Below are 72,089 nucleotides of genomic sequence, written 5' to 3' on the forward strand. Positions count from 1 at the left end.
AAGTCTAATTGTTGAAATAAAATCAGAGAGATGTCTGTTTTTTAAAGTATTTTTTGAAATTCAAGCTTTTTTGGTCAAAGACCCAACACACATTATTTAATATAGTCATTTGATTGTCTTGTATTTTGAAAACAGAAATGACCCTTGTAAGATTAAAATGACTTTCTTCATGGTTCTTTATGTCATTTTTAATCTTCGATCTTGGATATATCTTTTGATGGTCTGCAATGAGGTGACCTTCTGTGAATTATAAGAAACAAAAGGCTCAAATCAAAACTTGAGGAGTCATCAAGAAAGATTGTTTTCTTTTTTTAGCACCAATTTTATCAGCATGCATAATAACTAGTAACTTAATTCATAAAGCCACGACTTTTATGGAAAAGCTCTTCAAGTTTTGAGAGCGCTATTTATCGGTTCAAATTGCTTACTTAATCAAAAAGGGCTTTTAAAAGCACGCAATGCAGGCTGTGGTCCATGGCTATGAAAGAAAGGAATTTCAAAAGCTCAAAAGGTGTTTGAGGGTTTTAAAGACCTAGGATCAACATCAACTATTCATCAACTCTCTTTCTCTTGTTGTCATTGTAGAGAAAGTGACATATAACCTTGTTAATCTCAAAGATCAAGATTCTCTTAACATAAGTCATAATACAAATCCAACTTTTTATTTGATGACTAATCAATTTAATCTTTTTGAAGACACTAGAGGATTTATCCTAGACACACCAAAAGACATGAAACTTGATTTTTTTGGTGTTGACTTTTGGCATTTGCTGTGTCTTTCTTCAATTGAAACCTCTTTTGCCCTTTTTAGAATTGATAGGCATTCTCCTTCCATTCCACTTTTTTTCTTCTTTTTTTTTGCTTTTACATAGCCTTCCTCAAAGTTTTCTTGGATGGCCCTCAATCTATGGCTTTTCTTCTTCTAGCCTTTTCTCAATATTAGACTTTTGTTCTAAGCCTTTCTTTTATCCATTAATCCTATCAGTGTCTTTAAAATATCTCTCATTTTCCCCCCAGTGTAGGGTGTGATCCTAGTCAGGGTTTTTTTTGAAAGAAAATATTTTACCAAGCTCAAAATGGGACTGCAAGGGATAATATTTCAAGAAATGTGAAAGGATAACAAAGATGGCCTTTTCTCATTTCAACCAATAAATTTTGACCTCATCCAATGTAATGATTTGGACTTGTAAGAATCATGATTCACGAGTCCATAACTATCGAATCCATTACATGTCATTATGCATATTACTAAAACTTAGCTATATGAAGTGTGGTTCAAGTTCATATGTGAGCTCAAAATTTTCTTGGTCACCTCATCTCATTTCAACAAGCATCGAGTCATTTCTGCAATCAAAATACTTTTAATCTTTAGGATTGATTAATCTTAATTGTATGTTAAAGCTTGATCAAAATATTTTGTCAAAATAACCTTTAAAAGAAACATCTCATGCTTTCAAAACAACAAAAAGACAAAGAAAAGACATGTTTCGTTCAAGGATGAGACGTGATCCCAAATCAAAATGCAAGATGGCAAAATCCATAACAAAAATGATTAATAGTTCAACACCCTTCTTAGATCAACTACTTTGGCCATATCTATGTTTTGCCGAGCAATTTCGATCACTTGCCATTCTGAGGATGTTCCATGACAATATGACCAATGACACCCTCTTTCACAGACTCTACTCGTCTCTTGCTCACTAACTTCCAAACTTGATCTTTAAAATTCTTGGAACTGTTCAATTGAAATGGTCGAAGACCCCACCATGGCATCACATCTCTTGTCTGGATTGTACCACCTAGAAAATAGTGGTTGCATGGGATTTGTTAGAGTCAGGCAAAAAGTCTGGAATCTGACAGGTATTGGTAGGTCAACTTGGGTGGCAGAAGGATGTCAATTTTAGCAAAGACACTTGAGCAGTTGATGCTATAGGGAGACTTGACTTGACTACATAACTATAGTTTCCCATCTTTAGATTCATTTCCTGATTCATCTCTCATCATTGTTATGGAATTCATGGTAGAACCTTCAATCTCTCCCATATCCATTACTTGTTCGGCAATCTTCACAACATCTTATACTGCTGAACTGGAATTGAGCTCACAGTGGGGGTGATTTCAAAAAAGGCATGTGCACTAGGTTGTCATTAGTTGATGACTGAAGGCATTGTTGTCGTTGTTCATGACTGAAAAGGAGAGGTGCAGCTTTAATGGGACGTGGACAAACAGTGTTCCCACAGAAGACTGTGCAGACATTCCCTTTCCATATAATGCTCTACACTTGTTTGGGCAAATCGAAGTCTAGCTACTTCACCTTTGATGCTCTCAACTTCCTTTTGACAATGAGCCTCACTCTGACCTCTTTCTTTATTATCTGTTTTTTTCAGTCCAATATAGTAAACCTTGAATGGGGGAACCTATTTTTTCATCCCAGTACATACATGATAAATGTATGACATGTAATCTATATGATGAACTTGCCCTTCGAGGAGTGACATATGGTCATAACTCTTGCATGATGAAACAAGAATTTTTATTCTTGATCAAACTCTACAATAAAAATTTATTAAGTGATGACTATTATATCTCTCGTAAGTCCTGAATTCAAGATGCTTCAAGAAGAGCTTGCTCAGATGCAAAACAACTATTTACGAAGCATACATCCTAAAGGCAGGTTCTAATCTTTTTGCGTGAGACAAAGGGTAGGATTACTACTTGGTCTCTAAAAAGGGTCTCTCATTGTCCTAGTGATCACCCTCGTAAAAGCAATATGGGGGCTCAGCAGATAGTGGGATGACACATATACCAATCACTAACAGTTTAAGCACTCAATGAAGAGTTGGGGTTTACACAAACTTAAACCTTGACTAAAAGTCGTAAGGTAAGTTGCTAGTCCCCACCTAACCTGAAGCTTGTGTGTGCTTTTGAAAATTAAAACATGTGATGCATGAGATAATTTTATACAATGCATGAATAAAACAAAAATAAAACAAGACAAAAAGCAAAAAATTTAAACACATCAAAAACACAAAACTTAGTATAATAAAGTTGAAAACAATACCTGTCCCTAGTGGAGTCGCCATTCTGTCGCACGTCCCTCGTGCGGCGTCCGATGGCGATTTTTATTTGTTTGCTAATTTGGTTCTTTGGGAATCGCCACCAAGTATTTGATTGAGGGTTACTAGGAAACCGAGATGTACTGATCTTTGTCAGAAATTCGAGGGTAAAGGACTGGTTGTGGTTAGGGAAGGTATTAGCACCCCTAGCACACCCTACTTGAGGTAAGCTATTTCGTGATTTGATATGATTTAAAAATTAAAATATTAGCCAAATTCTTAGGCTTTAATAAATCAGTTATTAAATCCCAGAATATATGTAGAAACATGTTCTTATATTTTCATGGAAAATACAACATGATTTTATTTGTTCTTGAGATATTTAACCATATTCAAATTAAACACTTAATTCTTTTTGTCTTTTTTATTTTTATTTTTATAATTCAATAACATAAATAAAAATACAACCACACACACACACACATCTCTTTTTATTATTATGATTTTCTCATACACCATCTTTTACATTTTTACAAAATAAAATAAAATAAAATAAAAAATTAACCAAACAACACCTTAACATTCCAAAATTATAGCAGGCACTCCTAAAAAATAATAGGAAACTGCAGGGAAGCCTTCTGGAATCTGCAGGAACAGTGGCGGCACGTGGACCTCACGCACCACCACCACTGGCAGCGCGTGGATCCACGTGTCGTCGCCGATGAAGACCAGCAAACTGGTGGATCGGGATCGTCTCCTTCTTCTCTTCTTGTTCGTACCGGTGGTGGATCCCCTAGTCACTTGTAAAGCAACCCAACAACACAAGCAATAGACTTCACTTTCATTTTCCTTTTTTTCTTTTAGATCTGCCATTATCTCCCTACGTTAATGCTTTCTTCTTCTAGGTTCAACACCGTCATTGCTTGTTGTTGTCTGGATTGTTGCAGATTGGAGAAGAAGTTGTCGTGGTTGGTGGCGTGTCGGCACACGTGATGATGAGACTCGAGGGAGATCAACTCAAGGGACTGACCGCTGCTGCTGGCTGAGGGAGCGGTTCAGTGGTTCCTCCTCAGGCCGTCCATGGCCACGGCCATGCATGAGGGAGGAGCTGCTATGGGGCCGGCTCTGTGGTGTGCAGAGGGCAATCTTGACCGGCGGTTTATGTGAGTCTAGGAGGTGGCTGGCTGAGGACAAGGGAAGACTTCGAGCGGTGGCTTGGTTTTCAGAGGGAGGGATCCGGCCGTTGGCTTTGGGTTTTGGATGTTCGAATGGCCGAGGGGAGGGAGGTGGCAGCTCTTCTCTGGTGGTCTTTTGGCCAAGGAAAGGGGAAAACTTGGTTTTCAGAGGGAAGGGTGGTCTGTGGCTGGTTTACAGAGATGGTAGGTCCGGTAGGGGAGTGTTGGCTTTTTAAATAAGGGAGAGGAAGACTTGCTCGGCTGGAGGGAGAAGAAACCAAAAATCAAAACCCCCTTCAGCCTGGTTTTGGTCCCCCAAGAGAAGAAGGGTGGCCCGCTGCTCTCTATTTTGTATGAGATTCTCTCCATTTTCTTTTCCAAGGCACCAAGAGGGGGAAAGGTGGCGGCTTTGGTTTTTGGTTTCAAAGGGAGAGGGGTCGGCCGCTTGTCTATAGGAAATGGGAAGAAAATGGGGCTTTCCTTTTGCAGGGAAGATGGAGAGCCAAGCTTTTTTTTGTCCTCGACCAAACAAAACTCCAAAGCTGAAAGGGGATGGGGCGACGACTTGTCTATAGATAAATTTAGGTTAGGTTTTTTCTTTTGCCCCCAAAATTTTTCTTCCCCCCCCTCTATTCTTTTTTACTGTAGACTAGTATTTATAGGTGAAATATTGCTATATTTTCAAACTAGTCTCTCAACTATTCTTTTTTCTTTTTTCTTTTCTTTATTTTTTTGTAAATTTTGATTTTTCTTATTTTTTTGTATTTTTGAAAACGGGCAATATTAACGTCAACTCAATAATAAAAATCAGTGATTGTAAAATTTACGCGTTAAAAGTTGAACGCTTTCAAAATACCTTTGAAAATTTAAATTCTTCTGAGATGACGTTGAAAATGCTAAAAATAATGTAAATATATCAAAATGCATTTTTTGGGGGTTTTCATTGTTTTTTTTGCTATTTTTGGGTTTTTTAAAAAATTTATCAAAAAAATGAGTAAAAAATTGGGTAGCAACAAACCCTATGACTCTGGAAATTAAAAAAAAACATGTGTGAAAGGACAAAAATATCCCCAGACTCATTATTTGTTTTCATGTTTTTTAAGGGCAAATAACTCTTTTTTTATTGTATTCTAATAAGCGAAAAGACAAAAAAAAATACCCTTATTCAATAGTTTTATTATTTTTTAAAGATGAACATACCCTCTAAGAATCTTTTAATGACCAATAAGTCATTGGAAAAGATAAAATTACCCCCAATATCAAGGCTAGTATTTTTTAAAACCAATGGGCAAAAGGTAATTTCATTGTTGTTATTCACAATAATCTGTGTTTAATACTACAATGAAAAACTCACACCTTATATATTTTTGGTTAATATATATAGGGATGTAGTTAACTAACCCTAACTAATTCTAATGGGTTTTGTTTAATGGACCCTAATATAATAAATATAGTATTAATCATGGGCCTAAAATGTTTTTTGGTCATATTGCTTCAATACTACTACGCAAGTTGAATGAGAAAAGCACCACATTTAACTTAGATCATGAGAACATAAATCAAGATGATGAGAAATGATTAATCACCATACCGACAATCCAATCATCAGAAGTACTAAAATAAACTTGGAGTTCCTTCCAAGCAACCATATCATAAAAATCAATCTCAACATGTTTGATGTGAGTATGGAAAACTGGATTTGCAAACAAATAAATGGTTTTTAAGTTATTACATCTCATATGAGGAGTTGTTTCAAAAATACAAATTTCATGAAGTAGAGATCTAACCCATTTAAGTATAGCAACAATATTAGCAATATCCTTATATTTAGCCTATGTAGAAGAGCAAGCAACTGTATGTTATTTGCCAGATTCTCAAGAAATAAAGTTGCGACTAAGGAAAGTTGCATAACTAATAGTGGTATTTCGATCATCAATATTACCAGACCAATCAAAATCATTAAACCATTAAATGACGAGTCAAAATGCAACCTAGAGGATGAAGTATCACATATATAGCAAATGATGTGTTTAACTACCAACCAATGAACATTAGTAGGAAAATGCATGAATTGACGTACTTTATTAACACAAAAAAATATTAAGTCATGTGAATGTGAGATATGGAAAAAGACCCATTAACTATCTGAATTATGTAGGATCCAGATGCGAAGTACTAATTAATTAGGAAAAAGAAGAACCAATGACAATAAGAGTGACAACTAGTTTACACTTAGACATACTAGCTTTCTTAAAAAGATCATCTATGTACCATTGTTATGAAAGAAGCAAACCATCTACACTAGAAGAAACCTCAATACCAAAAAAGCAATGAAGTGAACCAAGATCACAAATGTCAATTTCAATATCCAAATGTATAATAATATGCTGAAGAAAGACTAGATTATCATTAATCAATAAAACATCATCAACATAAGCCATAAGAAATATTGTAGCTTTAGCAAGATGTAGAATGAACTAGGAAGTATCAGCCTTGGAATTGTGAAATCATAAGAAGACCAAGAATTGACTAAGCCAATCAAACCATGCACAAGGTGTCTGTTTGAGACAATAAAAAAACATTCGAGTTTGAAAATATAGATCAATAAAGCCAAAGAGCTTGTCATGGGTTGTGATGTAGAAGAGATTTATAAAAATTGATTTTCTAAAACAGTTATGAGTGTACTAATACAATAAACTAAGATACTATAGTAGAACAAGGGAAAAAGTTAGCTTGAGGAAAGGGAATGAATTTTTAATGATCTATAATCTTATAGTTATTGTCCTGTATCTTTTAAAAAATAAATATGCACACAAACACATACCTTTAACCCCTTTAAATAGCTTTTTTGAGCTAGCAAGCTTCAAATAAAAAGAGAAGCAATTTTCAATAGAGATTCAATTCCAAAGGATGTAGATTTGTTCAATAATAAAGATAAAGTAAATGAATGGATATCAATGCTATCTTTAAAATAATAATAATAGTAACAAGCAAAACATTTTACAAATAACTTCATGGAGAAATTAGCAAGGAACTAAAAATTTAAACAATAATATAAATGATATAGTTTTTCAAATATATGATAAACATAGCCATATGCTTTAAAATATTTTAATAGGTTTAACGTTTCCTTCCAAGATAATTGTCATAATCCAATTTTTTATCCTTTTATTTTAATTATTTTATTTACTAAAAAATTGATTAAAAATGATGAAAAACAAGTAAAAATAAAATAAATTAAAAATAAATTAAAATTTAGGTTAAGGGCAACATGATTGGAAGTATAAAGATTTAATTAAATTTTTGACTAGTTTAATTAGTCAAATCAAGGGTTTAATTGGAGAATTGATAAGTTTTGAGACTTAATTAAGCTTGAAATTAATTTAATTAATCCAATCAAGGGTTTAATTGGAGAATTGATAAGTTTTGAGACTTAATTAAGCTTGGAATTAATTTAATTAATCCAATCAAGGGTTTAATTGGAGAATTGACAAGTTTTAAACTTAATTGAGCTTGGAATTAACTTATTCAACGACTTAATTGAATAAAGATTGACGTTTGGGGTCAAAAGTGCAAAATTAAAACCCAAGGATTACATTGAAAATGGCGCGCAAATGCAGGGGCCAATTACAGTTTAATCTAGGGGCTTAATTACAAAACTTTTAAAACTTCAAGGGCCAAAATGCAAATAACCGTTAAACACCAAAAACGGTGCCGTTTCTAGACACTGTTCATCTTCTTCAACGCCTCATCCGCGCACCGCCACCATTACACCTGCAATCAATGGTTGAAACGACATTGTTCTCTAGCTATAAAAGCCAGAGAACGAAAGGCCACAAGGGAGAAAAACAAGAGAAAAGGAGGAGCAGAATCGAGGAACACAAAAAAACCAGAGAAGAAAAAAAAAGGTCGGGGAGAGACAGAGGAATCACAGAACTAGGAGAAGGAAAAGGGGGAGCAGAACCGAGGGGAGGGAAGACAGAGAGAAGAACGAAAACACAGAGGAACTGGTGGGTGAAAAAAAGAAGACAACAGAGGGGATGAGCAAAGGAGACATGAAAACAGTGAGAGGCATTGGCCAGCTAACGCATGAGCGCCAACCTCGTCCCCGAGTGTGCCCCCCTTCTCCCTCCAAACAGATTAACACAAAGAAAACAAAAGGTCAACAAACACAGACGAAGAAAAAAAACAGAGGACCAGTAGAGAGAAGAGAACGGATGGAGAGAGACAGTGAGAGAGTCAAGAGAGCAGAGAGAAAAGAACACAGCAAGGGGAAGAGAAACATAACAACAGAAAAAGAAAGAGCAAGGAGCAGGAAGGAAGCTTGAAGAGAGGAGTTTCGCCCATCCATTCTAGCAAAGTCTCTGCAAAACCGGGTAAGTTATTCCTTCTCCCCACTTTGTAAATTAAGCTTCACTTGATGTGCAAAGGTTAAATAATTACCTACCGGTCACTGGTTTGGGCAAGTGACCGGGCCAGGCTTGTTGGGTCCAGCCCAGCCCACATGGACTGCACTGGACCTAGCATAAAAAAATAAAAAATAGAAAAGTAGAAAAAAAAATATGTGCATACATGAAAAATAAAATTTATTTTGTTGGTTTATTCACTGACGTTAGAGTCAGGAATAAAAATACTGATTTAATTGATTTTTTTTTATTTAGCTACATAAAAAATAAATAAATATATATATATATATACACGTAATAAAATAAATTTATTTTATTTGTTTATTCACTAGCGTTAGAGTCGGGAATAAAAAAAATGATCTAAATTTATTTTATAGCTATGTAATATTTACCAACGCTAGAGTTGGAATTATCCGTAGTTGAATATTCACTGGCGCTAGAGTCAGGAACATTATAAGCAAACTATCATAAAATAAACTACTAAACATTTAGCAATTTAAGATAAAAACAGTAATGCAGCCTGCCTTAGACAGGATGTTTAAGGGGTGATAATATCTTTCTTTTTACGTAACCAGTCCCGAAACATAAAATCTCTGTTAACCAGTTAGGGTTCCTAATGACCATAATACTAAGTGGCGACTCCTTAAATAAGATATTTTTCCTTAAATAAGACATTTTTCCTTAAAGAACAAGATGCCAGAAATCTGTTTTTTTTTTCATAATCAAGATTGTTTTTAGAGCCGTCGCAATGTCGGGTGCGACAATAATGATATTTCATAAGCATTACCAATTCTTACTATTATAGATAATCAAACTTCTAAATGGTTGCCTAATATTACAGCTTTTAACATATATGATTACAAACAAAGGTAAACTAAATAACTTTAAAACTTACATTGATAATGACTTTATCATGGTTGGAAATGGTGATATTCTTCCAATAACACTGATGCTAAGATTGAAAATAATCCTAACACTATTTATTTAAAAAATATGCTCTTCGTTCCTGATACTAAAAAGTTGTGAGTTATAGTTTTGGAATTAATTGTCAGTGAGGATGTAGAAATTAGAGTGCTTTGTTTAAACAATTTATGTGATGAAGGATTTGGATCTTAAACTATTAAAGAATTAAAGAAAATAATTGGAAAAAGAAAAAGAAAATGAGAGAAAGACCTTATGGTCGAAAGTATATAGACTAGGAAGGTCATATAATGCAAAAAGGTGCTATTAAATTTGATTTAATTGAGAGCTCATATAGTAAATAAAGCATAAATTGATTAATTGAAATATGCTTAGTAGGACTTAAGTTGTGAAAATAAAGGATACAATTTATAGGTGGATGGTGTGGTAGTATGAAATTCAAAAATGAATAATAATATATTATGAGATAAAAGAGATATTGATAATGGTACCTTCTCTAGATTAAAGAGAGATACCAGGAGTGACATCTTCTGCAGCTGGAGAAGTGCATATAGTTAGAGGTGAAGGTAGGTGCCTTGTACCTTTGACTAATATTATTAAGATTGTCTTAATTCATTTAATTGCAAATTCATTAAATGTGTATTACATTGTTATTATTTTTTTATTGCGCAACGAAAATGATAAGAATTGACTAGTACTCGAAGGTACTAAAGGCATCATATTTATCTGATGAACGAGATATGAAATTTACTAGTATTCATGGGGGTACTTGAGGACCATATTTGATTAATACTTAAAAGTGCATTTTTATTAAGGTTTTATATTATCATTTTGCACTTAAAGTATCAATAACTCCCTAACTAGAGCATGTTTTATAATAACATGTCTAATAATATAAGATACCTTTAATTTATAGTAAATGTTCATCTTAAATGCAGGCCTATCACATAAATCAAAGGGTTGATTGATGAGTTTAACTACTAAAATTGAGAAGACAAAGAGAGGGTAAGCTTAGAAAAGAGATGTTGGTTTAGTCTAAACTGAAACACCATTCAGTTATTGGATCATAACTGGAGCTGTAGAACTTAGATTTAGGTTTGGTTTATATATATGGAAAGCTAAGACATAGGCCTAAAACTTTCATGAAGAGTCTAGGATTTAAAAATGTCATTTTCGAGTTCAAATGGTAGCAACAATGGAGAAGTTGGAATCTATTCTGCAGCCCAGACACTGTTCAGTGTTCGACCTATATCTCGAGTTCTAAAAGTTCAAATGCATAGATTCTTGTTTTGTTAGAAAGCCAAGACAATTTCCTAGAACTTTCATTAAGACTATCTGTTTAAATTCTGATGTTAGTAATGACGTTTTCTACAGACAAGAAGATAAGGTTTGTTACCAAGTCAAGAGGTGACCACCCACTCAATAATTAGTCATCAAATCAATAGTTCTGAATTTTGGCTTATAAAAGGAGGCATTTGCCATGCATTTAGGCATTTGGTTTTCATATCAAGATCATGTTCTTGCTCTCTCTTTTTATATTTTTGTAATGCTTAAGTTTTGTTTATATTAATCTCTTGTTTATGCTTTTCATTTTCTTTCCTTTACTTAGTTAACTTATATCTTATTTATGTTCTTATCTTGTTTATTTATGTTTCTCTCTTTCATTATATTTAGCTAAGTTTATTATGTCAAGGTGAAAAAGTTACACTAATAGTGTAAGGATAAGTATAGTATAAACTCAACATGGACTTTAATGTTTGATACTAACATGTTTTGTATTTGTTATCTTGTTCACTTTTAATACTTTGCTTGTTAAATGGTTGATCTAGATTTATGTTGTATAACCCTTGATACAACAAATACTTGTCACTTTCATAGTCCAACCGTATGGTATAACCAACACCTGTGTTATGAATGAAACTTGATTTGTTGTTAACATAAGTTATAATCATGAAAACCCAACAACATTTAAAAGTATTAGCATTATTCGAATAAAATAACTAATGTAATCATGTTAATAATTTATAATCCGATTGAAATCTCCTTTGTTTGTGGTTTCCAGTTGAGTAATAAAATGAATTTATACTATACTTGTTTGAAATACCATTAGTGGATCCTCTAACCTTGACAATTATTTTATCCTTGTTTAATCCTTATATCAATATCACATCTCAAAAATCTCTTCAACTCCTTTTTTGTTATTATCTATTTCTTTATTTGTAGTTTATACAGTTAACCTCCATGTGGTTCGACCCCGATCTTGCCTAGTTATTTATTACTTCGACACTCCTATACTTGGAAGAAGACATCAACTCTTTGGTCTTGTCAATATTTATTTGATAACCAGGATATGAAATTGATTGGTATTCATTGGATACTAGAGGCATTAGTGTGACTGATGACCAAGAGTCTTCTTACTAGTTGTCTAAAAGAAGCTAGAGGCATCAGATTTACCTGACGATTAAGATTTTTAATTGACTAGTATCCGTGAGATACCAAAAGCGTGAGTGCGACTGATGACCGGGATTAAGAATTGACTAATACCTGAGGGATACTAGTGGCATCAAGCTGCCTGATGACCGAAAGTTTATCAACTAGTTTCCCTGAGGAGTATTGGAAGTGCTAATGTGTCTATCGAATGGATATATTATGTTTGTTCTGAAATTAAGAATGTTATTTTTATAGGAATATAAATATTTGGGTTGAAGAATTAATTTATCATGGAATTAAAGTGCAGTGTGTTATTATATAACTTGCCATATACTTGTCTTAATTGTCTTAAATTAGTGTTAATGTAATTGCTATATTTATTACAGGACCTTTATAAACTCGTGCAGAATAGTTGACCTTCTCATATAACTTTTTTTTTGATAAATTAGTAATGAGAAACAAAAATGTATTTTGGATTTAGATTGTAATATATATTTGAATGTATAGATGTATCTTATTTTGTGTAATCAGAATGTATCTTATATTATGTAATCAAATTTAATGATGTTATTGTAAATTATAGTAGAACATGTATGTCATATTTAGTATAACTAAATGAAGTTAGATCATAAATTTAATCATATCCATGTTTGTTCTCTTGTTTTAAATATGAATATGTTCCATAACTTTTATTAATGTTATTAGTTTATAATTGTCCAAGTACCGATTAAATGCATGCTTTATTTTAGTTGGTTGATATGTATATGTTTAAATTTGTATGCTTTATAATCTATATGAAAGGTCAAAAGATGAACTGAAAGAATAGATGTTGTCTATTCTTGTGTATATTGATGTAGCACTGATCCAGGATGATTGGATCATGTGATGAGATATTGATTTTAGAAGTATACAAGACTATGTCAAGATTTAGGATGCCCCATATATAGAGGAGACTCTGCCGAAACATTAACAAGAATTTTGGTAGAGGATAAATCAATCTTAAAGGATTAATAACAATTAAAACAGGATTTGTTGAGAGGAAAAAATATCTCATCTTCTTTATACATGCATTGAGTGTTTATTATGAAAATGTATTAAAAGTGGAGTCGTTATAGTTGATAACTAAAATGATTTAACAAAGCATAATATTTAAATTGGAACATTCTTGATAATAATTACATTATAAAACTGGTCACTGAAAGGTTATGTCAAACCACTTTTGACTTTCTTAATATTTAGAGGATAATGACAGGTTCGTAGACATTATACTTGTTCTTCAAATATAAGTCAATCAATTGTTAAATTGATAATAAATTAAATTGTTTAATTTATTTAATCTTATTTTATTTAGGATTATAATTTATATTTGGACCAACTTATTAGAAAACCTAATGAGTCACATACATAAAAACCATTAGTTAGAAATCAAAATGAGATAATTAATCAAGTGTGATTTGATTGTAAATAAATTTTAAAAATTGAGAACTAGAATGTAATTAATATAGGGGATTAGAATTATATATTTAAAAAAGTCAAGTAGGGATGTGATTGAATAAATTTCTAAAAATTATCCTGAAATAATATATATGATATTATTTAGAGGGTAAATTAATATTTTATCATTTATAGGGTTTTAAATTTCCTTATAAATAGAATGTTATGCCTCTTATTTTCTAAGGCGAGTGAAGTATAGTACAGAAACACCTAAAACACAAAAGAAAAAAGTTAGCATTCAAAGGTATATCAATTTATTTTTCCTACAAAGGTTTATGAGATTTCTCATTAGCGGCTATATGAATTATCATTAGAGATCGGACATTTGAATGGCTTGTGGTTTATGATAATCCAGCCTTGAAGTAAATATTCAAAGGTGAAAAGAACATCTAATATTTAGGTAATTTTTGCATAAACCTTAAACAACTCTAGATCTATCTAACATGATCTTTGGAACTCTTGAAAAATTTTAAAATTATTTTTTTTCACTGCGTGTATATATTTTGGAAAACCCAACAATTATGTTAAGAAAATCTTGACTACAAGCATGAAAATAAACCACAAAACTAATATGAAACTTATTGCAAAAGGAAAGAACTCCTCTCACAACAAAATCAAGACTTGACAAAAGATCTCTTGCATTAAATTGAGCTAGCTGACTTATTTTATGCAAGACAATCATTTTTTTTCTATTGTGTGGACACGATTTGAACAAAGTTAGATCAATATGGAAGATTTGGCAAAGGCAATATCAAATAAAAGATTTGGACACTTTTGGAAAGTCAAGTTGGAAATTTTATTAAAACATGGTTAATGAACACATTTGGAACCAAATTAAAAGTAACGTTTATTCACTTTTGAGGTTGAAACTTTATTGGAATTTAATCTCCAACATAAGCTTTGTTGCTACCCAATTTTTGACCCATGTTTTAATAAAATTTCAAAATAAAATAAAATAAAGGTTTACATGTGGCGATAACATAAAGCATCAGGGCCAATATTAAAGAAGCAATATGTCAAGGAGATAATTACTGAAAATAATCATTGCAATATAAAATACCATATATATAGGATTTGTTGGTGCTGGTTATAGAAAACAATCTCTACAATAATTATTGTAATATTTCCTTAAAGAGCACGTGTAGAGATTTTGTATATAAGTGAACCCCCAACCATATACACTAGGGGAGAAAAAGATTGACAAGGGGGCAATTTTTTTCAAAAATGAGGAGCCAAAAACAAAAAAAACCCTAAAAGTAAAAAACCCTAAACACATTTCTCTTCCTGAGCCACAACCTTTCCTCTCTTAAAAAAATAAAAAAACAGCAGATGCCCGTTCCCCCACCTTCTTCTCCTCTCACAGCCTCCAACAGCTGTGCCTGTTCCTTTTCCTCTCACTGCCTCCACAGACCACTTCCTGGCCGTTTCTTCCCCTCACCGGACCTGTCCCTCTCTACCACTCCACTCTTTGTCTCAATTATTCTCCCGCTCCAAAGCATCGTCCTTGCTTTGGCCAAAGCAATTGGCCTCTCCCCATTTCCTTGAATTCGACCATTTCTCTTCCTTCTTTAGCCGACTACAACACTACCCTCTCCTGATCACTTTTTTTTTTTTCGCCATGAGGAGCCGCTTCCCTCCTTGAAACAAAATGCAGATATTCCCCCTCACAGATCCAACTGCCCTCACACACGTAAAATAGGAATCGCCAGGTCTTTTCTCCATTTGGCCCCTAGCGGTGGTCGAATAGCCTCCAACGGTAACAACAATCTAACAGCAACGACCCGCTCCCCATATAACAGCGCCTTCCTCCTCCAGCTCTTCCCCCACATAAGCCAGATCCCTTGCCTCCTTCTTACTGACAGCTACCTGCAGTAGAAGAGGATAAGACGAAAACAAAAAAAAGTAGATCAACAGTGAAGCATATCTAAAAAAAGAAGGGAGAGGAGCAACAAATCTGAAAAAATAAGAAAAAATTGAAATCGATTGTGTTGTGCGTGTTCTGTTCTTTTACAGGTGACGACGTTCCTCACAGTTTCCGGGCGTGGATTGCGGCGACGCGTGGAGGAGACGTGCCGCCACTGTATTTATGGTCTAGAAGGCCTTCCCTATAATTCCATATTGTTTTGGGGCTATTTTATAATTTTTTATTTATGTGATATGTTGTTTGTTTTATTTTAAATTTTTGTTATTTATAATTACATATAGGTGTATGAGAAAAACATGAAAAAAAAAATGGGCGTGTTTGTATTTTTTTTATGTTATTGAATTATAAAATCAAAAAGACAAAAAATTTAATGTTTTAATTTGCATATGATTAAGTATTTTAGGGACAAATAAAATCATGTTTTATTTCCTATGAAAATGTAAGAACATGTTTCTATATATTTTTTGGGATTTAATAACTGATTTATTAAAGCCTCAAAAATTTAACTAATATGTAGTTTTTTGTTTACTTTAATTGTGATTAAATGAAATGTTTATGTTTTTGACAAAAGAAATATAAAAAATGTTTTTGTGTGTTGCATACGACCAATACTCTAACATATTTTGAATGTTCTTTTTATATAAAAAATATTGGAAGTTTCAAAAATGTGTTTTTGCATGGATTTCTTAAACACAACAAAATTATTTTCTTGCATTTCTGGATTTTATAACATGTTTGTAAAACTCCAAAGGGTATTGGCCAATATTCCAAAAAAATACAAAAATCTTATTTTGGTGGGAATTCATCTGTTATTCACCGTTAATGTTTGGATAAAAAAATCCCAAAGGGATGAATATCCAAAATATTATTGGGAATAACTTGTTATTATTCGCTGTTAATGTTTGGATAAAGAAACCCCAAGTGGTTAGTATCCAAAATATTTTTCTAGGAATAATAAGTCATCACACATCCTCGAAAGAAGCCTCGATTATAATTGAGGACATTTCAATTTTTGACTTTATGGTTTACGAGCCGTGAAAGTATGAAACACTAAGGCAAAAGAAGGCTTTTAAAGCGCTCTGAATTTCCTTAGATTTCTAAATCTTTGTTCTTTTTCCTTACGATTTACGAGTCGCGAACACTTGAAGTACTAAGGGAAAAATGAGCTCCTAAGCACATTGAATTTTCTTAGATTTCTATTTTACCTATCTCATAAATCATTGGTTATAAATTTAATCTAAATCAAACACAGATTTCAAGAGATCTGCATTGGTTCTCCTTGGTACTTTGTAGACATATCTAAGGGTGTGATCCACATTGACAAAGGGCTCTTGCTTTTAGACTTTGAACCTAAGTCCATTCATCATAGCAAACCTATTTAAAAGAACACCAACACCATAGTAATTATAAGGCAAACCAAACACCAAGCAGCTTACCTTAGATAGGGCGTACTAGGGGTGCTAATACCTTCCATTTACGCAACTAGTCCCTTACCTTAAAATCTTTAAAAGACTAGTTAGGTTTTCTAGTGACCATAATATTAGGTGGCGACTCCAAAGAACCAATCAAGCAAAACAAACGAAAAATCACCATCGGACGCCATGCAGGGGATGTGCGACAAGCTTTTTAACATAGGATATGAACATAATTTAAATAAATTATGAGTGAATGAGAAATTGATCTCAAAGAATTCATGGCTGACATATTTTGGAGAAACCCAAAACTCTTTAAAAACCTCTATCTTAAATAGGAAAGAAACAAGCTTTGCTTGTCATGTAGTGGGACGGTGAAAAGTTAAAATTTGGTCCAAAAGGCACTTAAGCTTTTAGATGAGAGATGACCTAAGTAAAGTAAACTTTGAGCTAAAAATCACACACTCGCATGCATGGTTCGACTTATGCTAGAGCCTTGGGTTTGCTGTGAACTAAAGTTTTGGACTAAAAAAGATTATTTTTTGCAAATATAATATTGGGCTTGGGTCTAGTCTATGAAGGATTACTTTTTTTAGCTCATTATCTTGTCCAACCTAATGGATTAAGTTTGATCAACCTTTTCAATTTCTTTTCTAATATTGATTCTTTATAAACCTAGACATTGTTTTATATAAATTTAAACAAAAAAATATCAGGATTAATTCTAGTATTACAACAGGTGGACAAAGTTGATTATAGTAGGAATTTATTATGGTATTAAATAGAATTAATTCTTATCAATTTTGGTTTGAAAAATTAATATAAAAAGAGGTTGCAGGAAGAGTTTCCTCCCAAATCTAGGATTTAGGTTCGGTTTTGTTGAGAGATACTTAAGTTGTATGTTCTTAGTTTTTAGACCTTGTTTAGAAATGCATCTAAATAAAATAGTTTTGTTGGAATCTTGGAAGGCTCATTACAACATCATTTGCTCTAAAGGATGAACAATAAAGTTTTAAGGACAGATATATCATTACAATAGACTTTATGCAAGGACTTTCATGGTCAGAAGGTAAAGACCATTAATAGTGGTTGTAGACAGATTCACTAAGTACATCTATTTTATTGTCCTTTGATATCCTTTCATTGCTAAGGTGGTAGCTGAGGTATTCTAAATTATTTTTATAAGTTTTATGGATTACCAATGATGTTTACCAGTTTGTTTTAAAAAGAATTATCCAAGTTGTTAGGAGTCAAATTGTTTTTGAGCTCAACCTACCATCCATAATTTGATGGGCAATCAAAAAATATGAATCAATGCCTTAAAACATACTTAAGATGTGTGTCCATGGATAACGCTAAACAATGGTACTCCTTTTTTACTTTAACAAAATGGTGCTACAATTCCAGTTATCATTCCAATATTAACATGAGCCCTTTCTAGGCTATGTATGGCTACTCTCCACAAACAATAAGAGTGGCATTACTAGAAATGGTAATCATGGCTACAATTGGAGAATTATTGCAGAAGAGAAATGGAATGAATCAGGGATTACAGAGACAAATAGATATGGTAAGAAATAGGATGAAGCAAATGGCAAATAAGAGAAGGACAAAAAAAAACATTCATGGTAGGATAATAAATGTATTTATTATTGCAACCTTACAAACAAACAACAATGGTCTTGAGAAAAAAATATAAAGTTGAATCCATGATATTTTGGCCCATATAAAATCATTCAGAAGATTAGGTAAGTACCCTATAAACTTGTTACCTACAACAATCAATATCCACCCAATATTCCATATTTCCTTGCTGAAAAGGAAGATTAGGAATAATACAATAGTATCTTCAACATTTCCAGTAACAGATGAATAAGCCAAAGTGGGGGTAAATCTTATAGAGATTTTGGAATGAAGGATTATGTAGAAAAAAGACAAGTTTATGGCTGTTAGACTAATTAAATGGTCAAATTTGTTTATTGAAGATTCAACTTGGGAGGATCTTGAAGAGCTTCAACTACAATTTTTAGAATTTAACATACATTCTTCAGGTTAAGAATGTTTTCAAGAAAAAGGCATTACTACAACAACAACAATTGTTACAACAGCAATAAGGTGACGTGAGTTGGAAGAAATGAAGAAAAATACCAAAAGGAAAAGATTAGAGGGAAAAGTTGTTACATTTAGTTAATATAGGCAAACATTTAACACATGAATAAAGTTAAGTTGTTGATGTTAGTTAGAATTAGTTAATTAGTTGGAGAATTAATATAAATAGAACAATGTGGTAAATAACAGTTATCTTGGAAATGAATAAACTTTTTGTACTGTAGAATTTCTTTTTTTCTTCTCATTTGTTATAATTCGCAATCCTATTTTCTACACTTAAACTCTTTGTTAAGATTAGTTCTTGATATTCTACTTAATGAAGGATTTCCATTGATAAAAAAATAAAGCCAACAAATATAGCCATTAGTCTTATTTTGGAAGTGAAGCTATCTACGTCTTCTTTTCTTTATATGGAGATCTTTCGATTCTCCATTTCTACTTCTATGTTATGTACCAGTGCATCTACTTTCCTTTTCGGCGAGCCCATGAACAAAATAAATTAAATTAAAATTAATTAGTATATTGTATTTGTGCATATATCTTTAATAAAAATAAAAATAAAAAAATTAATTCATAAAAAATGTAAACAAAGTATATTGATTATATCAAAATTACGAGGCAATAAAAAAAATTTCTGAAAAAAAAATAGAGAACATCATTAAAATCATTAGAACTAAAATCCTTGTTTGATACGTTACTTCCAGGTCCACTTTTAGTGTTGTAACTAGATAGGTGGCCTGAGCAAAGCACTAAGCCAAACAACATTTTTTTAAATGAAAAAAAAAGAATGTACACTCAAGTTTCACGGCCTATCTCATCAAGTTTTTTTTGAAAAAGAAAAGGTTGTCCACCCATAACAAAAATATTTGGAACTAAAAAAAGGAACCAAAATTCCAAGAAGATATTTTCTAAAAAATATTAAAATGACAACATATTAGATCAACTTGTTTTTTGCAGTTAACCTGTTAAAAAATCTTTGAAAAAAAATGAAGGTCCACAAACAACAAAACAATTTTGAAGTAAAAAAAAATCTAAAGATGACACAATTGTTTTTAATATTAAGATGATGACATATTAGAATGACCCAATTTTCATGGCCTAACTCATCAAACCCTCAATCTAGGTTATGAACTCTAATGTTTTTTTTAAGATTATTTTTATTTAATTATAAAATACATGAGTCGAGTAATGGACTCAACTTGGTTTAACAACTCTATTATTTCTGAATCTGTTTCTCATTTAATTGTACCATAAAAAAACACATTCACAAAGTTAAGCATCACCTAAGTATCGAGGTGTTTGTTTGAAACTGTGATAAACCCACAACTATCAAAATGAAACAAATCACGTAAGCCTATTCAAAACAAATAAAATATTAATGAATAAAATTATGAAAAAACAAGAAAAAAATAAAGGTGGAAAAAATAAAATGAGAAAAAAAAAACAAAAACCACAAAAAATAATAAAAAGCTTAGGCATGTAGCCCTGGTTGGCCTAACACACTTGGTTGGCTTAGCACATCTGGGCCTAAAACAAGCCCATGATCACAGGCCTAGGGTAGGGCATGTGTCTAGCCCATTATAATTTTTTTTTGAGGGATGGATGACATATCATCCGACTCACCTAGTAAAAAAAAAGTAAGTGACATGTCACCTACTATCATAGTTCTTGGCCACTATTGGTTTTCGGAAAATCAAGTAGCTATCCTTTATGAATTAAAAACCTATTCTTCAACCCAAAACACATAGCAAACATCCCAAGGGCCTCAAAAAACTTATTTTTTGTATTAAATCACCATTTAATCAATTAAAAAAACAAAAAAAATCAACTTGAGTCCAGATAAAAATTTAAAGTATGATCCACTTTTTTTAGGCAAGATAAATAAATTAAAAAAAAGACCTAAATAAACCGGTAAGTAAATGGAACCCATTAACTCTAAAAAAAAGAGGCAAGTTTCATTGTTGGAAAGTAAATGTCTGTCAATATTTTCTTTCCTTCATTGTAAAACATGATCTCTCTCTCTCCTCTCTCGAGCTTGAGAGTCAAAATAAAAGAAAAATGTAATCATTTAATTTCAAAACTAAAGACAACAAAAAATTTTTTTGACAAAAAAAATGAGCACAGAGGCACTAACAAATAATTTCTTTTAAAGGATCTACAAATATTTCACAAATATAATGTTAGTCCTCTCATTTTCAATCCTAATTAAGAAAAAATAGCAAGACTAGTTTTTGTGATTGATATAACTACATAAAAATAGATTAAAATAAATTATCAACTTCAAATGCTAAACAACCTAAAATTAAAAGATTTAATTGAAAAGAAAAAAAGATTGATGATTGAAGGGAGAAAAAAAAAGAAAAAAGGGTTAGAATTGACATTTTTTTCATAAAAAATAAAATAAAAGCTATTTTTCATTTCCTTCAATTTTGGTCCCTTACTTTTAATTCATTGGAAACAACCAAATCTAATTTTTTTAAATTAAACACTAATCCAATTACAGTTGCTTCTCGAGATCTCAATAACCGTATAAAAAACAAATAAAAATAAAACATCAATTTTAAATTCCAATCAACATTATCAAATAATTAAATTGAAAAGAAAATAATAACAAAGAAAAGAAATTACAATCCACCATGAATTGTATCACAATTCAAAATGGACAAGTACTTAATTTTAATTTAATTTAAATTAATATATAATACGTGGCATATCAGCAGGTCGAATGGGGTGCGTGACGTACAGAACAGAACCAAACAACGTATATGGATTCTTTTATTTATTTATTTATTTTCATTTTTTTACTTAATTTTAATTTAATTTAAATTAATATATAATACATGGCACTTCAGCAGGTCCAATTGGGTGCGTTACGTACAGAGAACCAAACAACGTAAATGGATAACACCAAGCCTTTCCATGTACTGAAGAACACATGATAACTTCTCACCAAATTAACTTGTCGTTTTTTGTATTTAGTTTTTAATTTTATTTATTTACAGTATAAAGCAGCAGCAACAGAAATGATGAAACTTGGCTCCATATCACTTATCACTCCCTCTCGTTTTCTTTGATCTTTCCCCTCTCTCTCTCTCGAGGGTTTTTTCTTTTTCTTTTCTTTTTTTTTCTTTCTTTCTTTTTTCTTTTTTTTTTTAATTTCCTTTTTTTCTTTTAATTTCGAAACCCTAGCTCTTAATTTTATTTTTGATTGGAAGATGATGCAACAGCAGAGGCTAAAACAACAGGCCATGATGCAGTATCTTCATCCTGCTCTCCTAGCTGCTCCCCAGGTTTGTTTTTCTCTGTTTTGTTTTTCTTTTCCTTTGGATTTATTAGGGTTTTTTTAAAGCTACTGATTTTTTATGTGATCGAAGTTAAAGCCTTTTCTTTTAGTTCGTTAATACTGATGTTTGTTTTGCTTTTTTATTTTGACTTTTTAGTGCTTGAGGTATATTATTGTGAAAAGAAAATGGTTTCAGTGTTTGAAAAATATTAATTGAGGTGTGTGTCTTCACAAAAAATTATCATATAAATAATTTTAATTTATTGTTTTATCAAATGCTTAAACGGGTATGTTATGTTATTTGGAAGAGGGCTTTAAAATTTTAATTTCTGTTTTTTTTTTCCTTTGCTTATATTTGAGTGAGCGGAGGGCTGGTGGGCGTTTGGTCATGATAATAGTGTGATTGAATGGAGGAACTGATGAATTTAGCATCTTTTTTTATAGTGCACATAATAAGCATAGGAATTTAGCATTAAGCTTACTTTTTGGTGTTGACAATTTGATTTTTTAGTCACAAGTGGCCTTTTGGTACTGTAAGGAAGACGTGGAACTACTGAATTGAAACTTAATTTGTTAGGTGCTGCATTCAGCTTCGGGGATGGTGTTTTTCGAAACATATTTATTGAAAGTGTTGTGGAGTGTAGGTTTTTAAGTTTTAGGAGTTTTTGTTTTATTTTTTTATTTTATTTTTTGCAGATAGAGCCTATCTTGAGTGGAAATCTGCCTCCTGGCTTTGATTCAAGTACTTGCCGCAGTGTGTGAGTGTTGTAGCCATATATTTTTTTTAGCGTACACTCAATTGCTGATGCTTGGCCTGGATAACTTTTCTACTTGAAAACCTGACAATTAGAACTACTATTTCCTTTCTATATGTTCCCTTTTTATGTGTCAATCTGTGTGTTAGTGTTACTCTGTGGTCTCAACACGCTGGTACTTCATCCTCTGGTCCTGCCTGCACTATGTGACAGGCTTTGTGTTTTTATTTTTTGCCAGATTCTATTTATTCGGTAGTTCAATGGTGTATTGGTTATTAATAGGACTTTTGTTTTTCATGGGAAACTGCAGGTATGTAGGAAACATCCACCCACAAGTTACAGATCCCCTTCTTCAAGAGGTTTTCTCAAACACTGGACCTATTGAAGGATGCAAGCTCATTCGGAAAGATAAGGTTAGGCTTAAGTTTCCAGCATAACTTGTTATCAAGCAATATTTGTCCAAAAATTTTCAAGTCATTGTTGTTTTTTCTTGTCAATTTTGTTTGATAGTGACTTCTTTGTTTCATTTGCCCCTTGATCTTTTTTTTTGGGTACTGATGTGGTGGCATCCTGTTTCTTTGCAGTCATCCTATGCCTTTGTGGATTACTTTGATCGCAGATCTGCCGCTCTTTCCATTGTGACCCTTAATGGAAGGCATCTGTAAGCTGGAAACAAACTAGGTTGTTTTTGGATTTTATCGTTCATATTTCTTTATATGTTCTTTGGCTGTTTGCAGGTTTGGGCAGCCTATTAAAGTTAATTGGGCTTATGCTAGTAGTCAGAGAGAGGATACATCAGGTTTATGCATGCATCAGTTATACTATTGTTTCTTACTGTTTTTGGTTTCATTGGCTAGGATATAACTAATGTTATTTGTTCCATGCGACATGCAGGTCATTATAATATCTTTGTTGGTGATCTTAGCCCTGAAGTTACAGACGCTACATTGTATGCATGTTTCTCTGCCTATCCTAGTTGTTCGTAAGTTCCTTTCTACTCTCAACTTTTTTGATGAACAGTTTCAGATCATCTTGAGTTCTAAGTTGAATCTGAGACTAATTTGACATGCACACTGGTACTCGGTTACAGAGATGCAAGGGTTATGTGGGACCAGAAGACTGGTCGTTCTAGAGGATTTGGATTTGTTTCTTTCAGGAATCAGCAGGTATCAAATTGTTTTAGTTGAATTTTTTGGCTACTCCCTTTCCTGCATAAATAGTGTTCATTCAATTTGTTTATGTCATAACTTTTATTTGTATTTTTATTTTGTTCAGGAGGCTCAAAATGCAATTAATGACTTAAATGGTATGTGTTTCTTTGTCGTGATACAGTTTCCTTTATATTTGTGTTCTTAATCACTTTGTCTTTTGTTGAGATATATTAGCCCTACATTGCTAGATTAAAGAGTTGTTTTGTGTGCCATTTCTTGGCTGTTTTATAAACTATATTAGCAGAATTACTCTATCTCTACTTGCCCATGCATTGGCGTATCTGTTATTGAGCACCTGGTTTGTCTACTCTGCTGTCATGAATTACTTTTGAAAAATTGGAAAGTTAAGTACTCCTTAGATGTAGAAAATCATTGTTTGCGTGTCAAAGTTTTCCTGTCGGATTCATTTCACTACTATGGAGTTGTATAATGATGTTCTGACTCGATGTTGTTGCAGGAAAGTGGCTTGGGAGCAGACAAATTCGGTGTAATTGGGCCACCAAAGGTGCCAATACTAATGACGACAAGCCAAGTACTGATGCCAAAAGTATAGATCTAACAAATGGAACATCAGGTGAGCTATTCTGTGAACATTGAATTGAACCTGTGGTTGAATATCAACTTGTAAATTTACTGTCGTGAAGTTCCTCTCAACTTCAGTGTTTATATAATTATTTTTTGGAAGCCAAAATTTTAAGCAATTGGCATTTAGCTGAATTGTCTTTTTATTTTTTGGGCCAGATGATTTGTATGTTTTTGCTAAAGGATTGCTAATTTGGTCTTCAACTTCTCTTCACAATGATTTCCAGCAAAAAAAGAAAAAATGGTTTTGTGTGGTGTACAGAATCTGTTGTCTTGTATACATAGATGAATGATTCTGATGCATATCAGTATCCAAACCTGCTATAGAATTCTTTCTTTAGGTTCAGTTTATATGTTAATGTTCTTGCTGGAGGTGTTGTATCATATAAGCTTGAAATGCTGAAGTTACATATGCATCTTCTTACCATTTTCTAGCTTAAATGGTTATTTTCTTCTATGCAGAAGATGGTCAGGAAAGGAATAATGATGATGCCCCAGAGAACAATCCTCAGTATACCACAGTTTATGTTGGCAATCTTGCTCCTGAGGCAAGAACTTACCTGTGATTTAATTATTATCCTATTCGATCTTTATGTAGTTGGCATGATGCACTTTTACTATGGATTATCCTTGCTGTCTTTTGAAAAAGGAAGGTTAAATTGTAGTGCGCACACCCTTGCTTGTTTATCAGATTATTATTTTATTTCCTATACTATGTCACATTGCATACCCTTGCTGAGTTTACCATATTATTATTAAACACTGTTATGATACTCACCAACTTGAGACTTAATTAGAACTTTTTACATGGGATCTTCATTTTTGTTGTCATATAAGAGATTCAGATTTGCTTGCTTGGATCAATAGATAGTTAATGCAATGAGATGGAGTTGTGCAAGTCTGGTTGGGATCTTATTGTTCCACTTGTGTTTCTATACATGATGTTCCTCTGGACTGAAGTTGATCAAAATGCTCTAGGACTACCTCCTCTGATTGGTGTCTAACAAATGACTTGCAGGTTACTTCTGTTGATCTACATCGGCATTTCCATTTGCTTGGTGCTGGAACTATTGAAGATGTGCGGGTGCAACGTGACAAAGGTTTTGGGTTTGTGAGATACAGCACCCATGCTGAAGCAGCTCTGGCTATTCAGATGGGAAATGCTCGAATTATGTATGGAAAACCAATTAAGGTATATTCATGTGATGGCTTTTTTTTTATTGATGTGGGATTTTGTTTTCCCTTTTTGTATGTTTGAGATCTTTTTTTATTGATTAGGTTCTGAATAAGTAGTCTTGATTACTACAGAATGCCAATGCTTGTTTTCCGTGACCTGTATCGCATGCAATTTTGTTGTCTTTTTTCTTTATTGTACTTTTCTCAGGAAAGAAAATATCATATGTATCCAAATGTGGCATGCTTAAAGCTGTGTTAGTAGCAGTTATGCAGACTTGTTATGCAAATGTTTTGAGCTTGATGTCAAAATGGTTTAATGGAATGATATCTTGATGTTGCAGTGTTCATGGGGTAGCAAGCCCACTCCACCAGGGACAAGCTCTACCCCTCTTCCCCCGCCAGCTGCTGGACATATGCCAAGCCTTTCAGCTGCCGAACTTGCAGTTGCAGCCTACGAACAGCAGATGGCATTGAGCAAATACGGTGCACCGGCCCTTATGCATCCACAGGGTCATCATGCCCTTAAGCAGGCAGTCATGGGAATGGGTACTGTTGGAAGTAGCCAGGCAATTTATGATGGTGGGTTCCAGAATGCTGCAACAACACAGCAGCTAATGTACTACCACTAATGTTGTATGGAAACTCCCTTATAGCTTGGCAGGGAGAAATAAGTGGTTGAAAATCTTAGAATTGAGTTGCTTAAGATATTTAACTCCTCTGGAATGTTGCTGTATCATGTTAAATATTTGGCATTGTGGTGAGAACCCTGTTTTCAACCTTTTTTTTTTTTTTGTTTTAAATTAATATTTTTAATATATTTAAATTGGTTTGTTGTGTTAATATTAAAAATAATTTTTTTTTAAAAAAATATATTATTTTAATGTATTTTTAAGTAAAAAATATTTTAAAAAATAATTGTTATTTAAACAATTTTTATAATTAAAGATAAATGATAATTTTTCAATTGATAACAAATAGATTGGCTTTTAGCATGGTATAGACATCTACTGGGCATATAATTGATTTTCACTATGGATATGGACTCGCATAGTAAAATTATTTTACTTTTATTTGGCAAACTCAAAGCCTGAGTTTAGGGGAGGAAAATTCTTTTCATAGTAATCATTACTTATTATAGAGAAGGAGTGGGATAACGGGTATTTTTGCATTTTTTATTTGCAGTGTAATTACTCAATCATCTATAAAGGAAAAAAAAAAAAGTGATCCTCAACTTGACTGGCTTTTTGGGTCTGTCATGTCAAGTGAAATTGATGCCTCTGAAATATAAATCTTTTTTACCTCTGAAAACTTTAGTTATTTTGTTATATATTTTTATTTTTATTTTTATTTTTATTTTTATTTTTATATGGGGTTAGGAATAATTAAGTCTTTTAAAATATATAAAATAATATTTAAATTAAAAAATACACGCGTTAGCAAGTGAGTGTTGCTGGCACCTTAAAAATCAAATTATGGTAATATCTATTTCCAAAGTCTCGAATCATTGCAGAGGTGCTGAGCTTGCCACATCACTCTTGGAACCTGTCATCAATCAGTGATCAGTCTTGATATAATGGACACGGAGTGTTACTGCCTTCTCTTGGTTAATTATCTGGCCTCCTTCAAGTTCCAAGAGCCTGTTTGGCTTTGCAGTTTAATTTATATTTAATTAAATTTTATTTTTTTTATTAAAATTAAATACAATTCATTATTAATATTAAAAATAATTTTTTAAAAATAAAAAAATATTATTAATATATATTTCAGTATGAAAAATTATTTAAAAATCAATCATTACTATACTACTAAACATAAAAATTTATTTAAAAAACAATTACTATCACACTCATAAACATGAACACAGTACCAAGCTGTCTGTTGTTGTATTAAAAATCTCCATTCTCGCCCCCAATAAAACTGTTACTCTATCCTACGGGTACAGCCTGCAGTGGAGACTTGGGATTTCGACTGCAGATTATGTTTAAACCCTGGAAAGGATTTGAGATTTCTACTTGAAGTTTAAACCCAGAAAAGAGATGGGATGAAATTTAGTAGGGGGGAGAGAGAGAGAGCGCTACCCTTCAAGAACTCAAAAGTTTTCGCTGATCTAAAAAAGGGATAAAAATAAAATTGTTGCCTGAACATGGCTTGATGATTATTATAATCATTTTGTGATGCAAAATTCGCTTTCTAAAATATTCTCAATACAACATAAACTGCATAGCCTATATCCCACAATTTTCTTTCGCTATGCTTGCTCTATATTATATTCAATATCGAGCTGATCAGATTGTCATATGTATAGCGTATTGCCGTGTAAAATTGGAAGTTCAGGACTGAGATGTTTATCCTAAATTGCAAGAATCCCAGTTGAGAAGATGGGGCTTGTTTTGAAAGGCGAGCTTGAAACATCTGCAGATCTCGCAACTTCTGATCTGCACTGTTCTTTGCGCTCGTCTATCATTATTTGACTCGATCGACACTCCACGCTGCAGAATGCTTTCTCTCCCCTGTAAACAGGTAAGAACACAAACGTTTAATTTCATGCTTCAATTCTAGTCTTGAAACCCATGTAAAGAATACACCTGCAAATAACTTCTAAAGAAAACTTCAAGGAGCGGGAAGAAAAATTGCTGTACCTGTAGATGTAGATGTCTCTGCCGTAGAGTTTTTTCCTGCACAAGTGGCATGAACTCAGAAAATCTGAAGTGGGATATACGGGAACATCCTCGACAAGTCTGGCAGGAAATCCCTTAGAAACAGAAGTACATCCCGTGTTCTCACATCTTCTATCATGCCCTCGTTTTCCATGTTCACCTCCATCATAGTAAACCTTCGTGAAGGATTGATTAGGAGCATGGATTGTGACATATGTATAGTCTTCCAAGCTCTTCATATCCATTTCCTCAAAACCACAGTTAAATATCTCACAATCTTTACCTGAATTAACTGGAATTGGATTTGATCTATTCAAATTTGACCTGCAAACAGCATACTTAGCCAAAACTTCATGCCCCACATCAGTATTAGAAGGCTTGTCAAGGGCTGCAACAATACCCAATCCAACCCCAGCGAGATCATGATAATTCTTTAGACCTTTTGGTGACTTGTTTATGTAGTCCAGTGGACTTCTAGGACTGGTGTTAGCATCCATGAACTTGGCACGGGTGCCTGAGACCAATAATTCCGACAATCTTCCGATCATAGGATTTGTTCTCTTGCCTAACATCGTTAAGATTAATGTAAATCTTTAAGAGAGAAAGATTTAGATGTCGGGGTGGTTTATAAAGGAAAAGGAAAATCACCCCAAATGATTTGATTTGATATCTTAGGCAAGTAGGCCTAGCTATGAGTTCTCTCTTTCCAATTTATTTTATTATTATGGAGCAGGTGGACTTGGGTCATGCTTTTTTGGAATTATATAATAATGATGGTTCAGTTCTGATTGTTTGCCAGGAAAGATCGACCCCACCAGTGAATTATTTCCCACTTTTATTTTTATTTTCTAGTTTAATAATAGAGATATTTTAAAATTATCTTGAATTCAACAATATATCTCTCATATAAAAAGTTTAAATGAGCGGGTTTTTTTAAGCTTTGCCTAGATAGCTATAATTATTTAATGGATACCACAAAAGAAATATATTACTACTCTTTTTTTAATTATTAAAAGCTGTATGATATTTTATTAAATTTTAATTTTTTAAAAATTAATCGTTTTCATATTTTAAAATTATTTTATTATATTAATATAAAAATAATAAAATATATTTTCAAATAAAACCACTTATCAGGTGGGACCCATTACAAAGCATGAACTAATCTAATGATTGAGACTTCATCTAGCCCTCCAAAAAAAGATTCCAAGAAAAGTGAATTCATCACATCACTGTCTAGGTCTCGGTTACGTGTCGAAAATCTGAAGGAAGAAAAGGGATGGGCAATTATTACCAACACCACCAACGGGCCCCCTGATTGGAGGCCAACGTACGAAGTGGTTTTCTTTTCCTTCCTCTATCTTTTCCGCTTGGAATTTACCCTCTCCCGCGTTCTTCTCCATTATTGAAAAATTCTGATATTTTCTTTTCACAATTTCGAGTTATTAATTAAAATTGAAAAAAATATATTTAAATTTATCTGTTGGATATTTTGTTGAATGCTTCGAGGGACGATGGATTTCGCCAAAACCGTGTGCTTGGATATACCGTGTAGTGGTGGCATATTCCAATAGAAAAGAGCAAGCAAGATCACAATTTTTTTGTTCACTAGAGAATAAAGATCTCACACCTTTTTAGTCCACTAATTGGAGAAAAAAGAGCATAATCTCTTGTAGATATTAAGGTACCACCAATTTGTTTTAATTACATATAAAAATAGTAGCAATTTTTTTTAATTATATATAAAAATAGTAGCAATTTGTTTTCTTGAGAAAGTTATTTTAACTTTAACTTGGACATTTAACATAGTTTTCAAAGACACGGAGATAGAACGAAATCTCATTTATTCCCTTAAGACAAGAGGACGAAGGAAATCGAGGAAGATGGAAGAGCTCCGTCCGTTAGATAATATTCGTTTGTAAAAAAAAAAGAAGTGATCAACCACGTGATTTTAAGTGCAAGGGAATAACTAGCAGTTTCAATCTTATTCAGGGAACGTTTGGTATTGCGTTTGTACCTGCGTTTCGTCAAAATTTAATTATTTTTTTTGCTAAAATTTAGTGCGGTTTGTACTTTTTGGATCGTTTTGATGTGCTGATGTCAAAAATAATCATTTCGGCATGAAAAGCTATTTGAAAAGCACCCGCAACCACACTGCCAAACACGCTTTCAAGGTGAGATTCTCTACAAATTAAATTAATCAAAGTTATAAATTAGTTAGGATTATAAAAAAATTTAGATTGTACTATAATGAGCTTATCCAAAATGAATAGCTTTTTATAGGATTAAAGTTAGATGTTTAGATAAAACTTATATATTATACCGATATAAATATAATACAAATAAATGAAAAAGATCGCCAACACGGGAGATATAATTATTTTAAAAAATGTAATTTATCTTATGCAATTTATTCAATTTATCTTTTTTTTTCTTTTAGTTTTGCTTTTTTTTTCCCTTTCTTTTACAAGTATTTAAACTAAAAAAGTTGCTTTTATTAAATCATCTTTTACCCTTTCTATTTTATTTGTTTTCTTATCCATTTTCTCAATTTTTTTATTGGCTTTAACTGCAACAGATTCACTGTTTTTAATTTAGTTATCAAACCCGACCTAGAGTAATATGTTATTATTTTAAGTTGAAGTATTTAAACCAAAAAAGTTTTTTTTATTCCACATTAAAAAAACATAACTTTTTTCTTGTGAATTTAAATCTCACATTGAAAAAGATAAAACATTCTTCTAGTATTTTTATAGTGAACTTTGAAAATGGTTAATAACCAACTTAAAAATATAAAAAAAGAGGGGTTTATGGCTAGGAAAAAAAACATTTGAAAAAAAAGGGATCTCTATCGGGTTTTGTCGGGTCGTCTGGGTCACGGGTCGACTCGGCGGATTGATCAGGTTTGACCTTTTTTGCTCTTGCCGGTCTTTCACATTACCTGGATTGGTCCAGCCACCGGGTCGACCCGTCGGGCCGGTCTGAGTTTAATAACTATGATTTTTAAGATTTAAAATCTTGAGACACCTATACTCTGTTTGATTTTACAAGACTACTTAATGTCTTCGCTAAGGATTAAGTTCCTAATTGTAGATACTCAGTTGGAAGGAAGAAATGAATGATAGATAACATATTGGTAAGGGAATAAATGATTGGTTAATCGACTTGTTAACAATCGATCACACAATTATATCTTAGATTAACAGATTGACACATTGATGGGATAAAATTTAATGTTTGTATCATTAATCAACAATCATTCCACCAAAAAAGAATATAGTTAAAATCATTGTTATAGCATCTGATGACCAATTCATTCAAGAAATGAACAAAGACCATGTGTTTGGCTATGATGAAACTAATAATCCTTCATCACCACATGTTATTGAAAAACGACCTATCTTAGATGAGCTATAAGATGACACTTCATCTCTAATTCTCTTAAACAACTTAGAACTATACTTAAGCAAAACTCCAATGTCTTTTTGTAGCCTTTCATGTTCTTACCTCTCTCAACATTTTTACCAATACAAGTGTCTTATGTAAGAATGGTTATACCTCCATCACAACCCTATGCCTACCCTTTTTATAGGTTAGAAAGGATGGTTACGTAGACACAACCATGTGTACCAACTAGTAGTGTTTTTTTTTAAAGAGATTTTATTTATTAGACTTTAAACCTGTCTATTCTTGATATGAGAACTACCTACACAGAGATGGAAAACACAACAAATATGACTTACCCATAACAATATTACAATAAAAATATAAACTTGCTAATTTTTTTCCTAACAAAGGCCTTCATCTTTCTATGTTATACTATTCAATTCTCGATGATAAATCAATTTGAGTACTAAAAAAGAATAATATTTCTTGTTGTGCTTTGTTAAAAAGTGAGTGATGAACGTTTTCTTTTCCACTTAGTTATTTTATGCTTAGTCTCGGTATTTAGTATTAGGCCAATTCTAATTCTAATTCATTTGTTTCAAAGTAAAGATACCCACGAGGCATCACGCTACATTTTTTTTCTTATTAGAAAAAAGTTATGATAAAATACATTTTTTTTTAACTTGATGAAATGGGCAGAATGACTACCCTGCCAAATATATGATTTACATCTTCTATGCAAAAATATTCTTATAAGGTCTTATTGATTTATGCTAATATAGACATAAGGAATCACTTAATAAGAGTGATAATCCCTTTTCATAACCTAAAAGTTAGAAGATCAGATCTGTGAACCCAGAGTTAGTTAGTTCTTCATAAAATGCATAGAGGCACAACAGCTAACCAGCCATCTAGAGGTAAAGTACTATTTCAGTACGAGTCATGAGGGTTGTACAAAATTAAGGTAAAATTTAAAACCATACATGTCATTGTCGATCAACCTAATTAGATTCAGAATAAAATAAGATAGAATCGACCTTCCGCATATACACTCAAGGGAGAAAATATTAGAGTACATTCCCATGATTTACACTCCAATAGTGATGTATTACATATGTGAGTGTGGTTATGTCATCTCTATTTTTTTTTTTAATAAAAATCACATTTTCAACTCTAAATTAAAATTCTAACTTGCGGGCATTTTTTTTTCTTTAGTTTTCAAGTGAAAAAGTGTTTCAAAGAGAAAGGTCCTCAATTGAAAATTGCTCATTTTTATTTAACCTAAAAGTTAGAAGATCAGATCTGTGAACCCAGAGTTAGTTAGTTCTTCATAAAATGCATTGAGACATAACAGCTAACCAGCCATCTAGAGGTAAAGTACTATTTCAGTACGAGTCATGAGGGTTGTACAAAATTAAGGTAAAATTTAAAACCATACATGTCATTGTCGATCAACCTAATTAGATTCAGAATAAAATAAGATAGAATCGACCTTCCGCATATACACTCAAGGGAGAAATTATTAGAGTACATTCCCATGATTTACACTCCAATAGTGATGTATTACATATGTGAGTGTGGTTATGTCATCTCTATTTTTTTTAAAATAAAAATCACATTTTCAACTTTAAATTAAAATTCTAACTTGCGGGAATTTTTTTTCTTTAGTTTTCAAGTGAAAAAGTTTTTCAAAGAGAAAGGTCCTCAATTGAAAATTGCCCATTTTTATTTAACCTAAAAGTTAGAAGATCAGATATGTGAACCCAGATTAGTTCTTTATAAAATGCATTGAGGCACAACAGCTAACCAGCCATCTAGAGGTAAAGTACTATTTCAGTACGAGTTATGAGGGTTGTACAAAATTAAGGTAAAATTTAAAACCATACATGTCATTGTCGATCAACCTAATTAGATTCAGAATAAAATAAGATAGAATCGACCTTCCACATATACACTCAAGGGAGAAAATATTAGAGTACATTCTCATGATTTACACTCCAATAGTGATGTATTACATATGTGAGTGTGGTTATGTCATCTCTATTTTTTTTTAAAATAAAAATCACATTTTAAACTCTAAATTAAAATTCTAACTTGCAGGCATTTTTTTTTCTTTAGTTTTCAAGTGAAAAAGTGTTTCAAAGAGAAAGGTCCTCAATTGAAAATTGCCCAATTTTTTTTTTGTGAGAGTTACAAATACAAAACTATTTATTTGGATTGTTGTGATGTTGAATGTAGTTTTTTGGATATAAATTCTCCAATAATAAATTTTTGGTGTTGCACCTTTGGTTCAAAACTTAAATTGTTTTATTTTTTATTTTACATTTTAACCAATTTGATTTTCTTTTAAGTTTTAAAGTTCTTTTCAAATTTAAAGTTTGAATTCGGTTTATTTGACAATATACATGATTGCTATGATTTGCACTCATATATCGATGTCTTGTCTATATTTATATGTTTGTTCTTCTATTGAGATATCTTAAATATTGCTTTAATATAAGTAAATACTTAACAATGACACTTTAAGAGTTTCAAATTCTAAGGGAAATGGTATCCTTTATATTTTATATTTTAAAAAAATTATATTGCTTATTTTATTAGGTTATAATTTGCATTAGCTATGTTTACTTGGTGAATTTAACAAAAAAACCATTTGAGGATTATTATCTATTCAAAATTCTATTGTGAATATGAATATGGATCTTCATTGATAAATCCATAAACAAAATCATTTGGACAGTTTTACTTATGGATATAGTTAATCAACTTGCTCTAGCACTCAATTACTTAGTATCGCCAACAAAATACTGATGATTTACTAGATCATATAATACATTTAAAACGTTTTCTTAAAAATAAATATCATCTTTGTCAAAGTTACATTCTTGAGTTATTTTGGATACATTAAAGGTAAAAGCTTTGCATTTTTTATTTTCTTGTCATCCATATCCAAAATTTCATGACCTTATGATGTTTGGTCAATCTTTCATCCATATTTGGCTTGCCTATTATGACAATGCAAGAAAATTGCAAGGGATGATTCTAAGTTATTAAAATTTACAAGCAAGCTAACTAACCTAGATTGGTCTTAAAAAGGAGTAATTTAATGCTTAGGGCACATGCCATAATAGGTTGGTCTAAGGTTTACTAGGTGTAAAAAGTATGGGATGAAATATTATATTGACTAACCATCACAACCAAATAAGCTTTCCATGAGGATTGAGGTTTCTTGAGTGTTTATTAAAGATAAAGTCTATCATGGCATCAATGTTTTCTCATTCTAAACTAAAGAAAAAAAAAGTGTGACAAAGTATAGTGATTTGAGTGCATGAACATTTCTTAATAGAAAACATAAAAGATATATATATGAATATTAAAAATAATTACAATAAAATACATGAGCATAACAAATAATCAACCAGGTTGAGATCTTTTTTGAACCTAGTAATTAAATATAATTGTATAAATAGAGATTAACAAAATTAGTAAATGATCAAACAAAAAATGACATATACAACAAATAGAATCCAATCTTAAGATAATAAAAAGGGGTATAGTAATAAAAAGAAAGAAATATAAACAAAAACAAATAGAAAATTAACATATTCATTAGTTTAGGCAACTTGACATAAATGTGGGACTCTTAAAATTGATCTTTAAGTTAAACAAACATAAAGTAGCTTAACTTAGGTAGGATATTTTAGGATAATTTTTTTTTCCAAGTATAATTAGCCTCTTATCTAAGACTTTGCAAGATCAATCTTTGATGTCCTAGTTACCTCTAAAAATAAGTTGCAACTCGTTTATATCTTATTTAGCCTCTTATATATTTTTTTTGATATGTCATGTCATGTTTTTGTATTTTTTACATCATAACAAGATGGAAAAACAAATCATAAAAGAAAAAAATTAAAAATTGATCATTTTATAAAGTGATTAGCTTAAAGTGTAGTCATTTCACATAGTGACATCCTTAAAAGATAGACAATATATGCTCTAGGAAATGCAAAAAAAAATATGTCATTATAGGCGATGCAAACAGATCTCTAAAATGCCTATTGGGGTATTTTTGAAAAAAAAAATTGAAGTCACCATATAGTTGTTGAATGAGACTAAAAATGCTAAAGTATGCACTGGTTCTAAAGATTGAAGTAATTTTCCTTTCAGGGTGCTATCCTCGACTGGGCTTTCCTGGGATGCTAAGGTCTCAGATATTATTGATAAGGGCACATGGGCTTTTTCCTCGGTTGTCAAGAGCTTCAGCCTATTTAGGACTCCGTTCATTTCCATCCAAGAATTGCATTGCCATATCACTATGTTTGGAAGGTCATTAGGGAGATTTTCTATTGACTTGGCATGGGAGGTTGTTGGAGACATAAAACCCACAAATTCTATATATTATCTCATCTAATTTCCAGGCTCCATACTTATTAGATCATTAGCTCCTCGATATATATCTTTTATAGGTCACACGTTGAGATACATGATCATCTATTCTTTTAGTGTCCTTTCCCTACTTTAATTTAGGGCTTATCACAAGCATGATCCTTATGAGGTGGCCTTATATGACATGGTGACCTTTGCTTTAGTGGGCATACACGCACTATATGCAGAAGAAGGATTTTATACATCCACTTGTTTGGTTAGTCCTCTCAACCATGGTTTACGTCGTCTAGTATGATAGAAATAATCAGGTTTTTCACCAGGCTTATTGTCCTCACCATGTTGTTAATGCGATCTTTGAGCTTATTCGATCTTAGTTGGTTGAGTTATAACCAAAGTATCATATTCTAGCTACTTTAAGGTTTATATGGCGTCTTTCAGAGTTATGAGGTACCTTTGCTTTGCTGTTCTTCGAGTTCCTCTTAGAATGTCTATTGTTTTTGCAGAACCGGTCGATCAATTTTAGTTTTCCATAAACCAATTGACCAGTTTCTAGCTTTTTTTATGTATTTTTGTTTATATAACTAGTCGATCGATTCTAAGATTTATATAAACCAGTTGACATGTTTCTCAGCTGTTGTTCAATTAATCTTGTTTTCAAATCTTTTTGAGTTTTCTTTAGCTTTTGCTTTTTTCCCTCTTGCCTAAGGTTAATTGGATCTGGGTAATAGGATAATGTATTCCTTTGGGTATGATCCTCATATTTTTATATAGTTTTTTCATTTTAGACAATTACTCTTATCCATAAAAAAAGTTGGTTATGCTTAAATAAAGATAGAAATTACCCTTACCGCATCATTTCAAATGAAATATTACTTTAGTCATTTTTTTAAAAAATTCATTTCATGTAAGCCATTAATTGTCCAATTATTTCATGAACTTATTCACAAGTTATTTATTGTTGGTGGATGATCGTTGAACTAACATCAAACCCTAGATAAAGAGTATTGCAATTTAACAAATTCTTGTAAAGTGAGATGAAACTAGTGTTATACTAAATCTACTTTGGTCCTTAATTTTAAAAAAACTCGTTGACTCATTATTGAACTCGTTTTAAGGTTATAATATCATGATATGCCTATATCAATCCTTGAAAACAAGGAAAGTCGTTGACCTAATTGGTAAAATCAAAGATCAATAAAAAAGATGTTAAGTTGGTAAGGACTTGTCTACTCAATATTAAGCTAGTTTTAAGGTTAAAAATATAATGTTAGCTCTACGTCGGTTTCTAAAACTAGAAAACACGTTGACCTAACTATTAAAACTTAAGCTTAATTAAAAGATGATACTAACTTGATTGAAAACTCATCAACATTATTTTTATTCTTTTTTTAATAAATATTTACATGCATATGCATACATAAGAAGATGGAAGTATAATTTTACAAAATAAAACTAATGTGAATACAAAGATAATAAAAATAAAATAAAAAATCATAACTGAATAGTAACCTACTTCATAAAATTTACACACACATGCATATGTAAAAAGGTAAAAGTATGTTTTGCAAAATGAAGCTAATGTGAATACGAAGTCAATAAAATAAAAATATATGGGTGAATAATAGCCATGCATGAATAATGAAATGTATTTGTTTTTGCATTTTTGAATAATAATCTACTTCCAAAAATGAATTTTTACATGCATATGCATACATAAAAATGAGAACACTTAATTTACTAAACGAAGATAATATGATGTGAAATCAATCAAAATAAAATAAAATAAAAATATATAGATGAATAATAATCATGCATGAATAGTTAAATGTACTCTATTTTTCATTTTGAATAATAACCTACATCCAAAAATAAATTTTTATTCTCTTCTTCATCTATTTATAGAACGGGAAGGGCTTCTAGAAGCTCCATTAAGTGGTCCTAATTAGACAAATCCCATCCTTACAATTCACTTTTCCCGTTAAAAATCATGATTGCCTAGCCTCCTTCAATATTTTTTTATAGCGATTTCAGGGCTCTTTTCATTATGGGGATGGATGTTGATAAGAGAGGGGATGTCAGGGAAAGGAATAAGTGTGTTTTGGATGTGTTAGAGAGGATAAAATACAATCACTTAGGGTTGGGAAATAAGTCGTGTTGTAGAAAAAGAAAGAAGATGGTGCAAGGCCGCACCAAAACAACATTGTTTGGTGCATACCTTTTTTTATTTGCATGTAATGGCATCATTTAACTTAAGGGGTAAGTTTCATTTTTTCAAAATAGACCGTCCAAGTTTGTTGTTTTTCCATTTTAGTAATTGGATTTATATTTTTTATTTTTTTGACCAATCACTCCTTTTTCTCATAATGTTTTTCGATTTAATCCCTAATTGCACTTTTTTACACTCTTCTCATTCCTTTGCTTTCTCTAGTTTAGCTCCTAGATTCATATTTTTTTTTATTTTTTGCATTGTACCTATTTTTTTATTATTTCTGTCAATTTTATTCCTTATTGCTCATTTTTTATTTTATTTTCTTTATTGTTATTATAATCATGTCTCTTTTTTCTCTTGATTGCCCAAAAAACAAAAATGTACAAAAATGATGAAAAATATTAACACTCAAAATAATAAAAATTTAGGAAAATAACTGAAATTAGAGTAAAAGCATGAAATATATTTTTCTTTTGCAATTTTTGTTTCTTTTTAGGCAAGAAGATTTTTCTCTTTTTCTCTTTTTTTCATGGGGGGTCAAAATTAAGTTATAATAATTGTCTTCTCTTTATAATGCTTACGATATAAGTCTACGAAAAGTTCCTTTCTTGGTCCTGTTTAGCAAGGTTGTAAAGAAAAGGTATTTACAAGAACCTAAGAAATTATTCTCTTATTGCTCATATTAGCTTCATTTTTCCTCACATCCTCACATGGTTGTTTTGAACTTTCGACTTAACCTTTCTTCTTCTTCAATCTCAATTCATCTTCGTAAACTTGTCTAGGTAACAATAGTACAAGTTTTAAAGTTTTTTCATCATTTTCAAGAAAATATTTGTTTTTAAACCCATGCTTGGCTTTTTTTATCAAATTACCAAAGACACCCTAACAGTAAATGAGTAGCATATATAGAAACCACATCACACAAAACCTTATCCTTATAATTTCTAATCGAAAAAAAAATCTAAATTTATTTAGTAACTCTTACTTCACCATAGTTGTTCATAATTGAAGTCTATAAGGTCTTTCGTGCTTAATGATGTTTAGATTTAACTTTTTAACAAGTGTTGCAATTTTAACATTAGCACAACTCTTATTATCAATACCTATACTACATACCTTGTTATTTATGTGGCTTCTAGTATGGAAGATGTTCTTCCTTTATTTCTTCACATCATCCTCCTTAATTTGAACATTCATAATCTTCTAATAACCAAAGCTTCTCTATCAACTGCATACTCAGCATCACAAAAATCATCTTTCCTATTTGTTCTCATATAGCCAAATAATCACATGGTAGAACTCACCTATGTTCGAGAGTTCAATGTTGCCGATACCTAGCATCATGTTCATAATCAAAATCCTTCACCTCTCCATCTTTATTTTTATCTATATATTCATTTGAAGGTGAAATAGCTTGTCTCATAGGCCTTATACCCTCCAGACCTCTATAGATTGACCAATCTTGAAGGCTAGCTACTTCGATTCTCAATCTAACCATCCCATTTATAATCACTCCAAACTTCATTTTTATCAACTCTAATTATTATTACATAGCCAAATAACCCAATTCTAGATTATTCTTATCCCTTAGTGGTGATGATCCATTTTTTATTGACATCATTAAGATCTAAAAATCACGTTAGTAGTAAGAGAAAATATATCTTGACACCTTGCCTTACGAGTTTACATTTAGTAGGATATCATTACTATTGTGTTTCACATAAAATTTTAGCTTGTCACTATTATAAGCTCACCATTTGCCTTTTACTACCCAATTTCAATTTTAGTTCTTTAAGGAACTAATTCATAATAAATTAGAAAAATTAACCACTTAATAGCTCAATCCAAAATAATAAGAAGCAATAAAAACTAAAAACTATCAATAAAAAATTATAAATATGAAATTGCAAATATTAAAGTGAATTTGTGCAAAATATAAATGATATAAAGGCACAAAAAAGTTATAAAAATAAAAGGACTAAGGAAATAAGAAAAAAATAACCCAACCAAGAAAAGATATTAATATTTTTTTTGACCTAGCTGGAACTATTAATGAAGCAAAATTGATGCAAAACTAACCCTTATTAACTTTTTTATTTTATTTTTTTAAGTAACCCAACAAATTATACCTAACTAACCCTAAAAGTCAAGATATGACAACAATATATTCCAAGAATAAAAAAAAAATTGGATTTGAGTTGTCGAATCCAAGTTTTGTAAAAACCTTAATTTTGTAGCCTAAACCCTACTTCTCGTCTTTGTGCAATTTTTTTTTATCTTTATTCCTTTTTTTAAAAAAAAAATAGACAACTAGATCACAATTAGTATGATTTTTTAAAGCTTTGCAGCAACTAGGTTCTAGATGACGATAGCGATGAAATAAAGCATAAACTATAAGATAAAGGGATATAAAATGATTTTAGAGCCTTTCTTTGATATTAACTGATGCGAATCCCATGGATTTTAAATATGAAAAAATCAATAGTCAAATCAACCCTTTCTAAAAAACCTAAATTCAGGCTTGTGATTGAGCTTGACATATATGGAAATGTTTTTATGGATTTAATTTGATGTTCAATTCCCTTAATAGGTGACAATTTACTAGGAACCTCATCAGGGAAAATATCCTCATAACCCTGTAATAAAGAAACACAAACACTAGGAACACAAGGATCAAGTTTATTAGTGTTAAAATATATCTTTTTATACACAAGTAAAATCATAATCATGTCAGAAAAATAAACAGTCTTAATCTCATTTTCTTTTTTTTAATTCACCTTTAGAGGAATCTATAGCTGTTAATGCAAATGAGGAGGCCAAAGATTTTGATCATGAACATGGTGCTAGGTTTCAACATCATATGACCAGTAGACATGGGAGAGTTCAACCATATGATGGTTCTGGTAAGGTTTTTAAAGCATGTGAAATTTTAGCATTTAGGAAGTTCCATCTTTTGATTTTTTTTCTTTCAATTGAATCCTTTTTGTTTTTTTTTTCTTTCAATTTCATCATTCAATATTTGGTTCATTTTGAATCGATCTTTGTAATTTGTTTTGGTTTGCTTTTTATGAGATTATCACAGTCTTAAAAAAATATTCTTGTATTTGATTGGTGCTTAATTTTACGAGTATCTATTTTTATTATCATGTTATAAAGTAAAAAATAATTTAAAAAATAGCAAAGTTATTGAATACAATGGAGTCCATGATCTGGGTAGCGGGTTAAGCTGTGAAGCCCTAATTGATCCAATATGTTGTCATCTTAATATTAAAAAAAAAGATTTGGTTTGCTTTTGGACCCGTCAAGTCAACTAAGTCGACTAGATTATGTCAAAACACCTTTTACCTGGGTTAATTTCAAATCAAAACTAAATAAAGATTTGGGTTGAGAGATTTCAAGGTTAGTCCACTAAATTGTATTTAATAACAATATCAAATATTTTACATGGCTTGAATATTTTTTTTTTCATATTCAAATTATTTTTTATTCGAACCACATTGTAGTGTGGTTATGTATACAAGTGAGTTTCTAGAAAAACATAAATTCAATTGTACCCTTCATAAGGAAACTATATTTGGCCAATAATATAAGGAATGACATTCCTGCAACTACATGAGTTCTGGACTAACAACAAATCCCAGAGCCGTAGAAGTCGTTCCTTCAAATCCCAAAATAGATAACTTGAAAATGTGGATAATGATGGGGTTGCCTATACATAGATAAAATTTACATATCAGTTTTTCCCTGTATTGGACTTAATACATTCCTATATATACAAGTCTCTACACATCTCAAAGCAAACATATCTGAATTTTTCAGTTTTATGAGAATAAGCAAACATGCCGGGTTCCTGGATTAGTATTCTTCTCATTGCTAGTTTAGGTTTGATAGGTTCCTGCTCAGCAGCAGCAGCAGCAGCAGTTGAATATGATTCTAGTGCTGTTATCATCAATGGCCAAAGAAAAATTATTCTCTCAGGATCAATTCACTATCCTCGTAGCACTGTTGAGGTAATTATATATATATTGAACAAAGAAAATGTTGCAGAAAATTAATTAAAGCATTACATAGTCTTAAAATATGGTACATATACTCACTTAATTGAGTCTTGTCTACAGATGTGGTCAGATTTGATTCAGAAAGCAAAGGAAGGAGGACTTGATACGATTGAAACATACATTTTCTGGAACGCACATGAGCGTCGCCGTCGTGAGGTGGGAGACTCACCTGCTTTTATATTCGATCGGCCTGATGAGAGGCTGCCTTTGCCTACCATTTAATCTCGATTGTGCCATTCTTTGATTTTGTCATAACAGTATAATTTCACGGGCAACCTAGACTTTGTAGAGTTTTTCCAGAAAGTGCAAGAAGCAGGGCTATATGGCATTCTCCGAATTGGTCCTTATGCCTGTGCTGAATGGAACTACGGGTAATAAACTCTTACCTTTCCTTTTCTCCCCCCTTCTTAAGCTTTAGTTTCTTCAATTGTGGACTTGCTACAGGATTTACCAAATTATTTATTTGTTCTCCACTTTACCAGGGGCTTCCCTGTGTGGCTACACAATATTCCAGAAATCAAATTCAGGACAGACAATGAGATTTTCAAGGTTTGAATTTGTCAACTTCTACTTCTTCTTTTCCCTAATGAACCCACTGTTGAACTATGTTAGACCCTCCTTATCCATGGGAGATCATGTTACTCACGACGACATGGACCACACTTATGGAAACTATAAAAAAATAGTTATCCATCATGGCCATGGCCAGGCCTATCTAATAATTTCTCAAACTCAAGAGAATGGGCTTATAAATGTTGAGATAGAAGTCCAAAATTTATTATTGTTTTCATCTCATACATTCCTTGGTATTGTTCGGCAACATACATTGATTGAATGGGTTGTTTTACTATCTCAACTTTACTTTTCTTTGTACAGAATGAAATGCAGACTTTTACAACCAAGATTGTGAACATGGCTAAAGAAGCGAAGCTTTTTGCATCGCAAGGAGGACCTATAATTCTCGCACAGGTTTGCAGGCCAGCAGCCATCTTTTTTAATCCACAATTTCGCACATATTACTAGTAGCATTAGTTGCTTCTAATCTCACTCCTAAACATATTTGAATATATCAGATAGAGAACGAATATGGAAATGTCATGGGACCTTACGGAGAAGCAGGGAAATCATACGTTCAGTGGTGCGCACAAATGGCTGTAGCCCAAAATATTGGTGTACCCTGGATTATGTGCCAGCAGAGCGATGCTCCATCATCCGTGGTATTAATTTATTGCATTTTCTTCTTCGCTTCTATCTTTTTTGTATCGGGCTATTGATCATTTGTATTTCAGTTTCATTTATCCTGTAGATATCTTTGATCACTCGTTTTTTCTTTTCTTTTATGTTGCCCTAATAGATTAACACATGCAATGGATTCTACTGCCATACATTTACACCAAACAATCCAAAAAGTCCGAAAATGTGGACTGAAAACTGGACTGGATGGTAAGCACATCTTTCTTCCCTACATTCATCCTATTAATCACATTGAGTTTGAATCCTGCCACACACTTGCCTTGTAGGTACAAGAAATGGGGCCAAAAAGATCCACACAGGACTGCCGAAGATTTAGCATTTTCAGTGGCACGCTTTTTCCAGTACAATGGAGTGTTGCAGAACTACTACATGGTCGAACTCTCCCCAACATAATCTGTTCTGACAGTTCTTCAAGCATGTGTGTTCTTCAAATGATTACTTTTATTCGTTTCTTTGTTTGTTTGTATTATTTTCAGTATCATGGAGGAACCAACTTTGGACGCACGTCAGGAGGCCCATTTATCGCAACATCTTATGACTATGATGCACCGCTTGATGAATACGGTAATCACTGAATTAATTTAACCATTTACATGCCTGCATCAATATTGAAAGCATGCGTTCAGAAAATTACTTGTCTGCTCTTTCATCACCTCTAATGACGTTTTTCATGGCATAAAAAATTGAGAAGCTTTGTGCTCGTAACGTATCAATTGATCCTTTCTCTGTTGAACACTACTATGATTAACCACTATAAGAAAATTTCATTCTGAACTTTCAGGAAATTTAAACCAGCCCAAGTGGGGACACCTCAAAAACCTCCATGCAGCACTCAAACTGGGGGAGAAGATTCTGACTAACAGCACTGTGAAAACAACAAAATATTCAGATGGGTGGGTTGAGGTAAGTGAAAAAATAAATAAGATATCAATATAACAAGAATGAAGTAAGCATCAGTTTATACAAGTTCATGATGTACATCATCAGCTGACTACGTACACCAGCAACATTGATGGGGAGAGATTGTGTTTCCTGAGCAACACAAAAATGGATGATCTAGATGTTGACTTGCAACAAGATGGAAAGTACTTTGTGCCTGCTTGGTCTGTTAGTATTCTTCAAGATTGTAACAAGGAAACTTACAACACTGCAAAGGTAAAACCAAAGCATTTCCTATGATGTTATTGTTTTTTCATTTCTAAAATTACTTGAACATTAAGACATGCTTATCGATTAAGAGTTGTTCTTACAGGTTAACGTCCAAACCTCTTTGATCGTAAAGAAATTACATGAGAATGATACACCTCTAAAGCTCTCCTGGGAGTGGGCACCAGAGGCAACTAAAGCCCCACTCCACGGACAAGGTGGTTTTAAAGCGACTCAGCTTCTTGAACAAAAGGCGGCAACATATGATGAAAGTGATTACTTATGGTACATGACTAGGTATTAATTGATTTCTTCTTGTGCTACGCTTCAATTACTATGGGGATGACACCTAGAAAATATTTCACCGTCGTTGTCATTCTCCACCTTCATCTATGCAATACAGCGTTGACAATAATGGGACAGCCTCGAAAAATGTGACGTTGCGTGTGAAGTATTCAGGGCAATTCCTTCATGCTTTTGTTAATGGGAAGGAGATAGGTAAGATCTTACTTAATTCAGATCAATCTTTAGGATAATCATCAACATTGATATCATCATTGCACGGTCGTTCATGCTCGTCTGCTTTGGCCAAATATAACAGGTTCCCAACATGGTTACACTTTCACATTCGAGAAACCTGCTTTGCTGAAGCCCGGGACAAACATTATTTCTTTGCTCAGTGCCACTGTTGGACTGCAGGTACTGTACTTATGCTTCTATAGTTCCCACAGTTTATCAAGTTCAGCTTCAATTTCCATTAGCATCTTTAAATTCAATGATGCAATTCTCACACAATTCCCTGTCTTATTTTTCCACACAGAACTATGGTGAATTTTTTGATGAGGGACCTGAAGGCATAGCAGGAGGTCCCGTTGAGTTGATCGACAGCGGCAACACCACCACTGATTTATCATCAAACGAGTGGAGTTATAAGGTAAATTATATGGAAGCTGCCAGTAGCTATGGATTTTGTGCACGCTTATAATGATTGACCTAATCATCTATATTTATTTGGCCTAAGGTTGGATTGAATGGTGAGGGGGGACGATTCTACGATCCAACTTCAGGCCGTGCCAAATGGGTCTCAGGTGATCTTCGTGTGGGGAGAGCCATGACCTGGTATAAGGTATACTTCTCAATCCTCAATAGCACCTCATGCCAACGAAATGCCTCTTGATCAGTTGATATTTGATATAAAATTAATTGTCTTGAAAAATTATGTCAGCAACTCTTGTCTCAGTTTCCAACGGAATTTTAGTCAATGATCATTGTTTTAAATTGTATCTTCGTCTAGACCACCTTCCAGGCTCCATCAGGAACCGAACCTGTGGTGGTGGACTTGCAAGGTATGGGCAAGGGTCATGCCTGGGTGAATGGGAATAGTCTAGGTCGCTTCTGGCCAATATTGACTGCCGATCCCAACGGATGCGATGGCAAATGTGATTACCGTGGACAATATAAGGAGAACAAATGCCTGTCAAATTGTGGCAATCCAACTCAAAGATGGTACTGTGTTATCAATAACTGCTCTTATTATTCATTACTCTTATTATCCTAAGATCAGGTATTTAAAGGATGGCATTGTATCAGGTATCATGTCCCAAGATCATTCCTCAGCAATGGCTCAAACACATTGATTTTGTTCGAGGAAATCGGAGGAAACCCTTCAGATGTTTCTTTCCAGATTACGGCAACTGAAACAATATGCGGAAATACATATGAAGGAACCACATTAGAATTATCATGCAACGGTGGACGAAGAATCATCTCAGATATCCAATACGCCAGCTTTGGAGACCCGCAGGGAAGCAGCTGCGGCTCATTCCAGAGAGGCAGCGTTGAGGCCAGTCGTAGCTTTTCTGCAGTTGAAAAGGTACTTCAAATCAAACAACATGATGATTCATTAGGTATTTGTTTTTCCCTTCCTGAAAGTTTTTCTGGTGTTGCAGGCGTGCATCGGAAAGGAGAGTTGTTCAATAAACGTCTCAAAAACAACATTTGGAGTAGAAGATAGCTTTGGCGTTGATAATAACAGGCTGGTTGTTCAAGCTGTATGCACATGATACAATGAGAGTCATAGTCAAAAGAATGAAAATTGATTACTGCAATTGGGTTTTGCTATCAAAGATAAAACTGATTCTGTACATCATGAACACAAGTCCTCAGAAACAGAAATCTGTTTGATGATATCTCTGATTCTTTACGGCTTCATGTTTTCATGAGGAGATTTACATATATCTGTACTCAAGTCGTCAGTTATTGTCTCCAGGTTTATCAAACTCGAGAACTGTCATTGACTGTACAAAGATCGACAATTTCGTAAATTTCAATAGCAACCCTCTGGCAGATCTTCCCTACATTTTATGATAGCATTTTCCATCTCTTGTATCCAAATGCTTAATGCTCTTGTAGTTCTTTCCGAGCCTATTTTCTGCTACTACAAATGTGGTGTTGCCCTAATGACGACCAAGATCCAAACCAACCCATACACACACGGGTATTTGTTGATATGATGCATAATTTTCTTGATCAATTGCTACCTGTTTTTTGTTTCTTTCTTCCATTAATAATAAAGAAGAAAAAACTACAATAGAAACTTAACGCCAGGCAAAACAAATAAATAGTCTACAATTAGAAACTTTTAATTCCGAAGAAAAAGAAGTACCATTGTCACAAATCAAATAGAGTATAAGTGTCCAATATTTCATTTTCTAAAAAAAAAAAATATTATTTCAAATAAAACAAAATTTAAAAGAAGCAAGATATAATTGTATAAATAAGAGTTGTACATTTAGAAATGACCATCATTTATGGTAACTAAATAATCTACTTATATTGTTACATAGTTCAAATCCTATATGAACTACAATTCCTTACTTTATAAAAATTATCTATAGAAACTAGGACCTTACAAAATCCTAATACAATTTGTGTATTTATCAGTATGTTTCTTTCCTAGCAATCATGTATTCTTACTAATTTGTAAATAGGAGTTGTGCATCTAGAGATGACCATCTTTTACGGTAATTGAATGGTCTATTTACACTGGTACATAGTTTAAATCCTATGTGAATTACAATTCCTTACTCTATAAAAATTATCCATGAAAACTAGGAGCTTACAAAATCCTAATACAATTTGTATATCTGTTAGTATGTCTCTTTCCTAGCAATCATGTATTCTTACTAATTTGTAATTTTTACAAGTATAATATGTTATAGACTCTTACTTAGAGTAGGACTTGATCTTCTTCTTAATAACTTGAAACATTATCTCTATAGTTGATTACCTTTTCATAGTCAATTATGTCTTCTAGCACTCATGAATGATTATGACATATAATCCCCTTAGTCAATTGTTTCTTATCTTTTATGGTTGATTTCTTAAATCACAGTCGATTTCAGCTTTTTATGAACTATTAATTTTCTTATATAATCAATATGTGGTTGTTTATTTTTGGTATAAACAATGACTATATTTCTTTGTTTTAGAATAAAAATAAAGTGATATCCTGTGTAATTTAATGCTGAGATCGATCAAATTAATTGACCATAAATGACATGAAAAGGAGCCCTTGTTACCCAAAAATATTGACCATGCTCTTTATGCTTGTCTGACATATCAATCAATTATTTCTTTTCAAAAATCATGCATGCTTTGGCTTTTAGATGCAATGTTTAGAATCCTATTGCTTTATTTTTCTTTACTTATTCATCTTGCATACAAAACCCTTAATTTTTCTTTTAAAAGCTCAAGATATTTTTTAACAAGGAAAAAAAAATTAAGAACTCTAAACCTTTTTCTTCTTCCTAAAGGACACCAAAATAACACCCTCAAGCTTTGTTGCATCAATATTATGCTTATTACTAGTTTTCAAAATATACAGATAGTTTATCCCATTTCAATTTATTCACAATCAATGTTGCAAAAAACACAAAAGGAGAATGGTCTGGCTTATTTTATGAGAAAAAAACAACCATCCTAAAAAGAACATCCATTCACGTTGGTTATCGAAAAAGAAAAGACGTCTATTTGAAGACAACGATGTCAAATATTTAGAAGAAATCAATTTCAATATAGCCTAGTATTGTTGTTGTAGATTATATATTAGGTATCAGAATAGGATGCAATAAGACTTCAATGAACAATGGAAATGTCAAAATACTTTTTATGCCATTTAGCTATCCAAATTCACCACCAAACCTAACAAAGAATTATTGGCTGCTCTATTTCTCTGTGTGTGTGTGTGTCAAAATCTAGTAACATTTTTTTTATTTAGGTATAGAGTGAAAAATATTGACTTGTATGACCTGGCTATAATAGGAGGCTTATATCTAATAGGTAAGGAGCTTTGTCCTTTCATTCAAATATTAATAAAGAGATTTAGTGTTAAGTGCTCTTAAATTCATTACCTTAATAAAAAGAGGGAAAGAAAAAATATACTTGCCCTTACACAAAGAACAATAACTTTCCTACTATATTAGATATGTAGCTATTTGATTTGTTCCATGTCTATACAACCCACTAAAGCATACCTAAAGATGACAATGACATTGGCTAAAGGTAGAATAATGGCATTAGAGCCTTTTATTCTCAATTATATTTAAAAGGAATTAGGAGAATGCCAAACTAAATAAGAGGATGAGCCATTTATGATGAAGGAAAAACTTTATGGAATGTATGGTGGGTTCAGGCATAGGGAACTACCTATTTTTAAGGGATTAACAATGTGAAATCAAGTTTTAATCTAGACTCTTACTTAAGAGAGAGCCTTTTATAATCATTCTTTTATATTTTCTCTTAAAAACATATATAGAAATCCTCCTAAACATCACAAATAAAAGTGACACTAAATTATCCCCTCTAGCATTAATGAGGACAAGATCTCAATGGGTATTTCTTCCTCAATGTTAAAGGATATATATTGAAAGGGAAGAAAACACTATAGATTGAAAAAGTGTTATAACTTATTGGGATCTACAATTTGGGCTAGTAAAGATCCGATTTCAAAGAACAATTATTATTCTTGTGAATCATACAACTCTCAGTTGTTAGTTATATAACTTGGATTCCTCTATTCCGTTTTATTCCCAATGTTTTATACTTTGGATAAAACTCATCCAAACATGATGACTTTTAACAGCCTGGAAAAAGTTAAAGAAGTGACAATAGCAATAAAATATCATTTTAAATCCTTTCAAGTAAAAAAAATCCTTTTTTGATGAAAAACAACCTAGTAAAGAAAGTAATAGAAAGAACTATGAAAACATAGTTAAGAGATTAAGTTAAAGGTATCCAAATGAATTCTTAGGTAAAAACACGTTACTGTTTATACCACTCAATTGTGTTATTTGTTTTATGTTCTCACAGTTTATTTTTTGTGGTGTCTCTCAGCCTATCAAACCTTTTTCTTCTCTAAACATGATGACTTTTTATAGCCTAGAACATACTAATACTAATGTATTATACTATGAATAGAGCTTGTCCAAACATTGTGGTTAATGGCCTAGAACAAGTCGAAGAAGTGACTGAAGTAATAAAATGTCACTTTAAATGCATTCATGTGAGGGATTTCTCAAAGACTATAGGCCACTAGTCAAGATTTTTTCTCTTGTATAAAAAGACACTACATATCATCTTCAATGCTTCTATACTTAAGATATTAGAAAATTTCTTTTTTGATGAAAGACTACTTAGTAAAGAAAGCAATAGGAAGAACTCTAAAAGTATAGTTAAGAGATTAAGTTAAAGGTATATAGATAAAGTTATTGACCTTTAGGTCAAATATTCATGTTTTTATATATTTTGATGATAGCAATAAAGTTGTAAATTGACTAATAATATGCATTGTAGAGGATAAGTTTTAAACAAGTTTATTTAAAGAACATATCAACAAGTATGAAGGATTTCATGAATAAATCAATTAAGAAGTCCAAAAGGGAAGAAAAATGACGACTTAGATTTAGTATTCATTTTAAATGCTCATTGTAAATCTTTATATTTTACTTGATAGCACAATTAAAATAAACTCACACACTTCACTTTGTATCCATTAAAGGATTGAAAAATAATCTAATATAATCTAAAATAGATGATTTTAAGAATTCACCTATGTTAATTCTTCAAAATTAGAATTCTGCATGAATCGATTGACCATTTGGTATGAATAAATGAAATAACCGATCGCTTATTCATCATCAACACCGAACACCTAGAAACTCTGTAGCAACTAATCAACCGATTGGCTTGACCAATCAAAACTGGTCGATTGTTTTAGCTATTGGTGGAGTTATGATGGCTATAAATAGTTAGTTTTTACTATATATATATATATATATATATATATATATAACTTGTCTAATTGTAAAATTAGAAAGGAATTCTTAACATATATCATATACAAGTTGTTCTAAGTGAAAACATAACAAAAATATCAATCTTTAATTATACTTAAAATTTATGTAATAAACCTTCATAATCTAGCAAAACAGTATATATTCTCATTCTTACTACACTTAAACACTTTTTAATCCTATATGTGCTATATTATGAGATATTGAGATATTAGAAGTTTCAATTGTAATATCCATTATATTAAGAGAGGAAACTATGATAACAAAAATTACACTTGTAAACCTTTGAGAGTTAGGAAAAAACTTTTGGTTTTGGTGAGGTATTTTTACCAAGGAAAAAAATATTGACGAAGGAATATCTTTAAGTTGGAGAAAAATCTTGAAGAAAAAATATCTTTAAGTGGTGTAAAAATCTTGGTGTGGATTATCAAATGGTCATTGTACTCTAAAGCTTGAACAAGTTAAAGAATACAATACTTAAGTATAGTTTGATATTTGAGGTGTGGATGTAGACTGTCAAACCACATTAAAAAAATTTACAAATTCTCTCCCTATCAAGGCACCTTAATTATATTGTTGATTATTATATATATTTGAATTAATTTGCATTACTTGTTAATATTAGTGATACCCTTAATTCATCCTCCTTTTAGGTGTTATAATACTATAACAATAAGATAGATTTGGAGTTGATAATAAAATATTGGTTGTTCAAGTTATATGCCTAGAATATAATAAAAATGATGAAGAAAGCCATGGTCAATGCAATGAAAATTTAGCATGACAATTGGGTTTTGCTACCAAAGATAATACAATTGATTTTGTACACACAATGAATACATGTCTTTAGAAATTGACGACCAGTTTGATGATATCTCTATTGGGTTTCCTAAAACATATAAATACAGTGAAAAAAGTAATTTTAAACTTTTTTAGTCTCATGGATCTCATTAGACAATATAGGGTTGTTTAGGGTGTGAGCAAAGATTACATAAAGATTAATTCATCTTTCTAAGGTTTGGCTAAGTCTTTGAGGTTAGGTTATCATAAGTCATAATAAGTCATTCAATTATCGATCTCCAACAATAATCTATACGAATCACCATATTAAAAATCTTCTAAACCTTTTTAAAAGATAATGATTGATATACGCTAACTCTTTTCTTTTCTTTTGTTTAGTTGTATATGTTAAGAAAAATATGACGCATAACATCTATTTATAGAAAAAAAAAACCTTATATTTCATAATAATAAAATAATTTCACTTTTTCCCTTTAAAAATATCACATATATTATTTAAAGACAATTATTAGAAATTTGTACAATCAAGTCCCTACTTGAATTTTCTAAGTCAAGAATTGTAATCCATTGTTGTTAAATTTTAGTCTTTAATTTCCAAAACTTATTTATAATTAAGTCATACTTGATTAATTATCTTAATTTAATTTTGTACTAGTAACTCTTAATTTGTGTGATCCATTAGGTTTCTAATATATTACCCAAAATATAAATCATAATCCTAATCATAATAGGATCAAATAAATTAAATAATTTAACTCACTTTCAATTCAAAAAATTGATTGATTTATATTTGAAGATCAAGTGCAACATCTACTAAAATGTCATGATCCTCCAAATATTAGAAAAGTCATATATAGTTTAACTTAACCTTTTAATAGCTAGTTTCTTAGTGTAATTATTGTTCATTTATCAAGAATGTTTGTATATAGATATTTAAGCATAGAGTATGTATGCTTTGTGAAATCATGTTTATTTTCAATATCATAATCATTGATTTTTTCAAATAAGATTTGAGCCCTTTTCAAGTTTCATTTTGTCTTGCGCAAGAATTTTACAATCAATACTATTTAAAAATATGTAAAAAAGTTTCTCTAATTCATCTACGGTGATGAATCCTCTCATAATAACTTAAATACCTTTATATGGTTCATGTTATACCTAATATATGCTTATTTTTTACCTTTGATTAAGGAAACATATAGTAAGTATCAAAATATAACATTCTCTTTATAAGATAATTTAGTGATCTCAAATTTAAGAATCACTTATACAACTTAGTATACTTGTTGAGTAATCTCTATTGGGTTTAGTATACTTGTTATTTTATAGGCACCTGTTTATTAGTTCTAAATATCTTTCACACATCACCTTATGAGAATATCCATTTCCTTTCATAAAGAAAAAAAAACACAATGTGTATAAATCCTTATAGCTCTAATTAATGCCCAATCTTAATAAAATATTGAGTAGAAACATTTTGAACAATGCTTTGATACAATAAGATTCCTTATAATTATTGTCATACTATGACAAAAAATTATAGGGCTTGACGAATGTTTGAAGGGAAAAACCAAAATAAATGGAGCTGCCACTTAGTAATTAAAGGAAACGAGAAATCCTAAAATAGACACTAGTTCTAGAAATCCAGGCACTATGTTAGTTATGCTTAAAAAAAGTAAACATCACCCTTACCATATCCTTTCAAATAGAAGAATACCTTTCGTATGTGTTTTATCTTATTCATGATATTGATTGCCTAACTTTATTTAAAAGTTCATTCATGATCTATTTTAATGAAAAATGGTGTCGATCTTTGAGAATAGGAGACTCATTGATAAAACAAAAAATTGATGTTAACCCCTAAAAATAAATGATTTTGTTTATTTAGAAGAATGTTTTATGTTAATACCTAAAAGTAGATGATTTTGTTGGTTTAGAAAATTTTGACATTAATCCTTAAAATAGGTGACTTTATCAATTTTAAGAAATCCTTGATGTTAATCCTTAAAATAGGTGATTTCATCGATTTTATAAAACTCTTAGCATTAATCAATTAAAATGAGATTTTGTCAATTTTACAAAAAGAACTTTGATTTCATTAAAAAAAAATTAATAATGAATCAGACTATCTTAAAACATTATATTAGACTTATCTTAGATTTTTGGAAGGGTTTTGGAATGTCGACCCATAAGGACCTTTTTAATATGGATCAAATCTTAAATGGGTTTTATAAACAAGTTATAAAACCTTATATGAAAACAAGCAATATAGTAATTAATTTTTGTTTTTCTTCCTTTTTAGAAATGGGGAGATGCCATAGTAAATTGAGAACATGGAAATAACATGTTAATTACAAAACTTGCATGAATACTAATTAAATGCAAAAATATATTTTTGTTTCATGAGAGGTTTGGCCAAAATGCATGAAATTTGAAACACATAGGAAATAAAACTCTAGATGACAATTAAATCCTACGAATAAAAGATCTCAAATCTCATATTATTCATTCATGCATCATCTAAACAAGAAAAAACATGTCATGATTTTTTTTCATAATCAAGGAAGCATGCAACACTTGAACTAGAGTCTTTTGCATGCATCATCATCTAAAAACAAAACATATTTCAAAACCCTAACTTTATCATTCCAAGTCTAGGTTACAAGCAAACCTAAAAACACAAGTTTTGGTTTTTCTTTCATGTATTTGTCTTCTAATCAAAATCATCATATTTATTCTGTTTTTTTTAAATAAGAGGCATGAAAAACTTAAATAACACACAAAACCCTGAAAAGCTCAAATTTAAATTTTTATCCATGCATTTTTCACATACTTAACCATCATATTTTTTGTATTTTTGATTAATATATATATATATATATATATATATATATATATGCAATGTCTAAATTTATCCTAACTAAGTCTAAAAACACCTTCTTCTTTTCTTTTTTCTTTTTCTTTTTTTATCTTGTTCAAGTATTTTAAAATAAAAGGTAACATTATATACTATTTTTTCCATAAACCCTAAAGAAAGAAAAAGAAGAAAAGGAGCTGTGACTTACTTGAATGATGGTTTTAGCAAAATGTGGAGGTTTTATACAGGCTTCTAATGGTTGTTACGATGGTTAGCAAGTGGTGGAGATGATTATGGTGGTTTTTTTTCTCTCTAAACAAGGGTTCCTCTTTTATCTTTGGTTAATACTTCTTTTTCTTGCTTCTTTATACCTTTTAGAACTCTTTGGTTTTAAATGAATTGATTTAATGATAAAAAAAAACACGTTATTTTCTTCTTTATAATTTGAGCTTTTTGGTGTTTGGGTATGGTCTCTTTTCTTTTCTTTCCTTTTTCTTTCTCTTATACAAATTGGTTTGCACTTAAATCTCTCTTACCCATTATCTCTCTCTCAAGTTTGAATTCTCTCTCTTTATACACCCCTTGTTTCTCACTATGTCCCTCTATTTATAGGCAAGGGAAGGTCCTATAACTTTTTTAGATGGGATAATCTTGTTTATTGATCTTATTGAGTCAATATTGGCCATCCACCATTGTTGTTCACTTTGTATAACATGCTAAGGTTGGCTACTTTGGCATGTATTTTCTACCATCACATAGAGATAATAAGGTGGGTCTTTGGATGAAAATGAAATACAAGTGCATAGAAAGAGGTGGGTGTGTTTGTTGTCATTTAATGTTCATGTGAGAAAGATAAACTTGTATTTAAAGTTGGGCTAAAAATAGCTGAGAAAAAAACAAGAAAAAAGTCAAGCATACGTGAGGGAGATGATAGTCGCACCATGCTTTTGAAATAGCATTGTTTAGTGCCTTTAATTTTCATTTTCAACAAGAAGCATAATTATATGTTCTTGTACTTGTTTTATTTCTTATGTTATTTTCATCTACATCAGTTGATATTAGAGCTCAATGATTCTTGGTGTTTAGTGTTGTGAGCTGAAATAATCATGGTTGAATGAGATCGTAAAGCATAACATGTTTGGACAAGAGAGAATGAGGAGGTTTTCCATTGGAAGAGAAACGTTCAAGAACATGTGATATAAGAAATACAAGGACATATTACAGAATTTAAAAGAGGTGTTCAAGAATTGGTGATAGAAGAAATGTAATGATGACCTATTATAAAATTTAAAAAAGGTGTTCAAGAACTAGAGATAGAAGATATTCATAGATAGATTACAAAATTAAATCATGTGTTGGTAAAGGTAAGAAGCCTTAAGAATTGTAAGAAGAGTGATCATAGATTCCTAGATGATTTTAAGAACTAATTTCAAAGGCATGAATAGAGAAGATAACGTCTTGATCAAGATGAATATGGTATTGAAACTAATTTTTTTTTATGATTCTAGTTCTTGTGTAGATTAGGATCAAACATGAGGAAGAAACTCAAGATGTCATCGAGCATGAGGGTTGTATAAATCCTATAAATCTTTAAATTTGGATCTACAAGGATGCTCTCATAAAATGAAGAGCACTTAGATACTCCAATAGAATAGAATATAAGAAATTTTTAGCCACAAAGAAATCAATGGACCAACCTACTATTTATTGCCAATAATCAAGTGTCAAAAGTTGATGTTTGAAGAATTTCAAGGTGAATTTGGTGTTGTCAATCAACCTAATTTCTAGATTTTTTAATTTATTCAGGTTAGATTTTAGATTTATTTAAGGAATTGTAAACTTTTTAGAGATATAATTTTTCAAGATAATTCTATGAAATTATACAAATTATTCATAATAAACCAGAAGCAAACAACTTGTATTCCTATTAATACATTTCCTTTCTAACAATCATATATTTCCTAATTTATAATTTCTACGAGTACAATCTACTATAGGTTTTTGTTCAGAATAATCATATCATGATGAATCCTTATCATTAATTACCTTGACATAGTGGATCACATCTTCTTCCAATCACTTCTCGTGACCGTAGTTATTAAACCCGGCTCAAGGGTTGGCCCGGCCGAGGGGCCGGGTCCTGGGTTTCATGGGTCAACCCGGGAAAATTAAAAAAATTAAAATTTTAATATTTCATATGAAAAAATTCATGTAAATATAGATTATACATATTATGAAGTTTAAAAGAATATTTTATAAAGTTTTTTATCCCACATTAAAAAGATATTATATTAAGCTTTTAAGTTAAAGTATTTAAACTAAAAAAGTATTTTATCCCATATTGAAAAAACATAACTTTTTCCTTAAAAACATAGAGTATATATACTAATAGGTTTCAAATCCCACATTGAAAAAATATCCCACATTGAAAAGATACTATGTTATCCTTTTAAGTTTAAGTATTTAAACTAAAAGGTTTTTTATCCCACATTGAAAAAACATGATTTTTTTCTTGGGAACATAGAGTATATATACTAATGGGTTTCAAATCCTACATCGAAAAAACGTAACTTTTTTCATGGGAACATAGAGTATATACATGAAAGAACTTCAAATCCCACATTGAAAATATACTATGTTATCCTTTTAAGTTGAAGTATTTAAACCAAAAGGTTTTTTATCGCACATTGAAAAAACATGATTTTTTTCTTGGGAATATAGAGTATATATACTAATGGGTTTCAAATCTCACATCGAAAAAACATAACTTTTTTCGTGGGAACATAGAGTATATATATGAAAGGGCTTCAAATCCCACATTGAAAAGATATCATGTTATCCTTTTAAGTTGAAGTATTTAAACCAAAAGGTTTTTTATCTTACATTGAAAAAACATGACTTTTTTTATTGGGAACATAGAGTATATATACCAATGGGTTTCAAATCCCACATTTGAAGAAAAAAAAACCAGGTCTCGTCCGGGTTCTTCCGGGTCCCGAGTCGACCCGTCGGGTCACCTGGGTTTAGCCAAGCTGTTGCCATAGCCGGTCTTTTATTAAACCCGGACCAGTCTAGCTACCGGATCGACCCGTCTGACTGGGCCGGGTTTAATAACATTTCTCGTGACCTCTTCTCAGACCTGATCTCTTTCATAGGTTCATAGGTCTATTTCATTATTCATAATTCGAGCTGTTGCAAAAAAAAGGTGTGTGAAGATTTTGTTTTAAGAGAAAAAGGCATTCATTTTGTTACGTTAAAAAGCTCTTTTCATCATTAAAGAAACACTAATCATCTACTTTCCTTGTCTCCTAATCAACTTTAAAAAAAAGATAATAATGAAATGAAATGAAAATCTGATATCAAGCCCGACATATGTCGAGTTACTTTCAGCAAGCAACCTCTTCTTCTGCCATAGAAAGATGGTTATTTCATTTTTTTATAAGAAAAAAAAAACTATTATTATCATTTTTCCTTTTTTTTTGTCCTTTTCTACATCAAAGAAAAAAGTAGACCCTACATATATCAACCAAAATTTCCAATCAATTCCTTCGACCAAAACTTTCCTCTCTATGTCAATTAATTCTATCAGCTCAATCGACACTCCCAAGTCACGGGACAGTAAAGAAGAAGAAGAAGAAGAAGCACCTCAAACAAACTTAAACTGTCCGCACACCAGATGTTTGATAACATACCCCACTCGAAACTCCTTCTAAACTTTCCGCCCCGTCGCCTTCGCCACCCTGATACACCTCTCCACTCATCCCAGACGGCCCTTCAAACAACCCAGATTCCACAATCCTCTCTGCAGCTTCCAAAGTACTCCCCCTTCTTGCATGCCTAAAAGCAACCTCCCTAATCTGCGCGGGAGGCAATATCTCTGTCGTTGCAGGAATTTCCGGTACATTCGATGGAAAATTAAACGTCGCCGAAGGCCCACGTAAACATAAAACAGCAGCATCATATGCTCTTGCTGCTTCCTCCGCGGTATTATATGAACCTAACCATATTCTATTTCTACTGTTTGGTTGCCTTATTTCTGCTACCCATTTCCCCCACTTTCTCATCCTCACTCCCCTGTAACGCCGGTTATGATCCCTTCTCTCCCTTCTCTCTCTCACCATTTTTTATCCTTTCCTTCCAAAGGGCTTTTCTTATCTTGCCAAGAAGAGAGACGGTGGATGCTTATAAATAACGTCACGGGAAGTGGGAAACGGAATGAGTAAGAGGGTGCGGATGCCTGTAAGATTGTCACGTGGAGAGGTTCTATCATATTGATTGAGATGGGGGCACGAAGAGCTACAAGATGCTTACACGTTGACGAGATTATTGTGACCGTGTGGAAAAGTTAACATGTGGGTGCGCCCGTCCATGCGCCTCTTTTTTTTATAGTTATCAGGTGCTCATTGACTGGGTCAATTATATTCTTCTTTGCTACCAAATTTTATTGACGGCAGGTCCTTTAATTTATTTTTCTTTTGAATGCTAAACACCACTGTATTTATCATTTTTTTAAAAATAAAATAAAATAAAATGTTATCCGAAAATGCCGTAATCATCAGCCTTTTGGGATATGGGAAAATGGGTATAAAAAATTGTAATTATAAAGGCTTCTTCTTTTGACAACATCTAAAGGCATTTTTTACTCCGTTGGGAGAACGTGAGCGTTCATGTTTTGAAAGTGATGCATACCGATTTTTAGAGAAAACCTGATTATTTTTATGACTCTGAATCCAATTAATTTTTTAATATAAAAATATATATCTACGATGTTAACATATTTTCAAATAAAAAAATTAATTATAAATTCATAACATAAAGTATATTGGATGTATTTTTTAAATATTAAAATAAAAACATCTAAGATTGATCCAAGTTAATCTGTTAAATTTGAAACTTAAATCAAGAAACCATGATAACCTTATATATAGAAAGTAAATCAAAATAAATTATGAAGATCAATCTCTAATCAATTTGATATTGAAGGAAAAATATTAATTAAAAAAAGGATAAAAAAACTACTAGAGTCAATGTAAGTTAATATATATGTTAAACTCGTAACTCGGATCATGAGATCGGGATAAATCAATAGAAAACATATATAAATAAAATATGGGGTTATCCTTCAATATTGGGTTGGATATAAATTGAAAGAAAGGATATATGGGGTTATCCTTCAATATTAGGTTGAAGATAAATCAAAAGTACTCCTCAAAGCATCAAATCATCAAATCATCAAATCTCGTTTCGCAATACACGCTTAAAATCGCGTTCTTGCAAAGTACAAATCTTGGCGTGATTTCTCAAATAAATCAAGTCACCATACATCAAATCCAACAAAAGAATCATAGAATTGTCTTATTCTTTTGAAAGAATATATTAAGTAGAGATTGTACCCATTCATATATTTAATAAAATCATATATTTGTACATGTGTGCTTGTTTAATTTCAGGTGCTCAAAATTATGTCTATAAATTTCTGGTGACTCTACTGGAGATATCTTTACCTCTTATCTCTTCCCTTCAAGAAAGAATTTTCAACAAACTCTCAATGGCAATTAGGAGGAATATGATCACCATTGTCGCATGTAAGAGCAACAAGGCTACTGATTCAAGTCATCGACATACCATTGAAGATTCTTCAACTCCACCATTGAAAATGAAATCCATCTTCGAATTATATGCACAAACTAAGCCAACTTCGAATGCAAGAGGGGCACAAGATCTCGCCTTAAAGATGAAGCCACAAGTAACTCCACTACAAAAGTCAAATGGGGTGCGCGAAATTCTCTTCGACACTCAAGGTGACTTCGGCAATTCACCTATAGAAGCTTTTTCATGTCAATCACCAAGGCTTCGGGTTTTGGCACCATGTTAGTGATGATGATCGAGATAACATCTTTAGAAGATCAAGTGGCTAACTTGACAAAACTCGTCGAGGGGCTTTCGACTTCACTCAAGGCAAAAGACCATGAGATAGCAAAGTTGATGAACAAGCTAGAGAGCATGAATGAAGGAGGCCAAACCTCGGCTACCAAGGCTTTACAAGTAGATCAATTAGATGTTATTGAGGATTTTACAATCGAAGCTGCAAGGAATATACACGGTATTACTGATGGTATTTTTACCATGAATCAACTAAAAGAGCTTATCAAAGAAGCCATCACGAACCAAGTAGAAAGCTCAGTTCAACCCTTATATTCTTATGCGAAGCCATACACCCAACGAATTGACCTGCTAAGGATGCCTCCGAACTATCAACCACCAAAGTTTCAACAATTCGATGGCAAAGGGAATCCTAGGCAACATATAGCTCACTTTGTGGAGACTTGCAACAATGCCGGAACTAATGGCGATCTTATAGTGAAATAGTTTGTTCATTCCTTGAAAGGTAATTCCTTCGATTGGTACACTGACTTGGAGTCTGGCTTGATCGATACTTGGGAGCAACTGGAGTGCGAGTTTCTTAACCGCTTTTACAACACTCGTTGTGTGGTTAGCATGATTAAACTCGTTAATGCACGTCAATGAAAGGAAGAGATTGTCATTGACTACATTCATCGGTGGAGAAACCTTAGCCTCAACTGTAGAGATCGACTCATCAAAACTTCTGCGCTAGACATGTGTATTCAAGGGATGTATTGGGGACTACGCTATATTTTACAAGGTATCAAACCAAAGTCTTTTGAAGAATTTGCTACTCGGACACATAACATGGAACTTAGCATCGTGGCGGCTGAAAGCTCATCATTACCTATACAAGAGCCAATGAGAAATAAGCTTGAAGGTCATATATTTGAAAAGAGCACTGCAAAGTTCGAGGGAAAACAATCTTTAGTAGTTAACTCGACTACCATAAGGGTACCAGCTGGAGTTAAGAGGAATGATCGGGCGACACCAACTACTTTTTAAAAAGGTGAAAGAAAGAAACTATCTATAAAAGAGCAACAAGAAAAGGTGTATCCATTCCCCGACTCAGACATATCTAGGATGTTGTATGATTTGCTTGAGGCAAATATCATTGAGTTACCGAAGGTGAAACACCCCGATGAAGCAAACCAAGTGGATAATCCAAACTATTGTAAATACCATCGCTTGATTAGTCATCCCGTAGAGAAGTGTTTTGTGCTGAAAGATAAGATCATAAGGCTACACGAGAATGGGGATATCGTTTTTGATGATGAAGTGGCAGCCTCTAATATCACAATCATGGTCAATTTAGGACCACGCCAGTCACTCCCTATGATAAGTTTTGGTTCCTTTGAACCTATAGAGCTTGACATCATTTTGCCTATGAGCTTCACTGCATCCTTAAGTCAAACTCCATGTATAACCCTTGCACCTCATGTTGACAACTCGAAATCTGATTCATTTGAAAATTATGATGATGAAGGATGTACTTTAGTCATGCATAGAAGAGGAAGGAAAAGGCGCATGTAGATGACAAAGCCAACTAGAATGAGGATCTCAATAATGAGGAAGCTAATTGAGCCGACATGACGAAAGATTCAACGAAAGTCCATACCAGTCAGAAAGGAGGGCTTTTCAACTCAAAGTCTAAGAAAGCCCATTACACTGAAAGAGTACATGCCAATAGAAATAAGAAGAATTGAAAATGTACTTGTTACTTGCTATCATGTTGATGAAGAGAAAACTCATACTAAACCTGTCATGAAGGAAAATCATGATGACTCTTCAAACTTGTCTCACGGTGTATGCACAATAGAGATATCCTTCAACAATGAAGACTTGTTGTTTGGATCAAAACTCCATAATCGGTCGTTGTTCATTAAAGGATATGTTGATGAAAAGATAATGAATCGTATCTTGGTGGATGATGACTCGATGGTCAATATACTACCTCTTAAGACTATGAAAGAGCTAGGGATTTCTTATGGATGAAATCTTCCCAAGTCATCTAATGATTCAAGGTTTTAATCAAGGAGGGCAAAACACTATAGGAAAGATAAGGCTTGCAATACACATGGAAGATATGAAGTTCAATGCATTTTTCCATGTCATAGATGCCAAAACTACTTATAATATGCTACTTGGACAACCATGGATACATGAAAATGGTATCATCTCCTCAACGCTCAACCAATGTTTTAAGTATGGTCAAGATGGGGGCAACAAATTCCTCTTCAAATAGGATGGCCCTTATGCGGTTGAAGAATTCTACACCAATAGAGCTTACAAAATTGTCGATGAGAATGGATTAAGGATTGAGCCTATCAACGGCAAATTGTTGAAAAGATATTATGCTTGAAATCTGATACAGCTCCTAGCCCGCACGAGCTAAAACTGTAAAAGGCAAAAAAAAAAAAACAGACAAAATTGAACTATGTTATGACTTGATCCTTTATCCACAAAGGTACGTAGGCAACTTGGAAATCATTCTAAGTACAGTCACAAAAAAAACTCTCTTTGAAAAATAAATTAAACTACCTAATAACTTGTTCCTTTCTCCACAAAGGTACGTAGGCAATTTAGAAATTATTCTAAGTACAGTTACATCATCCTTTACAGCTATTTGAGCCAATATGATTGTTCACATGGAAAAAAAGGGATAAGTAAACTCAAAACACAATCATAACATGAAAAATCAGGTAATAAAACACTAGTGAGGGCAAAATATAGACTTTATTAATAGAAAGAAGAATTCTATTACATAAAGTATGTATTCTTAACATAGAGTCAATAAGCCAGTGTCACCAAAACATAAAAAATCCAAAGCATGAGAAATCATCAGCATACTCTGGCTATGACCTTCTAGCTCCTTTTGTTTGGTCTCCGGTAGTCCTTTTGATTTTTGAAAGATGATTATGTTGGCTTCATTTACCATAGGAGAAATAGATATTGTAGTGATCTCTGCTCGAATACCGGAGGTGGTGACTTTTCTCTTAGAAAACTCAACTGTCAACAGTTGAATGGCCATATAGGAGTGAATTGGATTTTGATGATCCTATTGGCTTTGTTGTGTTTGGGTGGATGGTCGTTGCTATCACTAAAGCTGTGAACGATGAAGCATTCAAGGAGAATAAAATTAATCCATTAAACAAAGGCATAGCATGAGGATGAGTTCCTCTGTAAGTTATTCTGGCCCCAACATGTGCAGGGATTGGAATCTGGTACGCACCATTCTGCAAAATTGCCAAGTATTTGAGTTTCATTGCCTAGGAAGTTTGGGTAGTTGAAGTTCATTGTTGTAGCGCCAGTTATTGCTAATGTCATGGTGTTCATTGAAGCAGAACTTTAGCTATTTAAAGAAGCAACATTGTCGACAACATAGGAAGGACTCATGCTGGCTGGTCATAACTGTCGACAACATAGGAAGGACTCATGCTGGCTGGTCATAACAGTTGCTACTTCTACAACAGCTTCTTGTTGATTCATTGGAAGAAGAAAGTGGATTCTAGTCTTTGAGCAGTTGCTATAGAAAGATTGGTTGGGCAAAGGCAATCAGAGGATGTTGTACTGAGAAGTGCTTTCACTGCTTCACCGTGTAACTCAACCATGACAGATTTTGTCAAAATTTGAACAGCATCTGCTAGTTCGGCAATAAATAAATGACAGTGGGTTGGAGCAATGGCTACCAGCTTCTTCATTACATCCACCATAAGCTAAGCATTGTCCATCTCTGTTGCTCCACAACTGACACAGCTGAAGTCTTCATCAACAGCAGCTCTAACTCGGTCCACCACGAAATACAGCACCAGCATCAGCTTTAACATCATGCAACTCTTCATTCCTCCACCAGCACTGAGATCACAGTCGTCCTCCATAGCACAGCTCCATCTTAGTTCTGTTCCAGCCCTACACCAGCAACAGTACGTAGTGATTGATGTTCACGTTACAAGCGTCCCTGCAGATTCTCCAGCAGCAAGTTTTCAGTAGTGCAGCTGTTAAGAGCAACGTCATTACAAAGAATTGTATGCTAGGCATGGGAAACGGGCAGCCAAATCGCTTAGAAAGCTTGAGAATATCAATGGGGAAAGCAGGAGATGAGGTTAAGGGAGCTTTTTTGGCTAGCGATGTATTCTTTCTATTGCTTGGAACGATCACTACTAAAAAAGAGGACTATTAGTATCTAATTTTAGCAACGGATAATTCCATTGCTAAATTCAGTAACGGATTTGCAACGAATTGCATATTTATTATTTTTTTAATATTAGCAACAAGCTTTAGCAACGAAAATTCCATTGCTAAAGACAACATAAAATTTACAATGAATTATCTGTTGCTGATTGAAAAAATAAATATTTAAATCTTAATCTAAAACTAAAATTACACAGACCGTTGATAAGGTATTTTGCTTTGACAATCTCAACCGTTAATTAGCAATCCTAAACTTACACTCTTTCCCCTTCAGAAACGTAAACAGAGCAAATAAACAAACAACCCAGAAAATGTTAATTAGCTTGCTCTCTTCATCCCCTTCGTCCCCTGATCATAACATCCATAACAGTAGAAAAACAATTAACTTAGCACTTTCTCTTCATCGATCTGATTTTCTTTTGTCCCTAACATTTCTCTTCATCTTCTTCTCATTCGTCTCCAACATCCCTAACAGATTCAATCTTTCTTCGTAAACCACCGAAAACACAAACCCATGGCAACATCCCACTATACCCATCATTATCACCATCGAACATCCTGATTTACCCCCACTCTTTGTATATGGGTTAGGTTTTGCATTCTTTTCTTCAATAATTTAGGTAGTTAATTTTAGGAATTATTTGTTTCTCTGTTGCAATTAAAATTACACTTAAAAGTTTTTACCTCACTTTTCCAATCTCAAGTGTTCTTCTGCCATGTAGATTTCATCTTGCTCGCCTAGAACTCAAGAACACAGGTAACAAAAAAAATTTAATTGCTACTTTGAATAATGGTTTTAGGCTATTCATTCGATAAAATAAGGGTTTATGAACTGTAATCAGTGCAAATCTATTTATGAACACAAGTTTCTCTCCCCTGTTTGCACAGAAATACATCATCAGGCATAAATACAGGGCATAACTAAATTAGCAACCCCCACCCACCACACCCTTTTTGGTGTTATGGGCATTGTAATACCAAAAACACTCAAAAGCATCCGGTTAGCAACTTTTCAGCTCAAAAACACTTTAGAAAAGCACCCTCACTGTAATACCACCATTAAAATATGTGTGGCAATTGCTGGTAAGCCAAGCAAGTACCTTACTCTCAAAGAAACATTATCTTTAAGTTTCAAATCATGAAAGCCATTAAATTGCATAGCAAAAAGGTCCAAATAAATTTAAGTTAAACAAAAACTATCAACTGTGACAATAAATTTGCAAAGCATTCAACTTATATGGTTCATAAATTATAGCACCCTTAAGGACCACATGAGAGTTGTGATTCAAATCTCTACTCCTTTGCAAGGAAAAGTCAACAAATACACCTAAAAGCCAAGTCTAAATAGAAAGGGACATTGGGGGTGGAGGTTGGGATGGAGAAATAAAACTACCAAGAATTTAAGTTTAGCTCAGCACTACTTGTAAAAGCAAAATGTACTAAAGCATATGATACAAAACAAACCCGGTTGGGTGCCTTCATCTGGAAATTGTATTGATTTTTGAACCTGCATGTGAAATGGAAAATCTTGTCATGATTCACTTGCTTTATATTTCTAAATATAAAGCATATGATACAAAACAAACCCGGTTGGGTGCCTTCATCTGGAAATTGTATTGATTTTTTAACCTGCATGTGAAATGGAAAATCTTGTCAGGATTCACTTGCTTTATATTTCTTTTCTTTTATCTATGGGGTGTTTAGTTTATGTAGTTTGTTGAATCAATAAGATATAGATTAAGGAGTTGTCATATTCCTCTCCTTTTTTATTTACGGATAACCATAAATATGCATCTCATCTCCAACACAGGTATTGTAGCAGGGACTAATTTGTGTTCTAATTTGTTCTTATTTCTTATTTACTCTTTAATATCATTTTATTTCTTTAGTTATTACATAATCTTGCAAATTCTGAACAAGATAACACAATATGATTAATCATTTCCATACTTTGAAATTCCGTGCACTCTTTTTACTTGGTGTGTGTGTGTGTGTGTGTGTGTGTATTATTTGGTAGAAAAAATATTCCTTTCCTGAGAAAGATGAGTCGATTGTTCGTAATATTTGGGAAGATAAGGTTAGGATTGCTTTGAATCAACAATTTACACGAGCTCGCAAGAAAGCCATGTCAAATGAAAACACTACAAATATTATAGATTGCCTTGATAAAGGTCCTGCTTGGATAAACAATGATGACTGGAATCAAATGATCAAAGATGTTTGGTCCACTCCTGAATTTCAAAGGAGGTCGGAATCTGCTAGGAGGAATCGATTAACCAAAACAGATGGCAAAATAAGCACTCATTCTGGAGGAACAGTGTCATTTGCATTATATCGAGCTAACATGGTAAGGATTTTTTTTTTTGCTTAAGATTATGAATTAAAATTTTTATATTTATCTTTTATAATATTTATTAATCTTGAAAGCAAGTGGAAGCTGGTGGAAAAGAACATCCATGAGATAATGTCTTTTCAGCTTTGCATCAAAGTACTAAGCAGTTTGGTAGCTTCGTCGACAACAAGTCTAAAAAAATGATTGTATGTATTTTTATTTGATTATTTATTTATATAACTTAAGTATTATTTAACATTCAAATGAATTTATTATTGCATGTATTTTATTTGTAGGAAAATTATAAAATGGAGATGATTTCAAAGTATGAAACTAATTGGGAAAATCATCCTTTATTTGATAGAGCAGCTTGGTGTGTGGCTTCAGGAGGAGTTACAAAGGGTAGGATATATAGTGCACCTCATATGCCAAAATCTATAGATAGTACAAGCTCTTCATCACATTCCTACTTGATGGAGTCATCATATCCTAGTTCATCGTATCGGGCATTGCAAAAGGAGATAAAAAATAAAGAAGAGGAGATAAAGAAAAAAAATGATTTTATTCTTAAAATGAAACGGCAGATAGATTCCATAAAAGAATATCTTGTGAACAATCTTGGATACCATGGTGGGACATCAAATATTGGCCAAGGTATGCCATCACCTTTGGCCTCATCAATGCCACCACCTATGACTCCCCAGATAATGACACATATGGATCCCACATCTCAACCAATTTATCAACCTACACCTCGACCACTATATCCTGATTCATCTTATGTCGATCCACAATGCCATGGTTCGTCTCCGCAACCAGCGCCATGATTGTATCTTTTGTTGTTTTTTTATTGTATTTTGACTTATTTGTATTAATGCAAGTTTAACTAAATTTTTATAATATGAATATTATTTTTATTTCATTTTTTATTAGTGATACAGTTATTTTTAATATTAATTTATGTTGGTTATATATATTCTACAACTTTTAAAATATCCATAAATAATTAATTAAACAAATTAAAAGTTATTTTGATAAATAAATAAAATTAATTTAATAAAAATAATATAATCAGCAACGGATTTTCTATTTTTTATTGTAAATAATTCATCAATTAGCAACGGAAAATCCATTGCATATATTAGCAACGGATTTTTTTGCTGATTCATGTAACTAGCAACGGATTTTCCATTGCTGGTTTGTTAGCATCGAATTATCTGTTACTGATTTTAAGCATTGAAATTTCCGTTGCTGTGAAATTAACAACGAACAAATTCATTGTTAAAAAATCAGTAACGACAAATCTGCATCAAATATTTACTATTGTTAATTCTGTTATTAAATTATTTTAGCAACAGATTTTAACATTATTTGTAATGGAGTAGTCAGTTGCTAATTAATATATTTTTTAGTAGTGAATACAGTGGAGAAGGTATGTGAAGCTAGCATTGGTTAGAGCATGGTGGTAGCATTAAGGACACCATGGAATGTTGCAACAGTATATGAAAAAAAGAAAAAAAAAAGAAAGGGAGAGAGAGACCCCATGCATACCTGCTAGGACTGGTGGAGGTTGTACCGACAGTAAAAGGAGAAGAAGGAGCCGTGCTAGTTATAACAAAAAGAAAGGAAATGCAGTGTTCTTTTAGTCGAAAACAAAACTGCAAAAAGCTGATGAACAGATATTGGTCTTGTGATGAACAACAGAAGTCGCGATGCTGATTAGAAAGTTCTCAATATTCTTGAAGTCGTGCTACAAATCATCTTGGTACTTCAGTGGGAGTGTTGCTACAATTACGTATGGCATGATATCAGCTGCTTTGAACTAGATTTCGGGGAAATGCAGAAACTGGATTTGGGAACTTGGTGGCCATAGATGATGATGATGATGAAATGTGGTCAGAATAAAACTTCCTTTACTAGTTGCTGGTGCTTTAATACGAGTGGAAGCTGCAACTGCAAATTGTTGCTGCTTTTAAAGCTGAAGGATTTGTTGATTCTGCTGCTACAGCTTCGTGTTAATTCTATGGGAAGATGAAAGTGAGCCCATGCAAAATATTACTATGATCATCAGGGGGCAGGGTTGGCTGAAGCAAAATCTGCAAGGACAAAAAAAAATGATTATTAGCATCGCTGGATCCTTGGAGGTTTATGCCAAATGGGACCAATCGATGGATCTGATGCTATTGGCATTAAGGGTACGTCACGGCTCTACTCCAGTTGACATTGATGGCCATAAATCTGATGCTATTAACATTGATAAAGACTCGGTTGGTGATGAAAAGGACATTGAAATAGCTGCAAGTGATGGTTTGATTTCCAGCAAAGGACATCCCTCGATGGAACAGTCAAACATGGCCAACCGCTTCAGACTTTCAATGAGCTTTGGGAGGTTCGATGCCACCTAAAAATGAATAGTCACTTGCATAACTAGAGATACGAAGATGGCACGAATAGGGAGGGCATCTTCCTTCTGGTTTAAAATCTTCTTCAAAAAAAAAAAAAACATGCAGTTGTAAAACAAATGTTGAATTGAGACATGCATACCTGTTATTTGGTGGAGGCTGTGCTGACGAAAAGGGAGGAAGAATTGCAAGGCCTACACTGTAAATAAAAGAGCAGTAGAGAGCAACAGCAACGTATGCTTTGTTGTTGTTTCAGTAGGAGATGAGGGACCGCCTGGTAACACCCATCATCAAGTATTTAGGAATTGGGTTGGCACTACCCTGCTCTTTAGTCCATCGTCAATGCCTCCATGTATGTGCAAAGTTATTAGGAAAAGGAGAAGTTGGCACTCAAGAGCCACTGGAGGTTGAGCAGTCGCTGTAGGAAGATTGGTCGGGCAGAAGATATCAGCGGAAACAGCCAGAAGAGCCAGCAAAAACAAAAACAAAATAGCAGCTTGACAACTGTGGACCTCTGATTGAGCGTGTGTTAATAGTGCTCTTGTATATGCTGGTATTTATATCTCGCATTTTTTAGGGGCTAGAAATCTCCGGTACAACAAAAGAGAAACAAAAAAAAGGTTTCCTGTTTGCGAAAACAAGGTCGGTTGCTTACATGGGTGTCGTGTCCTCCTCTGAAACAATTGCATGGGGGAGTCAAATTTTATTTCCTATTCAAAGCATCGTGACAGTGAAGGCTAAAGAGAACAATTCCTGTTCAGTAAAAGCAGTTAACTCCAAAAGAAAAGGAAACAACAAATTTCCTTTACTGTTGAGAAGGAATTATATAGGAAAGAGCATATGAACGGGAATGAAGAAAATAATTCATCAAGCAATATGAATGCACGCAAATCAAGAAATGGAAGAAAAGAGGAATTAAAATCTTTAATACTTCATAACTCATTAACCGCTAGTCGGAATCACAAATGGATTGCGTCGTTGAATTCAAAATAATAAGATCTTCAAAGCAAGATGTTGTAGCGACCACTTCTAGCAGGGAAAAACAAATCTTGCGGGCCGGTTAAAGTGGTGGTTGCTATTCAAGTATAAAGATAAATTTTGCTTGATTCCTAAATATGCAACATTGAACCTGAATTTTTATCATTTGATCTGATAGATTTCAATCAAAATTAATCCATAAATTTTTAATTTTGACTATCATATTTTATTTTCATAATAAAATTTATTTATTTATTGTGAAAATCTAATATGATCAAATCAAATTTTAGCCAAAAATATAATACTCTCTCAACCATATTTTTCGAGACAAGCTTACTTGTTTCGAAAGTAAGTGAACTTGTCTCGAGGGGGCATATGTAGAAATATAAATTTTCTACCAATCAAATTTCGTCATGTGTTATTTTATTCTTTAAAAGAAATGATAAAATAAAATTGAAATAAATGACATGGAAAATAAATTAGTCTTCATATATTTCTTGGCCAATGAAAAGTTGACACTTGGGATGAGATATTCAAGATATCTTGTCATAAACACAAGATCTCATCAGATATCTTATCATAAATGCAAGATCCCATCAATAAATATCAACCAATAAAACTATGCCATATGACATTGGAAAAGAATCTGAGAGCCCCTACAGATCTCTATAAATAGAGGGCCTCGATCTAAAGGGAGGATTCCTGGATTTACAAATTTTCTTCAAGACAAGCTCTGCAAGCAAGTTAGTTTTCTCAGAAGTCCTCAAGCCTCCTTCATCTACGCTTGAAATCTACAAAGAACGAAGCTCTGTTGGATCAAGCCTAAACTCCCCATAAGAGTTCTTCAACAACACTTTGAAGACAAATCAAAGGTACTCTTCAAAGCATCAAATCACCAAACCTCGCTAAGCTCTGTTGGATCAAGCTTAAACGCCCCATAAAAATTCTTCAACAACACTTTAAAGACAGGTCAAAGGTACTCTTCAAAGCATCAAATTACCAAATCTCGTTTCGCAATACACACCTAAAATCGCATTCTTGCAAAGCACAAATCTTGGCTTGATTTCTCAAATAAATCAAGTCACCATACATCAAATCCAAGGGAAGAATCAGATGATTGTCTTATTCTTTTGAAAGAATAAATTAAGTAGAGATTGTACCCATTTATATATTTAATGAAATCATATATTTGTACATGTGTGCTTGTTTAATTTCAAGTGCTCAAAATTGTGTCTACAAA

At 32.4% G+C, this 72,089-nt stretch overlaps 4 protein-coding genes across 4 annotated transcripts; 2 read left to right on the forward strand and 2 right to left on the reverse strand.

Moving 5' to 3' along the window:
* Positions 1-21,957: 21,957 nt before the first annotated feature.
* Positions 21,958-26,710, forward strand: LOC133689163 (oligouridylate-binding protein 1-like). Its single transcript, XM_062108942.1, has 12 exons — positions 21,958-22,217; positions 22,907-22,968; positions 23,276-23,378; positions 23,550-23,626; positions 23,703-23,764; positions 23,860-23,947; positions 24,056-24,131; positions 24,241-24,271; positions 24,634-24,750; positions 25,221-25,306; positions 25,777-25,950; positions 26,276-26,710. Exons 1-12 carry the CDS (start codon positions 22,143-22,145, stop codon positions 26,561-26,563), a joined length of 1,239 nt encoding a protein of 412 aa, XP_061964926.1. The 5' UTR covers positions 21,958-22,142; the 3' UTR covers positions 26,564-26,710.
* Positions 26,711-28,053: 1,343 nt separating this feature from the next.
* LOC133689164 (FCS-Like Zinc finger 13-like) lies at positions 28,054-29,273 on the reverse strand. The gene is made up of 2 exons (XM_062108943.1): positions 28,574-29,273; positions 28,054-28,444 (listed from the first exon to the last, which is right to left on the reverse strand). Exons 1-2 carry the CDS (start codon positions 29,161-29,163, stop codon positions 28,285-28,287), a joined length of 750 nt encoding a protein of 249 aa, XP_061964927.1. The 5' UTR covers positions 29,164-29,273; the 3' UTR covers positions 28,054-28,284.
* Positions 29,274-42,207: 12,934 nt separating this feature from the next.
* On the forward strand, positions 42,208-47,390 carry LOC133689055 (beta-galactosidase-like). The gene is made up of 19 exons (XM_062108771.1): positions 42,208-42,583; positions 42,692-42,787; positions 42,890-43,002; positions 43,114-43,180; positions 43,508-43,600; positions 43,705-43,848; positions 43,986-44,074; positions 44,152-44,257; positions 44,362-44,449; positions 44,667-44,788; positions 44,873-45,040; positions 45,138-45,328; positions 45,435-45,529; positions 45,633-45,730; positions 45,852-45,965; positions 46,053-46,157; positions 46,326-46,537; positions 46,622-46,904; positions 46,981-47,390. Exons 1-19 carry the CDS (start codon positions 42,413-42,415, stop codon positions 47,092-47,094), a joined length of 2,469 nt encoding a protein of 822 aa, XP_061964755.1. The 5' UTR covers positions 42,208-42,412; the 3' UTR covers positions 47,095-47,390.
* Positions 47,391-58,507: 11,117 nt separating this feature from the next.
* Positions 58,508-59,233, reverse strand: LOC133689307 (ethylene-responsive transcription factor ERF016-like). The gene has a single exon (XM_062109119.1). It carries the CDS (start codon positions 59,161-59,163, stop codon positions 58,699-58,701), a length of 465 nt encoding a protein of 154 aa, XP_061965103.1. The 5' UTR covers positions 59,164-59,233; the 3' UTR covers positions 58,508-58,698.
* Between the last annotated feature and the right edge of the window lie 12,856 nt (positions 59,234-72,089).

The sequence above is a fragment of the Populus nigra genome, chromosome 3, assembly GCF_951802175.1.
Source record: "Populus nigra chromosome 3, ddPopNigr1.1, whole genome shotgun sequence".
Taxonomy (NCBI): domain Eukaryota; kingdom Viridiplantae; phylum Streptophyta; class Magnoliopsida; order Malpighiales; family Salicaceae; genus Populus; species Populus nigra.

Coding starts and splice junctions, on each gene's coding strand:
- LOC133689164 (XM_062108943.1), bottom strand. CDS start 29,163: ATGTTAGGCAAGAGAACAAATCCTATGATCGGAAGATTGTCGGAATTA. Junction 28,445..28,573: donor AGAGACATCTACATCTACAG/GTACAGCAATTT, acceptor ACCTGTTTACAG/GGGAGAGAAAGCATTCTGCA.
- LOC133689055 (XM_062108771.1), top strand. CDS start 42,413: ATGCCGGGTTCCTGGATTAGTATTCTTCTCATTGCTAGTTTAGGTTTG. Junction 44,075..44,151: donor ACTGAAAACTGGACTGGATG/GTAAGCACATCT, acceptor CTTGCCTTGTAG/GTACAAGAAATGGGGCCAAA. Junction 46,905..46,980: donor GCTTTTCTGCAGTTGAAAAG/GTACTTCAAATC, acceptor CTGGTGTTGCAG/GCGTGCATCGGAAAGGAGAG.
- LOC133689307 (XM_062109119.1), bottom strand. CDS start 59,163: ATGGTGAGAGAGAGAAGGGAGAGAAGGGATCATAACCGGCGTTACAGG.
- LOC133689163 (XM_062108942.1), top strand. CDS start 22,143: ATGATGCAACAGCAGAGGCTAAAACAACAGGCCATGATGCAGTATCTT. Junction 22,969..23,275: donor TCAAGTACTTGCCGCAGTGT/GTGAGTGTTGTA, acceptor GGGAAACTGCAG/GTATGTAGGAAACATCCACC. Junction 25,951..26,275: donor TGTATGGAAAACCAATTAAG/GTATATTCATGT, acceptor TTGATGTTGCAG/TGTTCATGGGGTAGCAAGCC.